Here is a 72089-nt window from a genome sequence, read left to right as displayed (position 1 = left end):
GAATAGAGTGAGTTGGAATTAGGCGAAGGTGGGATAATAGTAAACTGTTTATGTATATTGGTAAACTCTTTGCATTTAAACACCTTGGGACCAGCTTCCCCACACTAGCTTCCAAACTATGTAACACCTTGCCCAACCATCTGAGAGCTGAACCCCCATTCCACTCCTTTAAATTCATCGTGGCTAGCAGGTCCTGCCAACCCTCTGACTGCTTAGTTTGCGCCGCTTGCCCCCACACCTAGGACAACCTGCTCCTACATATACTCTGTAGTCTGTACTATCCTGTCATTCATTTATACATATTCTTCATGCTTTTCAGTTACCATACTGTATATTTTGTAATTATCAATATCATGTAGTATTATAACCGTGCACTGCAAATATAAAATGTAAAATGTATCACATGCCGTATCTACCTCTTTGTATATTTTGTAATTATTATTAGCATTATGTATTATATCCTTGTACCTTAACTGTATCAGATGCCTGTAACCTAAAACAAAGCACCCAGTTGCCTCTGGGCCCGGGGCGCTCTACAAATAAAGAAAATACAAATACAAATACAAATTTTGGCTAATGTGTGTACCTACAATGCTTTCCTCATGTGGCTCTGATCTGGAGGTGAGCTTCTACTGATGGGTGGTGCTACAGCATGTTTACCTTGACTCAAACAGCTTATTCCACTTTCAAATGACTGACATGTGAGGTTTTATTTTAAAGCCTTTCTAAACCCACCATCATTTTGTTGGTGTTTGCTACACATGCCCCAATGCTCCAACCACAAGGCTGGCAGATTCTACTACTCTGATGGTCCCTAATAAAGTTGAGTTCTGTGTGCTGTTGCCTGCATTATTGCGAACTGTCTGTCTTGAGTTAGTTAAGCTGTGTATAAACTAGTAGTGCCCTATGAGACAAAGACGATTTTCGTGAGGGAAAGGCTTGCATTTGGGTTGGTTCCTTTGCATACCAACAATGCTTTGCTAATGTGGTTCTGAACCAGAGGTGAATTTCCAGTGAGGGCTACTGGGTGGTACTTTCACATGTATGGTTTGGTGCAAATGAATTATTCTACCATATATTTGCTACCCTATAGTTAAGATGAAACATATCATCCATAGCAAATATGACAATTCTATGTTTAATAACTTTTGATCCATAAGACAGATCAGCACAACATTTGACAATCCTTTTCTGGGGCGCGGGCCCCCAGAACTGGATAATTTTGTGAAAATATGTGTTGCGGTTCAAAAGATATAAAGGTTTAAACAAGGGTGATTTTTTCAATTTTCTATTTATTTTCCGAAAGGGAACATGTCCAATTTCTGCTCGAGCACACAGCCCAAAGTGCAGGATGGATTTGCACTAAATAAGAAACAAGTCGGGCAAGGAGGCGCTCGAAGGAAATCCAATCCATTGTTGCTTTGACATAACCCAAAAGCTTAGTCATATCTCCCATGATGCATTGCTGTTGTCAAGTGAGGGGTGAAATAGCCCCGGATGGCATGAGTAAAAGGGCAGAGTCAGTTATGAGGGCAGCCCAAAAAGGAAGGCCTACCTTGAACTAATGGGGAAATGAGGCCCTGCACTTTTAAATCAGAAAGGAGTGAATTTGGGCCTCACAATCTGGCGCGGCATAAAAATGTAAATTGCCCGGCATAAGGGAAAGACATGAGACAAGAGTAGCCAAATGATGGGAAAGCAGAAGAAACATCCTCTGAAATTACAGTCCACAGAACCCTAAATGAGATGTCAGCATTGTGACCTACAGTTGCAGTGAAGCAGATTGCATTTTGGCAGGAACATTAAAGAAAATGTGTAAATCCGTTTTTCCCTTTAAATTAAAGAAATGCTCATGAACATGTGTACAAGATTTGTGAAATATGAACTTGGCTTCTGTCCATCATGAGCCCATCACAGAGGACACAACATTGCACAGAATCTACAAGGGGATGTTGAGTTGCAGCAGAATTAAGGCTTTTTCACGGCTGAAACTTCACAAAGTGACATTTCAATTGTGCTTTTAAAATGACACTCTGAGCATTCAGATTTATAACTAAAGTCACTAAACATATAATTATGTTGCCCTCCTGTAACCACTGTGTACAGGGAACTACTTTGCAAGGTTTTGGCTTGTTAAAATTGTGTGCATTTCCAAGAGTTTATTTGAAAGTGAAATTGAGTAAAAACAGGGCATAATCGCTAGGTGGGAACAAGCCTAATCTTGGTTTCCTTTTTCTGCTTGTGTCTTCAAATGTGAAACTAGATTCCAAAGCCCTTTGCCATGGGGATGTAGGCCTGGTTTCCCTTTAAGCATGAGTGCTTGCTCTTAGAAATACAATCTTAAATTCCAGTAGAGATCAAATTTGTGGTGGGGTCAAGATAAAGGCAGCTCTGCTCCCCAGCTTTTAGGATTCAAACCACTTAGGCTGCAATAAAACTGGCCATAGCTGGCAATTAGCTCTTGAAGCTCTGAGCTAATCTAAACATGGGACACCCTCTTGACATCACAGCCAGGAGCAGATGCATGTCTTGGGTGGTGGCCACGGTCAACTAAAAACAACCTACACAACACAAGTTATTTAAGAAAACTTCATGGGGCATTCCTGGTGTGGTTGAAAGATATAAACATTTGAGAACACATGCAAAATATGATTCATGTTCTGCCCACCAAGCGCCATATTTTTCACGAATATCGTTTGGGAGTAAATGAGGGGAAACTGTGGCTCTGCAATGGAATAACCTACACAATTCTAAGTAGGCTCATTTGATTTGCAATAAAATGTAGAGTGTAAAAATGCTTTCAAATGTGTACAATGATGAAGATTAAGGGCATTTGTCACACAGCGAGATTTCTATGTCCCCAAGCCAGACTGAGTCCTCCTGTCAGCGTAAGATGAAGAAGTGGTCTCCTCCCCTGATTTCCCAAAACACTCCTGTATTTTTTGGACCTATCAGACCACAGATGGGAGTAGACTTTTGAGCAGTACCCAATCCATTCTGCGGGAACTCTGACACATTAGTGATGTCACCTACCCTGTAAAGAGGTAACCCCTCCTCAAATCAGGACTTTTCCTACTAAATCCTGAGGTGATCAGCCGGCGTAATCTGGAACCATCCCAGCAGAGTGAGTCCCAAATTTTGCACAGGAGCCAGGAGGTTTAGTAGCTGCCTTGGGACCACTTGGAGGACAGAGGACATCCTTGACTGACCCCATGACTTTCCCAGCAGTGTTGTTCTGATGCTCCCTGAGGTCTATCTAGCCTTCTCCTGTAAGTATAAATATCCCAAGCCATAGATTGCATAAACCCTATCTTCTTCAGCATTTCAATAGAGATTCTTCCATGGAAAAATCCCCTATCTTATTTGTCTGTGCATTTAAGTCGTTTTCCTGTTGAAAAATCCTTTATTTGTCTGTGCATTTTAGACATTTTCCTATTGAAGAATCCTTTATTTGTTTGTGTATTTAAGTAATTTTCCTATTGAAAAATCGCTTATTTGTTTGTGCATTTAAGTCATTTCCCCATTGAGGAATCCTTTGCCTGTGCATTTCAGTCATTTCCCTTTGAAGAATCCCCAGTTGCCTGTGTAGATCCTTAGTATATTTTTATAAGTAAATCAAGTAATTTCCCCATTTATTTCACGGGATTTGTACTGTGGGAATTCAAAACACGCCATCTCTTCCCAGTGCATTGCAAATTGTTATAGTCATAAAAGTGTTGTCCAAAAGAATCAATCCCATTGTGAGCTGAAAATCAAATTTTTCCATGTGTTTAAATTGTGCCCTGCTATTCAAATTTCCATCTGCAACTGTTTTTCCCCTTGCTCTGTCATTCTACCCTAAAACCGATTTTCCTTTTGTGAGTTATTTCTTTCCCAAAGCCTACCTCTTATTTGATCTGTCATTATAAATAAAACCCGATGTTCCTATTGTGAGCTACCCCATTGCCCAGAGCTTGCCTGTCATTTGCAGCCTCAATAAAAAAACGAATTTGCATTTTCTTTTCCATTGAAATTGAACTTAACATCCTAAAATACGTTTTTCCTATTCTGTTCCTCTTTCCCTATTGTGTTGTTAAAACAAATTTCCATTTGCATTCCCTTTCCATTGTCCACATGATGCATTTCCTAAAACCGATTTCCTTGTGTGTGCTGGATAGTGTTCTCTAAAGCCCTGCATATCTTTTAGTATAAGCAGTAGGAAGTCCCTTCTGTTCTGTCCCAAAACAGTTGTGCTAAATAATTAAAACCCATTTTTTTCATTGTGCAAAAACGATTTGTCCCATTCTTTGCTTGCTCCCCATATTGTTTCTGTAAGCACTACTCAAATCCAATTTTTATGTTGTGTTCCCACTCCTTGCCACTGCCTTCCATTCAAAACTGACAAGCCTAGTGGAGGTTTAGGGGAGGCGGGGGTTGCTGGGACTCAAGAAACATTTTGTGTGCGCATGCACTTTCCTGTTTGTTGCATTCATTTTCTTGTTGTGTGAACCGTTCTTTGATGGTGGTGGTGGAAGCAGTAAAGTAAATCCATGTACTGCATATATTTGAGTTGTCTAAGTGTGCTGCTTGACCAAAAAGGATACTGCAATTTATGTTGCCACACCTTGGTGGCTGTTGTCATGTGTTTATTCTAATTCAACATTAAATCATACATGAATAAAATATTTATTGATAACACATCGGCCTGGTTCCTAGTCTATTGTGACACGGGGTGCTTGTGGCTTTGGGTGTGAGACGGGTTGGAGGCCTCCTTAAGAAAGAATCTGTTGTAGAAATACAAAGCGTTTATATTGTGTGCCACATTCATTGTAGGGGAAGGGGATCCCGGACTTGACTGTGTCGTGTAATATACCGTGACACAAGCTTTTTAATTTCTGAAATTCACCATTATGGGATTAGAGAATCAAGTTATTGAATCTTTTTTGGAAAGTGCTATAAAATGATATAAGGGGTGTTAGGGCAGTTTTCATGCCAGGGATCATGTGGGCAGGTTAAGAAATGTTCATTTTTGATGGATTGTGTCTTGGGGATGCTTTAGTATAATGGCAAAAAAAAAAAAAAGAAATTTCTTCTAAACTATAATATATTGAGATGTGGCAATCACTGTGATTGCTAATTACGGGAAGAGTATTTTAAGTTAATTTAGGAAGCAATTTTGTTTATATTAGAATGAATTACAGGAACTGCTAATTTAACTCAAAATGTGTGGGAGGGTATAAGAGGGCTAAAGGTGTTTTGGCAGTGGTAACTATGCTAATTAAGCTTACATTTGCTTAATTAATGGACTAAAAAGTGCGTGATGAAACACTGAATAAAGCTGATGCATGTTTACTAAATGTTTGCTGTGATTGGACAAGCTTTACACACAAATTAACTGTGAAGATCACAAATTCATGCCTCATGTTAGGCAGGAAGTTACCTACAAGACCGTACCTCTCTCTTCCTCGTTGCAGTACTCCACCTACCATACCTCACCCTGCCTCATTGAAGTATCCCACTAACTTCACCTCACTGTTCCTCCTCGCAGACCCCCACTAACTCCACCTCTCTTCCTCGCTGCAGTCCCCCACTAACACCACCTCAGTCCTCCTCGTCACAGTCCCCCACTGACTCCATCTCACTCTTCCTCATCGCAGTATCCCACTACCCCACCTCAATCTTCTTTGTTGCAGTACCCCACTAACTCTACCTCACACTTCCCTGTTGGAGTACTCCAGTAACTCCACCTCACTCTTCATGGTCATAGTACCCCAGTAACTACACCGTTCTCTTCTTTGTCACAGTCTCCAACTACCCCACCTCACTCTTCCTCATTGCAGTCCCCCACTAATTCTACCTCACTCTTCTTAGTTATAGTCCCCAATTACCCCAGCTCACTCTTCCTCATTGGAGTCCCCGACTAACTCCACCACATTCTTCCTCATAGCATTTACTGTTGTCTCTGGGTGATGATCCTTAATTTTTTGTGTCTGGTCACTTTCCTTACACCCACAACTTTTGTGTCTGCCCAAAAGTACAATAATAGAAATTATATTGCAGTTGTGTGTTTGGATGCGCCAAGCACCGAAAGTCTTTCAATAAATCAGTATCAGATTATATTGTATATCATTTCAAACTTTTAATATCAGATTTTTCAGGTAAACATCTTCCAAAATAGTGATTGTCTTCTTAATTTCCTTACTTTTTATGAATCAACTGTTTTCTCTACCACAATTGTTCTTATGTTTAACCTTTGTTACAATTAGATTTCCAAAAGGTAGTATTGATTTCTCAATTTCCTCATTGAGTCTCCTCTTTAATACCTCTACACGTGTTTCACCACCTTGTGATATGATATGATAGGTTATTTATAACACGCTTAATAACAAAAGCTTTCTAAGCGCAGACCCGGGGATCAAACCTGTGTTGCTCCGTGTCGTCTTGCTTCCAAGGTGAGCACATTGCCGCTGAGCTATCCTCCCGTGGATCTTCAGGAGGATTTGAATATCTTTGACTCTTTTGGTTCATTAGTAGAGATTGATCCTCATATCTTTTCTACTTCTTTCCATCTTTCTCAGTAAGTCAAGTGATTTGCTATCTAAATATTCTGTCTGAGTCCTGAAATTTAGCAAGATTGCTGGCTTCAATTGTCCAGAGCGGCTGTTTTTAACATTCTGCGTGGAATGGTAAAAATGGTTGCTCTGGCCAATTTAATAAGTATTTAGATAATAAAACCTTAAAATTCAGTGAAACACATAAGTTAAGCGACAGTTGAGGTGAATAAGTTCAGTGAAACAAAACCCTTACAATTCAGTGAAAAAACTATTGTTGAAGCACTGTTAAGGTGAAACAATCTGAAGTAACAAAACCCTTCACATTCAGTGACAAAACTTGACTTGAAGTGACGTTAAGGTAACAATTTAATGTCACAAAACCCCTGAAATTCAGCATGTGCTGGAAGCTACACCAACTTAACTATGATGCATGCATTGCACAACCTGTGAACACCCTCATGACATCACACATGACATCACTGATGATATCATATATGAGATCACCTATGGCATCATGAGTGACATCACTGATACAGCAGATTATGCCTGCAAGAAAGACAAATGCAACATTTAAAATGTGTGTTCCTGCATGTAAGGGTGGATTCAGGGGCAAACCTTGATTGGAGTTTGCATTTAAAAATACTGGGCCTCATTACGAGGTTGGATGTAGCCTTGCTGGTAAGAGTGCCAAGGCTACCTCCATACCGGCATGAAAGTCCGGCACCCGTGAATGGGCAATTACCGGGGTATTCTGACCCCGCCGGACCTGGTAATTGCCCTTTCGCGGGTGCCAGTGCCGGTAGATCCCCACTCCCATTTCAGCCCCATAGGGCTCAATGGGAATGGGGATGCCTGTAGCACCGGCACCGTACATAACTGTGCCGGTGCTACAGGCAAGCTGTGCTCGCGGTTGCCTTTCATTCCACCAGGGCAGACCTGGCAGAATGAAAGGCACACGCGAGCACAACTCGGAGTTTGGCGGTCCGGTAACAATGGTACTGGTAAGCATACGGTACCGTTGTTATCTGACCGACAACCTCGTAATGGGGCCCACTGTCTATTTGCTACCATGGTAGTCTTACACATTGGAGTTACTCTATATTGATTCAGCATTTGCCATGATGGCATACTGGATTTCCTTTATCACTCCATTCTAAAAAAAGTTGCCTATGCAAAGAAGACAGTTGAGTAGTCCAATTATGACTTTGTCCACCAAAGAATTCAACATACATAATAAGGGGATGTTTCCAGTGTCAAGGTATCTATATATGCCAGACAATTTACTGTCATTATAACAAATCAAATGGTAGGCCTTCACCATGTAAAATAGAAAAGTCTAAAGCAGATGACCTGCAAGAGTATAGAATGTTAAAAAACTCATACCTGAGGATACATAGTAATCATCACAAAAGCTGTAATTGGTTTTGTGCCGGGGTTTGAAATCGGCCTTCCATTACCCATTTTGACTTATGACTCCCATTTATCCACACCATTGCCTATGGTGGATAGGGCTAGTGGAAGTTGTAATGTAAAACCTCTGGTGATCCAAAGCTTGCAGACTTCTCCTATTCTATCTAAATTGTCAGCTGCTATATGCAAGAGTGACTTTCAGTAGTTCCCCATCCCTTATTTACAATGCTTGCCAAATGTTTTCAGACCTTCACAAAAGACAGAGCATATTGCATCTGTGCTATATGTTCAATTAAAGTAAAAAAAAGCGGGTTCTGCTGTACCAGTGATGTCTCTCATGATGCCATAAGTGATGTCACATGTGATATCATCAGTGATGTCATTTGTGATGTCATGAGGGTGCTTATGGGCTGCGCAATGCAGGCCTCATAATTAAGATGGCGTAGCTTCCAGCACCTGCCGAATTCTAGGGATTTTGTGGCATTATATTGGCACCTTAACGTTTCTTAAAGTAAAGTTTATTTTTACTAAATACATATATACTATATAATCAGTAAAAAACGTTAGTCTCCGTAAATGTCCACCATGATATAATTGTGCATATCATTGTGAATCCCTTCTGTTATGTATGAGCTCATGGGCGTTGCAAAGGGGGGACACTGAGTTAAGATGGTCATCACTTCCCACATACGCTAAATTTGAAAGGTTTTGTTGCATTAAAACAGACCACTTTAACCTTAACTCTCTCTTACCTAAAGTTTTTTAAATTAATTTAAGGGTTTTCATATATTGTCGTTTTTTCAGGGCCCGCTGTACGGGTTACACCAACATTTCTTTCCCAAGACCCATTGCTAGTAAATGTGATCTCTGCATGTGTAAGGCATTATTTTTTCCACTTCCTATTCCTGCAATAATTTCCCAGAAATAATTTCCAATTCCTGTGGTAGCATTGCTGTTTGCCAATTCCTGTGATAATGGAAAAAATGGCAGACAATTAAAAAGCCTTTCCCGTCCCCATAGGCACTCACCATATGTCTCACTCGCCCTTTCTTGGTCCCCCAAATCCCATCAATTGCGTTTTCCCTCCCTGACCCTCTCGCATCACCCCCATCACTCTTTGTTTCATGTGATGCAGTTTCCTTTCCAATCATGTCTTGCGACATTGCCACGGGAATATCGTGAGTTTCCAACGATAAGCAGAAAATGTTCTAACTGTAACTGGCTCCCCAACCCATCCCCAAAGGCCCAATGTGACATGGTCGACTCTTTCCTCCTCCTGACTTTGTGATTGCATCCCTTTTCCTCCTCCATAGAGCATTTTGAACACTTTTTATTTTCGGCTTCACCTTGTATTTTCAACGAAATCGCCCTCTTAGCATGTCTACTTCAAAGCACTGGGGTAGATATAAAAAAGTTGTTTGTGAGACGGGGGCACCCCCTTCTCTGTTGAATATTTTAAAAACTATTGGATGGATTTACTCTAAACCAGCAAAGGAAATAACTGATGCTTTGTGCTCAAGTCTTTTCGTGCTACGGGTGTTCAATCTATGCACTTTTTCTCTGTGGATAATGAACGTTACTAGGTCAAAAACAGTGTTTTTTTATTTTCTTAAAAATGTCCAGTCTGGGGGAGCCGTAACAAACTTTTTTGCGGGAACATGTCATCCAAATCCATCCAGCGAGTTCAACATATACTTTGCGAACCTCCCAATTATTTAGAAATGAGTCTGCCTCCCTGGGCCTACACACTGATATCGTATATTTCTGCAGTAAAAAAAAATAGGGAACTTCTTTTACATCAATTAGCGTCTTCAGCTTCCCACACTCGGTTTCAGACACGATTTTCTTTTGCGTGATATCGCCAAATACGTTCAGCATGAAAAACGCGCCCTTGAAGCCGTGCCCCACTGCACGCGCTTGTCAAGGATCTCTCCTGCGCGAGACATCCCTTCCAGGATGATGTGTCTGCCTGGCTGTGGGCGGATATGTGTTGGCTGTCTGAAACATTACAGGTCTGCGTGCTTCGATTCTATCACAATATTGAGAAGGCTTTCTGTGCTGGAAAAGCACATGATGTGCTCGGTGGAGGAGAGACGTGCCTGCTGCTGCTGATAAAAACAGAACGAGCTCACCGCGCTGTCGGCTCCTTGCTTTCCCACACCCCCATCTCTCTCCATGCACGTTGCAAAGAGATAGGAGTGAGGCCACAGACGGAGAGTGCCCATAAAACATGGCTGCTCTCTGAATCACCTCTTCATGCCCTGCTATTTATTTCTGCCTGGGGTTGCTTCCTGACCTCCCCGCATTTTTTAATTGACGCCCCCCTGCATTGCTTGAAGGGCAGATCATGTACCAGTGTGCACCATACCCTTTTCAGTATAATATGCATTCACCTTTCAAGAAGTGAGAGGACGTTCTTTTGGTGCCTCAATCATGCAACTTATGTCAGTTTGGGCTACTACATTTTTTTAAATGTATGCAGCTTATTTAATTTTTCGACGGTATCCAAAGGAAAATGCTGCAGAATTCGAGCATTTGTATTTTATTTGATAAAGAACAGGGGGGTGCCATTTTGAACATCAGCACATGGAGATGTGCAGCAGCCAATCAGGTTGCTGCAAACCTAGGCTGAATCAAATGATCTTAGCCCGGATTTGGAGTAAGCAATGCTCTGCTCACACCAGCCCAGTCTTCTTCCACCTGCACCCCACTGTTCCCCTCCACAACCGGATTTCTATCTGCCCCCCTCAGCCCTGCCCCACTTACCTGTCAGTTTTGCGGGACCATGCGCCCCTCCTCAGGTGTTCCCTGGCCACTATGGAGAGGGTCACAGGGCCCTGCATTGAGCCCCGCCTTCCATTTACATGGCAGCCATGTTGGGTGAGTATTTGTTTGAAAGAACGAGTCCTGGCGGGATCACAATCTGTTCCTCAAAACAAATACATTGCTAGCAGCACCCAATAGCAATAATCATCAGGCCCGCGGGCTTCACGAGTGCCGGGCCCAGCGCTACAACTTGGGCCCCGTGCCATTACCGCCCAGTGAATTTGCAGTCCCTGTGATTATTGCTATGGAAATCACTTACAAAATACAAGGGAGCAGAGGTAGTCCTAGGCTAAGGTGGCTTTACATAACAGCACTGTTTGATTGAGTGTCACACATCATGGTATGAAGGGGTGTGGCAACATATACCAGGCACGGTAGGACATGGCAGTATATTTTAAGATTGGCAGCCTGATGATGCCTTTACCTTCCTACTAATTTCTCTGTGCATGACCCTTCACGCAATACTGGCCTGCTCCTGCTTATTGGCTGAGCATGTATTTTTCCCTTTAATAAAATCTGTGTTTTCAGTATAGAACCTGATTGAGAGTTAGGTGGGGTAGTAAAATCAGTGAATCCATTACCAACAGCTTCCAGGTGAAAGCATCCCAACACTGGAACGCCCTACCACCATCCCTCAGGATACCCCAAACCTATACACACTTTAGACACAACTATATCCAGTGGATAAAGAACAAGGACCACTAATACTTCTAACCCACCACACTGCTGCAATCCTGTAAAATATGTTTATTTGTAAATTTGTAAAATATCTGCCTTTTTGTAAACCTGTACATTTTTTTCCTCCATTGTCATACTGTAACACTGTAATGTATAAGCAACCTGTAACCAAGCTTTGAATAACCATGCTGCTCATGCACCCTCATACCCTCGGGTCTGGTGCGCAATACAAATGAATAAACTAAACTAAACTAAACACTTTTTGTGCATTAACGGATTTACTGTAGAGTAGTCACCTGAAGCATAATCTCCTTGGAAGCCTCTGGACGAGAAAAAGGGGAATTGACACTGACATTCTGACTATTTCAATCATGTGGATTTCACCCGATTACGACTGGTGGGTAGTGATAAGGAATTGCTGCCACAGTCGCCATGAAGCCCGATGCCTTTCACGCAACCAGTCGCCATGAGGCCCGATGCTTTTCACGCAACCCTGACCTTATCTGGTGAAAAAAAGTCCCCTTATGGCTAGGAAACTAAAATAAATACATTAAGCTTCAGTGAATGTCTCCCTAGATGTGATGCTCTTGTAGGGTTTCTCCAATATTCTCTGTCTCAATATAAGGTCAAATTCATACAAATGATGCCAAGTCTGTCCCTAGTACGTTTCCCCATCGCTACCGTTTTCTTTTACAGTCCTCAAAATAAACCTTTGTCCCCACCTGATCAAGTCTTATGTCCCTGACAGTGTCCCCTAATTTGGAATTAGTTGCCGGCACCAAAGATCTGGAGAATCGTGTCAAAAAATCGAGCACATTGTGCAGCAGAAAGTGGAGACGCGCAAGCCCGCAGCCTATCCTAGCTCCACCAGAGGGACTGCTTTCTTTTCTCCTGAATGTGCTGAATAGAAGGGGCTATGGCAAGGTTGTCCAACTCCAGGCCTCAAGATGCGGAATCCTGACAAGTTTTCAGGTTATCCCTCATTAGTATTCATGAGAAAAAATATGCATACATTTAGAATCATTGTATGCAAATTGATCTCATGAATATTAATGAGGGGAATCCTGAAAATCCAACCTGTCTCCAGCCCTCGAGGCCTCCAGTCCTGGAGTTGGACAAGCCTGTGCTAGGTGCACAGGGGAATATGGAGCCACTTAAGAGAAATGCAATTGATGACAGGAGTCAATCAATCGCCAACTGGGACCAGGGTTGAAGCAGAAACCCAATACGTGGTGCATGGAGCAGGACAGGAATGGAAGGCCGGCAACGTCCCTAATTAGGGCAGCTGATAGCTCTGCCTGTGACTCCCAGCAACTTCTCGAAAAATGAAGCATAGAAACCTAACGTTGTCCCTCTGCACCCTGCCCTTTCCAGCAGCCCTTGGTGATGCAACCAAACCAAAGGAGAAGCTGGCAGTAGAGAGAGAAGAGAAAGAGTGAGAGAGAGAGAGAGAGAGAGAGAGAGAGAGAGAGAGAGAGAAAGAGAGAGTGAAAGGGAGAAATAAAAAAGAGAGAGAGAGAGAGGAGAAAGAAAGAGTAATAGAGTGAGAGAAAGGGAAAGAGAGAGTGAAAGGGAGAAATAAAAAAAAGAGAGAGAGAGAGAGAGAGAGAGATGGAGATTTGGGGTGGGAGAGATGAATTTGAGCTAATGGGTGTTATGTTTTTTAATTATCACTGATGGAGCACACTTATGCCCACTGGGGTGCAATGGTACTGGCATTTAATTGCACAGTTCAATTCAAAAGAGGTAAAATGGAAGAAAGCAAAGACAGTCTTTAAGTATAAAGGACCACAGAAGAAAAGGCAGACAGCAGATATGTTCTATCGCTAATAGATAAACGAGGCTTGTTGAAAGCACGTTTCCATGTATTTCCTGAAATGCATGTCTTCTTCAATATTTCATATTGGTCATGCAATGTTGTCCAGCCACGTAAACTATGAATGTTCTACCGCCATATCTTTCATACCTATATTTCTGAATAAGAAGAAGACGAATATTGGTGCCGACAAACGGATACCTTTGGGGCGGCTTGCAGAAGCGCAACCAAAGCAATCTATGGATGGGACAGCACCAATTGCTTCAGGGGAAGATAAAGTCAGGGAGTGATTGGGCCTTTATCATTTGAAGTTTGTATTTAATGCTTTTGGAAAACAGCCTTATGTGCAGCGGTGTGGTTTCATAGCTGGTGAGACATCTGTCCACCACATTGTGCATGTGTCACAGTTTGTTTATGTGTTTGCTGCGCAAGCCAAAATAGATATAGATGGTCACTATGGTGACTTGTGAAAAGGTGAAAAAGAACATTGTTTTTAGAATTATTCACTGAAAGATCGTCTACGTTTGAGATTAGGGAACCTTAGGTTACCCAGATTCCTGGCTGTGGTCACTGGAACATGTGGTTTTCCAAACATACTGGGTTAAATTGAGGAGTTTTAAAGCATGTTTGGGGGGGGAACAGACTAAGAACATTTTCTCGCATTAGGTTTCTCCTTGTTAGAATTCTTCCATAGCTGAATTTCAGTCATATATTTTATAAAGAAGGCATTACGATCAATGTTACTGGATTTACCAATCATCAGTTTAGGTGTCGAAAGGCATTTCATATCCGTGTAATCATTTAGGCTACTGGTTGAAATTAGAGATAAAAAATAATGGGGATAAGTCTGGAACCTGTGGAACACCTCAGCTTTTTTTCACTGCAATATGAATTCCTCCAGAGTAACAGATATGTCCCATAGAGAAATGACCTGTCCTTTCTAGGCAAGGATTAGCAAGCTTGAGTCTTTGTATGCTTCCTATTAATATGGAATAAACTACAGTATTAGAGGCCCCTGACAGAGCTAACATAATCAGGGCACTCATCATGTTTTTATCAGCCAATTTGCTAACATTATCTGCTGTTGAAATTACAATAATTTTGGCCCCATCCCAGTGCGAAGGCCTTCTTAGAAGGGGTCCAGCAAGACATTCGCTTCTGCATGATTTTGAGTATGACATGTAGCAGCTGTGTTAAGGATCTTTCTTTTTTTAATTAGTATAATACATTCAAATAGGATTTTTATACAGAAAAAGAAAACATTTAAATATAATTATACAATCATAAACTCATTTGCAGAATGTGTTTAGCAAGAATCCACATCTTAGTCATATCATAAATAAGTGCCTCAACATGCCCTGTATACAAAATTCCCCAATATAGTTCATAAGTAACTTCCATATGCACAACGTTATCATAAGTCAGAATCATCTTCCTTCGTATCATGTTGGCCAACAGCTTGTGCATGGCTATGTCATAGCACCCCAAGTTAACCTTAGAGTAGAGTAAGCAATCATTGAACTCAAACCATCCAAGGCCAACCTATCTACATCACCTGGACTAGGGCTACACTCTCCCAATTCGCCAAAGCACACATCCATTAGGGTAGAAAAAAGCTGCTGGGGTGAGTTTTTGCTGATAAAGAGAGGTCAGATGAGATAGAAAACTATTAGCCTTATTCAAGTTCTAAGTGCTCCAACTTAGTCTATTAATTGAACCGATAGAGTCAGAAGTAATCCCCAGTCCAAACAGGCCCAACAAAGCTATCAAAGGTAGATTGTCACTCTCAACTCGAATGGAGATCTTCAGATGAACATTGTGGCTAAAAAGCATATGGAAGATGACAATATAATCAACAATAGTGGTGCTGAGAGCAGATACTCTAGTATAGCAGCCCGGACTATCCCCCTTACATCGTCCATTTAACATGATAAAACCATATGAGTCTAGGAGTTTTGTCCATGCAATCCTCAAGAGTCTTAAATCGACTACCTAAGTGTGGAAGTGGGGATGCCTTCATGTAACTGGCATCTTGCAGTTACAATCACCCATGATTAATATTTCGTGGCTATGAAAAATATCTCCATTAGATTTCTTTTACCAATGTCATAAGGTTAGCATTAGGCATCAGGCCCAGGGGGTCATAGACGTTAATAACCAACATCAAGTGCCTCCGGCCATACGAAGACCACCACGTTAAAGTTCCAGCAAGGATCAGATCAGATGGGACTTCCAGCTTTACAAGATTGAGAACAGTTGTGGTGCCATTTGCCCTTTCAGAGCCACATTTTGCATTGTACATCTTCCTTCAAAATCAATCTAAGTGTGTTAGCCAAACAGATGGGCAAAAACAAAAACAGGCATTCCAAGAGACTAAGATCAATTGTTTACTATGGTCATATTGACTGATTCACCAGGAGAAAAGAGGCCACTCTCCATGCATTAGCCGAATAGTTGCCAATTGTAGGAAAAAAACTGCCCATCTTATTATAATGTTCCTGGCCCTGTCCCATAGAAAACCCATGCTCGGATGGCTTTAGATATTTGAGTTAACAGTCACATCCTAGCCATGCAAACTCTGCTTCATGAGAGAGGACACATTCCAATGTTGATAGTGAAGTGTACCCTTGAAGAAACATGCTCATTACTTTCTAACTGTTCGACCATCTCAATGCCCATTGTAGTTATAGAGAGTAAAGGTAAAATGTGATCAAATAAATTTAAGAGAACCTAACAAGTTAAAATAAGCACTCACTTATATGACATAAGAGACTCTGTATTCTATGCACTGGCTTAATATCTGCTTCCCCTGATGGAAACTCAACCTAACTCCAACTACTGGAGTAGCAAGGCCCATAATAGAATACAGACTTCTCCTTGTCATTCTTGGCTGGCACAGCATCCCTCGTACCATTGGAATTCTGCTTAGAACTTTTCGGTAAGATCTCTCGAGCAGGGCGGCATTCACTTAAGTAACTGTCCCCTTCAACATGGTGAAATAAGTCTTCTAACCCTCGCAATCCGTCCATTACCAAGGATTCTTTGCCAAGATCTTTTTTTGCTCATTAATCTTAGTTCAAAATAGAGTTTATTGACTGCTTCTTTGCATCCGTACAGCCCATAGTCGGGGGATATGTACGAATATCATTGGAGGTGGACTTGGGTCGGAAGCCTGACGGCTTTTGAGCAATAAAGTTATTTTTCTTGAACTCTTTGGCAACTCCCTTACATCTCTTTGCCTTACTTTTTGGTTCACCTTGTTGAATAATATCAACCAAACCTTTGTCATTAATGAATAATTGAGTGGAGCTTGAACTCGATTTGCAAGCAGAGGCACCACAGAAAAAGTCTTTGTCCGACCCTGATAGCTTATGTTTCTCATAGATTTTTTGTAATGGATTTCATGGGGTTTCATTGGGCAGCCCACACTTTTTGGTCACAACCACCTTAGGGCCACAAATATCCTGAGGTTCTATGGTGTTATACTCATCAATCAGCACAGTCGAACTATCACAAAAGTCTAAAATAAGGATGATTTCATTAGCCATAGTTGCTGGTCTTGCCATTACATGTGTTGGAATAGGGGCAGAGTTTGGCTCATCCGCCAATGTAGTTGTACTCCGAGCGACATAAATCTCAGGCAATTTCTGTGTTATGGCAATGCCTTCCTGGGCTTGGACCACATTGATGGAATCAGACAAGACACAAGCCTTGTTAGATAAGGGTCTACAGGTGCTCATTTGGTCTATTAATGAGTTAAGGAAGATGGTATGTTCAGATGAAGTCTTATATAGCTCTTCTCAAAGCTTAACAAGCAAAGTCAACAAATAGTCAAGAGCTTGCAGTTGTGGTCGAGTGATGTTAACATTTCCATCGGATGGTAGATATGCCTCTGCAAACCATCAGATTCCTCGTCAGTAGTAATGGCAGAGTTTAGTAAAGGTATTTGACGTGAGGTAAAGTGACTTTTGTTCATGAGTTTGTGATCCGCGTGATGTACGGTTATTCCCTTTACTGACAGAGAATTTTTTTCGGAGGTCACAGCCAGATTGATATCATTAGTAGAAGGTGTGGACTGAACATCCTGCAGATCACTGCACACAATCGTGATCTCCAAGTCAGAATCAAGTGCAATAGCTGGTGGAATCGCATTTTGTCCAACAGAATTTTCGAAATTAGCAATAGTTATCATAATTATAATTGTTCTTTTATAACACACTTAATACCAGAAATTGGGATCTAAGCGCGGGATGGGGATATGTGCTGCGCTGTCTTGCTTCCAAGACAAATTCATTGCCCCCTGAGCTATCCCCCTCACTAAAGTTATGGAGATATTAATAACTTCCTCTTGTGGAACTATGGGGGTTGCTTCCATAACCACCATGACCACCATGATTACAGCAGAAAAATCACATGGGAGACCAGGGTCATCATCAAAGGCAGACACCACTGAATGAGATAACTAGCTTCCCAGGCACCCCAAAGAAGTCATTATTGAACCTTACAGTTTGCGCTACATGGTGCCTTAATATGAGGAGCTACATCTAGTTGTGTAAAATATTTCGTAATTTTAGGGGCAGAAGAAAGAGTTATAGCAACAGTATGCAAGTGTTTGGTAGATCTTAATATCCTGGTAGTCTGAACAAAGGCTCGATTTGTAGTACTAGTTGTAACAATGACAGTGGTTCTTGCCATAGTAACGGAGTCAGTGAAATGGTCCTTATCAGCAACCGCAGAGGTCACAGGCTGGGCAGCAAGGGGGGCAAAGCTTCTGGTCTCCATAACGTCCACCATCCTTACGTTTGACTGTGTCACGGAGGTGTCGCTATCAATGCACGTGTCGCTGTCGCACCACTGAAGCACCGCTTGAGTGCTCAGCTGCTGCATTTGCTGCTTTTGTGGGGAGTGTGCGGTTAAAAGGGTACTGCTACTCCAGCAGTTACTACCTCAGGAGAGTTGGTAATTGTAGTCCACAGCATTACAAAGAACAAGTCAAATTGCCCTGGTAGGTGGAGAGAAATTAAAGCGCCACTCCACCACTCAGCTGCTGCTTTTGTGGGGAGGAAGTGGGTCAAAGGACACACCTAGCCCAACAGTCACCAGCACGGCAGAGATGGGAATTGCAGTCCACAGCAGCACGAAAAACAAGTAAAAATGCCCAAGTAGGTGGAGAGAAATTAAAGCCAGGATTTATCCCAAAGTCTGCAGAAGATGGAAAATGGTTGTATGCCATTGAGGGATAGAGTCGTGTATGTATGAGAAAATAACCTGTATTTGTTTGGTAAGGCTATATAGAAAATAGCTCTGCCCTATAAGAAAACGACAATCCTCTGGAGCATAAATGTAATGCTTTGAGCTCATTTGAATACCCACAATGCCGTTCTAAGTGGCACTGGACTGTAGATGATCTTCCGAGAATTGCTAATGGTGGACACGTGTGGCTTGTTAGCTGAAAGTGCCTATTCTACTCTGACATTCAGGGAGATTGGGTTTTTCAAGCATTTCTAAACCCACTATTTAATTGTTGGTGTTTGCTATACATACCTCAATTCTCCAATCACAAGGAACTCTCACTATAAAACACTGATTATACTGAAGGAGGATGAAATAAATGTGTATGTGTATTAGCTCAAGATTAAGTGCTGTCTTTCTTGGGTCAGGAGAGCTATGTATAGAGAGTAGCGTAGTCCTATAAAAGAAATACATTGTTTTGGACCACAGTGCATTGATTGTTGTCTCTGAACTTGAGGTGAAATTTAAGGTACTGGTAATGTTTGACTTGTTAGCCACAATGGCCTAATCTACACTCCCATTTCAGAGGTGTTTTTTATTCCTTTGTAAAACCCACTGTAATGTTGACGGTGTCTATTAAATCTACCCCAAGGCTCCAAACACAAAAATGTCTTACTATACCACACTGAGGATATATCATGTGAGCGAAACATGTATGTGGTTGTCTGAATCCTACAGAGCAGTTTGTCTCAGGTTGATTGTTCGGTCCTATTAGAAAAACATTTTCTGAAGGAAAGGGCATGTTTTTGAATTCATTTGTGTATCCCCAATGCATAGCTCACTGGCTCTGAATTGTTGGTGAACTTACAGTGATGACTACTGGGTGGTATGTGTGTCACTTCAATGTGATAATGTCCACTGGAAAAAAGTAACTTTCTTTCCTGTTCCCTATATATACTCTTTCCTGTTCCTTTCCTGTTCCCTATATACTTTCCCCAAATATTCAAGCAGAGGTATCATTTTATACTATAAATTCCAATCCTAGAATATTTGGGGAAAGTGTTTGATTTTACTGAGGGTGCATTTTTTTGAGAAATGTCGCCCCCTGGTGGCCCTTTCCTCTGCAACTTTATCACTGGACACCTGTGTATCTTGCTAGTTGAAATGGCATATTCTATTCTCCTATTTCAGGCAGAAGGTTTGTTTCATTCTGTTTTAGAAATCCACTGAAACATTGCTAGTGTTTGTTTAACATACCCCTATTCTGCAGTCACAAGGATGTTTGACTGCATTCTATACTGATTCTTCCTACAGAGGGAGAAATGTGTACGTGGTTTTCTGTATTTTTGAGTGCTGTATATTTTGGGTTGCTAACGCTGTATATAAGATATTGCTGCTGTATAAGACAAAAACAACTTTGCTCAAGCAAAATGTATGCTTTTTAGGTATGCAGTGGTAAAATCGTGGCAAAAAATGTCACCTGTAAAAATAATTGTGGCAAAAATGCTGTGGTTTGACCCGGTAAAGGTGTCCCCTGCTCCCTTTAAATGGTATAATGGGTCCAGGGGTTGTGGGGTTGTCCCCCGCATCCTTTACATGGATTGCGGCAGCCAAACCACAGCCTTTTTTCCGCAATATTTTGTAACCACGTCCATTTTTGCCGTGATTTTAACACATGGAACCCCTTTTGAGTTACTTTATGTACTAACAATGCATTACTCAGTGTCTCTAACTGGAGTGGAATTTCAAGGGTTGGCTATGGGTGCCTGCAGTGATTTTAACCAATACAAAACAAATAAATTGAATTTGTAACGAACTGAAAAGGTCTAAAAAAAATTGTGATTTTTAAAAAAAATGATATATATGTGGTTGGGAACAGGAATAGTAGTTTTGGGGGTGGGGAAAAGTATGAATTAAAAAAGGGGTATGGGGGAACCGTCACGAAAACAAAAAACAAAAAATTCATTATTTTTTTCCTCGATGCTTTTGCTTGGTTGAAAATTCATTCATTGTTTTGTGATTCATTAAAATCACATGTTACCGGCTATGGGTGGGGATGTGGCATCTGTGTCTTGTAAGCTGAAACCGCCTGTTCTACTCTTACTTTTCAGATAGAAATGCTTCTTCTCTTTTAAAAACCACAGCAACATTGATGGTGTTTGATAAGCATACCGCAAAGCTCCTATCACAAGGATGTCTGACTATACCACACTGATGATGACTAATGAGGGTGAAATGCATATGTGGTTGCCTGCATCTTTGAGAGCTGTTTGACCTGGGTTGATAACGCTATGTATTAAATGGTGCTACCCTATAACAAAGACAATTCTGCGGCAGAAAATTCTTGCTTTTGAGCTAATTTCAGTGGTCGAAGTGAACGGGAGCGGCTGGGAGCGGTGCTCCTCTACTTTTTTAAACTAAGTGTTACAGCTCCTATACTTTTATTTTAAGAAGAAACCTTTCCAGAACGGTTTCGCTTTGAAATAACAGTGTAGGAAGAAGTTAAAACTTGCACTTTCAGTGCATTGCGCTGAACATTCCCTTAAACAGCAGGCAAATGTGTTTGGGGGTTTGTATTGTGAGTGGGAGGGGCAGGGCAAAGGGGTTTGTGAGGAGCGGGGGGCCAGCAGGGAACAAAGTTCCACTACTTCTTTTCTTACACTACGACCACTGGCTAATTTGCATACCTGCCTTAGTGGCTCTAAAGTGGAGGGGAACTTACAGAGATGGCTACTAGAGGGCACTGTGGCATGTTTGCTTCACTTAGTCTTGGGAGGATAGCTCAGGGGCAATGCATTTGTCTTGGCAGCAAGAAGGCGCAGAGCAACACAGGTTCGATCCCCGGGTCTGCGCTTAGAAACCTCTGCGTATGAAGTGCGTTTTAAATAAATAACCAATTATATTACAATGGCACATTATACTCTGATATTTAGGCTAGAAGGGTATTTTTCAATACTTAAAAAAAAGCCATTTAGTGTACCCCAATGCCTCAGTCACAACGATGTTCATGTTTGCCACACTTTGGCGTTTAATGAAGGAGACTGTAGATGTGGTTGTTGGCATGCTTGGGAGCTGCCTGTCTTGGTTTGGGGAAGTTATGCATAAAATAGTGTGGCTGTCCAAGACAATTATTTCTGGATCAAAAAAAGTGCCTTTGTGCTGCTTTACATATCTGCAAGCATTGCTTAGTGATTCGCAACTGGAATAGACTTCCAAGGATGGCTACTGGGTTTTACTTTAGCATGTGTGGCTTGTTAACTGAAATGACTTAGTTTAATGGGACAATAAGGGCAGGGCGAAAATACTCTTGGCCGATAATCAGGGTGGCCTTATATCTGGCTTTGATATGATATGATAGGTTATTTATAACGCGCTTAATACCCAGAGGTTTCTAAGCGTGGACCCGGGTATCGAACCTGTGTGGCTCCATGTCGTCTTGCTTCCAAGGTGAGCACGTTGCCGCTGAGCTATCCTCCCGGGGAAGCTCAGGAAGATGCCTGTAGAGCGATACAAAATGTGACATGTCATGGTCCCAGACTGGAATGATAGGTCAAGCAATGGTCATGAGATTAGTGGACATATCTTAATTTGAAATCTTTGTAGACCTCCCACTATCATAAATGTGGAGGAAATTCCATGATTTGGAATGTTTGAGACATGGTACTTTTATAAAACTTGGTGACATTCCTACGAGGTAATTCTCTGAAACTGTAGGGCACGCCACAGTCACAAATGTAACAGTCATTCTTTTGTGTTTACAGTTTACAAAAATATGGCGTCCTTGAGTGCTGAGCTCAACCTTAAACAATGTTTTATCTTTTAGTCACCAACTTGGAAAAAGTGTTTTAATTTTCAAAGTTTTGCTAAAATGCACCCTCAAAAAGTCAAGGTTTGCTTACTGCACGGGGTCGCTGAGTGAGAGTGCATCCGAGATTTGATTTAAACAATAGGGGGTTCTTATTAGAAGCCCAAAGGGAGACTGTGTTTGAAGTTAAAGAAATCAATCTCTTACAGGTTTATTTCAAAACGTGAACAGAATGTGTCCGACCCTTTCAGGGTCATGCCCCCAACCGTTGTTTAAGTAGGGCTTGGACAACAGGCCAGGTCTGGAGCAGAGTGGGACAAACCTAGTCTGTGGCATGCGGAAGCTTTAGCTGGAACGTCCCGGAAAGAACTCCATTTCCCAGCAGAGCTGAGAGCTAGCCTTGGCAGCCATTTTCTACTCCGTGCCTGATACACGACTGCCCTGATATTAAATAGCCCTGCCATTGACTCATGAGAGAGAATAGGTTGTAGGCATATAGTTTGTAGTTTTTTCTGTCTTAGGCAATATGCGTTGCCTGTCAAACAAAGTAGATTTTTAAACCAGATTTCCATGGGTGTGGTAAGTACGCTGAAATGCAGTAGCACTGCGGGCCCTGCCGTACCCTGAAGGCTGCTACCAGTATTTCCACAGCAAACTACTCACAGCACACCCTCTCCAGAATGAGCCAGCTGTTGCAGTGTTATGGAGCTTGTTGTGGAAAGGACGCCCTTCCTGGACTAAGCACGTATGCGATTATTGCATAAAATGTTGTGGATAATTACTGATGTAAATAATACAACAGCTGGCGGATGATCAAGTGTGACTTAGAGAGGCCATATTAGGAGAAATTCGGCTGGGGCTGATTCTTTGACTTTTTATTGTCAGGTTTTATGATCTGAGACCAATGTCATTAAACACTTGCCAAACGTGATCATTGAACTCTACACTTGTGGTGTAATATATGGAAGATTTATACAATGGGGATGTTGCAAACGTACTTAGTCAATGTTAGAAGATAAGCGCAATGATTTTCTGGTGTACAACACATTAACTGTTAACAGGCTCGGACTGGCCTATAGGCCCAAGGCCAAAGCAAAAACGCAAAATGCTTGTATGGGCCAGTTTTTTGGGTCAAAGTGGGGCACTTTTTTGGCCAATGTCGCCAGTTTGATGAGTTACTCACTATGTGGCTAATAGTTTTGACCAGTATTGCTGAATAAATATTCTTTAAAATCTACAATTTACATCACATTTTATCAAAAACCTATTATTTTACGAATCTGAAACTGCTAGAATTTTATTTACATTGAATTTTGGTCCTTTTGCACTTTTTGAAATCTTGTAGTAGTTCTATGATCATCTCATCTGAAAATGTTAACAACGTGAGTCATGTCGCCCTTTGTCGGTATGAAATTGTAGGTTATATTTTTTATTTCTATTTGTGAATGAGTATGTATGTTTTCTTCTATTTCTATGAACTTGTATCACTTTTTGTGCCAAATAAAGTTTTATTGATTGATTGTTTTTTTAATGTCTTTAATGATTTCTACAAAAAACAACAAACCCATATTTTCAGACATTGGGGAGGGGTTATGCAGAAAAGAGAAAGGAAAGGAGTTGCCTAGGCACATTCTGGGCACCATGAAATTACATGCATTGTCCCCTAGGAGGCAGAATCTTGAAAACTATACAGATCAATTTCTGAAAAGAGGCAGGCAACAGCCAGAGCGAAGTTTTTGCAGTAAAAGCATCTCAATTACTACCTGGAACAATCCCGCTCCACCCCATTCTTTACAATACTGCAATCTCTGGCATAAGGCTGCCACATCCTAATGATAGGAACTACAATCACGGTGGTCTCCTGTCCGGGAGGTAGCAAAAGTAGGCACAGCTGGCAGTATTTCATTTTGAGTTGTGCAACACTCCTACATACCTTGGTCTGTGTGTATATATACCTAACAGCTTCTCCCCAGCCTTCTTCTGTTGCTTCTAGTTAATATCAAACTGTGGCACAGCAACATAACATGAGGATGTACTAATCTAGCATTTTATGGCTCCCCCTCGCAGGTAGTGCGCCACCAGTGTTGAGTCTCAAAGTGTCTGTATATCAGGGTTGTCCAACTCCAGGCCTTGACGGCCGGATCCATGTGGGGTTTTCAGGATACCCCTCATTAATATTCATGAGATAAATTTGCATGCAATGACTCTAAATACATGCACATTTTTCCTCATGAATCTGAATGAGGGATAACCTGAAAAGTATCAAGATCCCGGCCCTTGCGGCGTGTAGTTAGACAACCCAGCTGTATATGGAACTGGTGATTTATGGCATCTGCGTCAGCTGTGGATGTGCTTTGGCTTCTGGCTGCTGCTGTGTGTTACTCGTAACAGCAGAGGGTATGGCTCTTTAGGTGTGATAGGTGCAGCTTGAGGGGTTCGGGAGCCGTGTGGACTGGTGACGAGTGGGCGACCGTGCGCTACCCGAGTGGAGCGGTTGCCATTTTGGGGCTTCGCTCCAGCGGTTCTCTGCTCTGCCTGGGCGTATGGGCCTAGGTAGACCTTCACAGTGATGGACAGCAGAGTACTCCCATATGAACAGCGGCTGGGAGAGCCATGCCCTGTGTGGCCCAGTGACGGGCTGCCTAGGTTGCTTACCAAGATGGAGTGGGCTGCGGGGGTCCCTCATTACTGTAAAACAGAGCTGTGCCATGCCTGCCTTGGCTCCACTGCCGTGAGGGCTCCTGGGATCGGTGCTGGAATGCTGCCTGGTTCAGCAGTGACACCCTGAAGAAGCTGGTGAGCATGAGGAGGCGTGCAGCTAGGTCCACCATCAAAAACAACGGGGCTGTTGGCCTGCTACACTGTTGAGGCGCATTACAGCTGGCTGTGCAGCGTTCAACTATGGTGAAGGGACAACATCAGAAGCTGGATCAGTTTGTGGCCAGCAAAGGGAAACAGTCCAGGGCTGCCAAGCCCCCTGCTGATTCAGTGACTGCAGCTCCGCATGATATGATATGGCATTTTATAACGCACCTGTAAACAAGTGTTTCTAGGCGCAACAAGACAAGGAGCGGGAAACAAAGGGAGGACAAAGCAACAAACAATCTCACTAGGCCTTGTGTTATTGTGATCGCGGAAGCGCAGGGAAGGGGAAGGGGAGAAGTGCAAAAGGGGGCGGTGGGCTGGAGAAGTGCAGGTACTGGTGGTGGGGCCGCGTTGGCGAGCCTGACGGGGGCCATCCATAAATCGAGGTCCTCCCTTGAGAACAAGGTACAGTTGGTGGGATTGATGGTGTCACTGGTATGAGCAGACATGAAGAAGGTCAATGAAAGGGTGCAGAGGTGGAAAAGAGAGTGAGTGGCACTGAGGGCCGGGTGGAAGTCAAAGTGGTTTAGGATCGAAAGAGTTCACATGGTGCCCTGGACGAGTACGCCGGTGGGAGCCCCGCCACAAGTTCTGATTGTAAAATCTTTGAATTTTCAGGGGCAGGGATGCGGTCCTGCAAGATGCTCGGAGGCACTCATTATGCCAAGTTAGTGGACTTCCCACAGGAAGTGCAGACACTGTGGAAATCATACGATGCAGTGAAAAAGAAGTTACGGAAGCATGTCCATAGGTACATGATGTTTTACACCCAAAGCTATAGGTGTTGACCCAAGGCATCCATTTTCTTTCACGCTCATAAGGATGCTTGGGATTAGCTGGAGGCCCACGTAGGGGGAAGGACATCCCTGTGAGTCAGGTGTTACTTAGTCAGGGACTGGTCATGGTTACGGGCCTTGCGCCTCGCATGGACGCAACGAGGAATGATAGGGCTCCCTCTGGATGGGTGCTGGTGGATGCTGACAGGACCATGGTGATGGGTGCGGCTGCAGGTGATCAGGGGCACTTGCCTCACAATCCGAAGTGCTGGATGACTCGCTTCCTTGACTGACTAATCAATGTGTATGGGGGTTTTTGCCTGCATAGATACCTGCAGGGGAAGGAGGGCTTGATTTGAGGGTGGCTTCCTTGTAACAAGGGATATGTAGGAGGATGTTACGTTATGCTTGAGGGTGCTGGACTGGGAGAGAGTGTAGCAGTTCTTCTGCTGTAGCTCTAGCTCTACTAGACTTTGCTTTCTCCTGAGCTTTCTCAGTGGGAGCCGACTGTTGACTTGTTGTTGACCTCTGGTTCCTGGTGGGAACCTCCAGTTGGATGATGCATGTCAGGAGGCATGTTGCCTGTTTTGGGCAGTGGTCGAAGTGGGCGGGAGCGTTTGGGAGCCGGGGTCCTCTACTTTTTTTTTATTACGTTTTACTGTTCCTATCCTTTAATTTTAAAAAGAAACCGTTCTGGAATGGTTTTGTTTTCAAAATAAAAGTGTAGGAAGAAGTTGAAACTTGCACTTTCAGTGCACTGCACTGAATATTCCCTCAAATAGCAGGTGCATGTGTTTGGGGAGTTGTATTTTGCATGGGATGGGGTGTGGCAATGTGGTTTGTGGTGAGTGGGAGCAGGCCAGCAGGGAACCTAGTTCCACTGCTTCTATTCTTACACTTCGACCACTGGTTTTGGGGGTGTGGCGGACTGTATCTGTGGGTTGGGGTGGTCGGCCACAGGGGTGGTGAGGAGTTGGGGGGGAAGAGGCAGTGAAAGGTGTGGGTGGTTTTTACTTTTTTCCTGGTATTTTGCACTTGTTGGTTACTCTGCGGACTCTGATTCCCGGATTACCTCAATGCCCCTTCCTATGAAGGAGGGGTTGGTATAGGGTAATCGGTTACTATGGCGAGCCTAACCGTGATAAGTTGGAATGTATAGGGTATTAATAATGTTGTCAAGAGAAGTAAGATCTATTTGTACTTAGGGAGGCATAAGGTGGATGTGGCAATACTTCACGAGATAGATTTGATGAATGGTGAGTTGGATACATTGCCGGCTAGATGGAAGAGGCTGGTGGTGGGATCATCTTTCTCTACGTATGCTTGGGATGGGTGGGCCTTGTCTGGGAGGAAGACACACAATCCTTCCACAGCTGAACTGGGCCCACAGGGTTGACATTTGTGCAAAGGATAACTCTGAGCGATGCTGGCCACCATACCCTAACTCCGGTATGGCTGATATTTAAAGTTTAGCGTGCCACCAGGACAGGATCTCCAGAGTTATGCAGTTTTGGAACAGGGGTGCATATTTTAAATGCAGTGCCTGTATTGCAGATACTTGAATATCCCTGAGGAGTTGAACAGTGGATCATGATAAAGAGAACAATGGACACCAAGGGCAGTGTCAAAGGTCCTGCTAAATTGCTAGGAGTCGTGGCCTCTGACTCAAGGCTCAGAGCGGGTGTCGTTGACAACAAGGACGTTGGCTGTTATGGCTTCCAGGTGCTGTGAGGCCCACTGCAGGGACCCAAGTGTCAATATCAGTCTTTTTCTCTGGCTCCCAAACATGGGGCAGGCTGGGACAAACCTTCCAGGGACCTGCAGCAAGGTGAGATCCTAGGTAACATGGTGGCATTTCACCCCCAATGGTCCCTGAGGGTGGTCAGGGGACAGAGCGTGCTACTGCCTTGGAACACCTATCTTCAGCCCACAACTGGAGGACTTTAGAAAGGACTGCTCTCTTAGCAGGGTCGAGTAAATCCTCTCAAGTGATGATCTAAATGATGCTTCAATATGATTTAAAAAAGTGATGGGAGACTCATCCTTTTATAGGCAAAAGTCTCCAGATGATTGGGCTAAAGCTAGCCTACTTTAGAGGTCCAATCCCTGCCATTGACATTTGTAGACTTTGCCCTTCTGATGCCCACCCCAAGTGCTTTGTTCCAGAGGAAGCAGAGGGGACAGGAAAGAACAAAGGACAGGAAAGAACAAAGGACAGGAACAAATAACAGGAAAGAACAAAGGTTCTCTCTAAGAACAAAGGTTTTTAGAAATGCAGCGCCTTCGTCTAAGGCCTGGCTCTCTGTGAATGTGTGTGACTCTTGGTTTCTGTTCACAGGCCAGCGTTCTGTGGAGTGGCTGTTTTCTGGGGGAAAGATTTTACCTGCCCTTACCAAAGAACAAAGAGAAGCAATACCTCTAAGGCTACAGCCCTGTCAGTGTACAGTGGCGGGCCTCTTCGGGGAGGAATACACATAATCCTTCCACAGCTGAACTGCACTCACAAGTCTGACACATGTGCAAAATCAATGTAATGTTGCTGGAATAGTAATGTAATGTTGCTAAGACATACTGGCCACCATACCCTAATGTGGCTTATATTTAAAGTTAAGTATGACACCAGGACAGGATCTCCAGAGTTATGGAGTTTTGGGAACAGGGCTGCATGTTTTAAATGCAGCCCCTGCGCTGAAGAGACTTGGATGTCACTACAGGTGTCAAATGGGCACCTCTAACCTCTAAGTCCGCTTTGTGCCACTGGTGGAGCACGCATGTGCTGCGAATCAAGATACTGATGCAGCAGGGCACACAAGTACACACTATGCTTTTGGCATGGAGGTTATAGAAGGGAAATCTGATTAGCATATTTCTCTTTCAGAGATGGTATTAGCTACATCATTTTATTATTTAATAAAAATCGAAAAAGCCGGGCTTTCACACCCTTGCCAGAAGGCAATTCATCATGATACACTAGGACATGCCCATGAATCCTTGAACGACCTGGAAGTTAACCTGGAATGGGATCTGGAACATGACAGCCAGAGGCCAAGGAAAAGGCAGAAAATGATGGTGGGCTTGCAACAGAGGTGACAGCAAGGCAACCAGCAAGAAACTGGGACAGTCAGAAGAGGTGGGAGGATAGCAGGTCAGGGAATGAGAATGAATTGCTGGAGTGGGAGATACAGACCAAAATGTACCTTCAAGAACCAAGATTTGGCAAAAAAGGAAGTATCAGTCACCCAAAGGACAAGGACGAGTTGAGACGCAAGGGCCATCCTTTTCTACTGTGCTTTGTAGTTGCCGGCATACAAATGAGGCCAGGCTTGCCCGGCCACTACACAGAGAATGCTTCTAAGTGTGCATGCTTGGAAGAGGGCTGCTGGTCTCCTACGCATGCATCAGGCAGCAAACATAGTGGCATCTTATTCCCTGTGTTTTCAGTGTGGGTCTGTGGTGCGGGTCAAGCTGAGGCAGTGACCGGCAAGGTGTTGGTGTCCCAGGTGCAAGGCAATGTGCCAGGAGCATCCACGCGCCAGGTATCATATAAGTTCCCCCCCTCAGGGACATGTGCAACACTTTAAAGGGCTGAATCAAAGCAGTGAAAGTTGTAAGGAATCTAGCAATGTGTCCCTCCTGGGAAAATCTCCTCCTATATGGCTAGGGAAGGGAAGCCTCTACCTGATCCCGATCATGGGCGTGCATGCCTGAGGAAGGACCATATGGGGGGAGACAACCCTTTTGGGAGGGAAGAATACTCACTGGCATAAAAATGGTATCCCCCTTCCCACCAGCCCCTTGAATTCCCAAACCTGTATGGCCTTTTGTGATATATATCCAGTCCATCTACTCTGCACTGAAAGTAGGGCTCATCCCCATACTTTTTGTAAAAATACTGGGACGAGGAAGAACACGAGAGCAATACAGAGAGCTGAAGCTGTGGAACTAGAGACGCGCTCTAGTGGTTGGAGGGATTTGATAGGTGCCAGGACATTTAAAACCCTGGCACCACAAGAAAGATGGAGAACCACTATACCTGATGTTGGTTGGGAAGCGAGGAAGAAACCAGCTGTAGCAGGGAGCAGAAGAAGCCCAACCGGTCCCATCACGAGAAGCTCAGAGGTCAAAGGTACGCTGCACAGAGGCCTGCAGCATGAGACGCTGTGGCGAGGAGGTAACAGCAGAGCAGGCACTGGAGAGCAGACCGGACGCCAACAGAAGGCGGTGCTCCGCTGGAGAAATGGAAGAGTTCGGAGAACACCAGAGTGGCCACACGAGACCGGTGAGACCAGAGAGGGAAATTGGAACACTGGGGTGCTTTGCAGTGTATACCACATACTGAGGAAAGACAGTAATATTTACACGGTGACACTGAGCAAGGGAGCTAGGACGCCAAATGCATTATGGAATGAAACTAATGAAAGGGGGATTTGAAGGCCCTATGTCTGCATGAAGCAGATTGTTAGCTGTGGAGAAAGACCTGGCAAGAGAGTAAACCAGGCAACCTGTTGCAAGTCTGGGACCCACACTCAATTATAAAGTGAACATTGTGAAAGCTCTGGCAGGAGAGTATACCGGGCAATGTGTTCACAAGTCTCGGACCCGTACCCAATTGTGAGTAAACTGTGAAGGTAAAGAAGAGGAAAGATAACCTCTGAGGTGTATGAAATCCAGGGGAAGGGAACCATACCCCCTGCACTGAAAAGTTAAATAAATTGAGAAAGCCAAGGAGAAGAAGAGAACCCCTTGACTGAGTGAAATCCAGGGGAAGTGAACCATCCCCACTGGATTGGAAAACTGCATATTTTAAGGAAAGACATGTGTCTGAGGAACTGTGAAAGTCAAGGAGAGAAAGAGAATCCCCTTCAGTGTGTGAAATCCAGGGGACGGGAACTCTACCCCCTGGGTTGGAAAGCTGCATACGGTGAAAGTCCTGGGAGAATATGCCAGGTGAATTTATTGCAAGTCTAGGACCTGCAGAAACAATATATAACAGTCTGTTAAAGTAAATAGCTTGGAGTGTGGGAAATACGGGGGTAAAAGGAACCATACACCTGGACCAGGAAATAGGAAACTGCGGAAAAGAAATCAATGGAGGAATCATATCCATTGAACTGTTGTGTTTTTAAACTATAACATGTCGAAAGAACCAAGGAGAAGAGAAACACCTCCTGAGAATTTTGAGTGTGAACTGAAAGGAATCTGAGAAACTCAGGGAAAGCCCCCCCTTCTCCTTTGAGAATTGTGGAACTGTGATTATTGATTTATTTTTGCAAATTTTGGAACTTTGAGTTTGAACTTTGGAAAAAGCTACAGATGGCCACTTTATTTTGAGTTTAGCATGTAAGGGTCAGGTTAGGATTTTGGACACAGGACAGAGAACTTACTTTTGGACATTCTGACATTGACATTCTTTAGTTTCGTTGAGGCAGGGAAACCCCTTGCTCTTTTCTTTAATAAAGGTCTATAACAACCACCAGAATAACCCCTGTGTCTGAGTCTTACTCCTGTTTTCTTACACATGGTGTCAGAGTGGGATGTGTTCAGCTGATGTAACATGGGAGCACATGAACCAAACATCTATAGATTCTTATATTCTCTGTTCATGATAGTAAACATTTAGGAACCTAATAGAACAGAGTACAAAATATAAGTGTCCTCAGAAGAACGAGTTAGCACTCTACCAGTGCTGTGCCAAGGAGGTTAAAAATCACTGGGACAACCTCAGGCAGGTCGCTGCCATCAAGGCACAGAAGTTGCTGGAGCTTATCTACCTAGATTATCCATCCTGGCCCATGCTGCAGGCCCACATCAGCCACCTGGAGTACCCAGTCCTACACTGGAACTGGCCGGAAGACTACCACAGGCTCTCGTGCCTCGCCAAGCCCCTTCATATGCCCAGCATGTGTTCACAAGCTTGTCCGCCACGGGAACCCCGCTAGACTAGTTCTGTTAACGGCTAACGCCAAGTTCACTGTTCGTAGGGATGGGAACCCGCCTGTTGAAATCCCGTCCCAGTTAGTGAAAGGGGAAGTCCAGGACCACCTTGATCACCACACATCACCAATCCGATCTAGAGTCAGCAGGGGCTCCTGCCAGAACAAGCCACTGAACCGTATACAGATATGCCAGAGGGCGACGCCACTATGCAGCCCACCCACATACCCACACACACGCCACACTCATGAATAACGTAGTGAAAGTCATGTCATGGAACGTCAGGGGCCTAAACAGCTACATTAAACAGCACAGGGTCCACACCTTCCTCAAACGCCACAAGATAGGAATTGCCCTATTACAGGGGACCCACCTGAATGCACAGAAGCTAGCAGCATTGGCTAAGAGTTGGAGAGGAACCCTGATAGGCACCACGTATTCCAACTATGCACGGGGAGTTCTGATATGGATCGCCCCCTCCATTCCCATCAACCTAACATACACTAACATCGATAACGAAGGTAGGATGGCCTTGCTCAGAGGCACCATTGAAGGCAGAGAATTCTGCCTAGTGAACACTTACGCCCCCAACCACGACGCAACGGTCTTCTTCCGTTTGTTATACACCCGGCTCAGTCCGGATAGAGACGGCACGCTCATATGGGGGGGGAGCACAACTGCACCCTTGATCCACGCATGGACAGATCGGATAGTAAACATACCCGACCCTCCCCTCCGGCTAAAATATTGAAAGCCCTCTTACATCAATACGCCCTACAAGACCTCTGGAGGGCTCAGCACCCAGAGGGCAGAGTCTACTCCTTTTACTCACCCCCACATGCGGTACACACTAGAATTGACAGTTTATTGGTGAGCGAAGAACACTTAGACACATTCGAGGATACGCAATACCTTGCCAGAGTACTTTCGGATCATTCCCCCATAGTTACCTCTTGGACAATAATGGCACCCCGACCCCCCATACCCACATGGAGACTCAGAGGCGAAGCACTGTTGGATAAGGCATTTCAGGAGCAGATCAGACAATGCACGGCAAACTATTGGCAGACGAACATGGACAGTGTCCAGCACGTCCGCACGGCATGGGAAGCTTACAAAGTAGTGATCAGAGGGGAAACGATAGCCATCACAGGGGGAGCCCAAAAATCCATCACAGCTAAGTTAGCAAGCGCCGAAGAAGATCTGAAGCAATTAGAATCTATAGCCTCCTCAGACCCAGCCCACTTGCACAAAATAATCGAACTGAAGAAGGCCTGCTTACAACACTGGGAGGCCCTCGGAAAACTCAGCTACACCAAATACATCGAGAGAAACCACGCCCTCGGTGATAAACCGGGCAAGCTACTAGCGTGGCTTTACAAGCGAGAAACCCCCAGAACACCCATCTGCCGTATACGTGATGATAACGGCATAGACACGCACTCACAAGCTGCCATAAACCACGCATTCGCTGGGTATTACCAGGCCCTCTACACTGACACCCCATCGCCTACAGACACTGAAATAGAGGACGTACTGGACATCATTAGACTATCACATCTTGAGGAACACGCAGCAGAATCCCTGGAAGGGCCAATAACCCCTGAAGAGGTTGCAGTTGTTATTAGAACGCTTCCCTCTGGGAAGGCGCCGGGCCCGGATGGACTCCCAGGCGAGTTCTACAAGGCCTATGAAGACAAACTAGCCCCGTTACTCTCTCAAGTCTTCAACGAGGCATACGAAACAGGCCAACTACCTAGCACCATGAGGGAGGCGATCATCATACCACTCTTAAAACCTGACAAAGATGGCGCAGAGTGCGGCTCATATAGGCCCCTGTCCTTACTAAACACAGACAGTAAGGTACTCACGGCAATACTGGCCATGAGGTTGCGTAGAGTCATCCCGACCCTGATCTACCAAGACCAGACGGCATATGTGCCCGGCAGAACCATCACAGAAAACCTACGCAGACTGCACCATGTCATCCACAGCACCGAAGGCAGACAGACACAATGCGCAGTGGCGTCCTTGGACGCCTCCAAAGCGTTCGACTCAGTGCGCTGGAAATGGCTCCTGGCTACCATGTCCAAGTTGGGGATAGGGCCCAGCTACATTAAGTGGGTCACACTCATCTACACCAACCCTGAGGCCAGAGTACGCACCAACAACACTTTCTCAGACAAATGGAGGCTTTCTCGGGGAACTAGGCAAGGATGCCCCCTATCACCCATGCTGTACATTATGGCTATAGAGCCAGTGGCAGCATACCTAAGACATGAATATGGAGATGGGGGCATAATGGTAGACGAGGAGAACCACGTGATTTCTATGTACGCCGACGACATGCTCCTCTATCTAACGAACCCTGCACATATACTGCCCTACGTACTAGAAACTTTAGACAGATTCCACAGATATACGGGGATCCAGATCAATCAGAACAAATCCTGCCTGTTCCCCCTAGCCGCCTTGAGCGGAGAAGTGGCCGAAAAGCTTCCCAAACTAGCCCTGAAATGGGAACCCTCCTCCTTTAAGTACCTGGGCATTAGGGTGCACAGAGACCCCAAGACAGAGCACGCTCTGAATACAGTTAGGGCAAAGGAAGGACTGGCAAAATCAATGGAGTTCTGGAGCAGGCTGCCGCTATCGGTGGCGGGCAGAGTGGGCCTACTAAAAATGGTGGCGCTACCCAGACTTCTCTACTTCTTCACCAACGTACCATATAACATACCACGACAATTCTTCAATGAACTACATAAGCTGTGCAGGACATTTCTGTGGCAAGACGGAAGGCGCAGAGTCGCCCTGGAAACAATGCAGAGACAGTATGACAAAGGGGGCCTCAGGGTGCCTAACTTCGAACTTTATTACCTTGCTGGACAATTGAAGCACGTGATACAATGGATGGCCGACGAGGCCACAACAGACACTCGCCTGCTGCAGCCAGGAGTCACGCAACTGCTACTCAGGGATCTGCTGTGGTCTGAACCTAGAACCAAACAACCTCACTCGCACCTGATCCTTCTAGGTATCCAGATATGGAAAAGGGCATGCAAGGCCGCAATGCTCCCGGACCCCTACTCCCCACAGATCCCGATAGCTGCCATCATGACTAACAGACCGGGAAGTCAAAGGATAATAAGAGACACTTGGGAACCTAGCGGCATCGCCACCCTGGGCGACCTGGTGGACGACCAAGGAATCTTAAATTTCACTGAGCTACATGAAGTCTCTGGAATCCACACGGGACAGTTCTTACTGCACAATGCAGTGGTCAAGAGACTAGCAGCTCGCTGGCCCACGATGGAGAACTGGAACACTGGACACGAAAGCATTGAGAGACTGCTCGTGGCAGCGGAGGGGGGCCACGAGACCTCCAGAATATATGATACATTGCTAGACAGCGTCACCCAACAAAGCCTTAAGTGTAAGGAAAAGTGGGAACAGAAATTTGGCTTACAGTTTGAAGAAAAAGAGTGGGAGGCCATAATGGTATACCACAAGAAGGTATCCAGGAATGCCAGGTTCCAACTCATTCAATTCTACATTACGAACAGAGCGTACCTCACGCCAGACATCATTACCAGATTTAGTGGAGCTGTGAGTACGGGATGCCCCAAATGCAACGAACCCCACGCAGTGATGACACATATGTTCTGGGGATGCCCCACCATGCAGTCCTTCTGGGCTCAGGTCAAAGCCAAGGTGGCCGAGGCGAACATCACCCTGGAGGTCCACATGCCAAAAGCATGTATCCTCAGCAGATACCCCAGAAGTAAGAAGAATAGACCACTCAATAAACTAAAAGACCTAATGTATATACTGGCAAAGAGACGCATTGCCATGAACTGGAAGCGCCCGCAGGCCCCCTGCTTGTCAACATGGTGGGAAGACCTTCGCAAATGGACGAATGCCGAAACTGCGGCTTGGGAGATGGCCCAGAGCCAACAAAGACAGGACACCTCAGACGACCTACTACAATGGGTGGCGCTAATTGTTACATTGTTCAACCCTAATGCAGAAGGCTCCTCTGGCGACGACACAAATGACTCACAACAATCACAAAGCTGAAACTTGTGGTGTATTACGTTTTGGTCCAGACAGTTGGGAAAGGGGGAGGGAGGGAGGGTGGGGTGGGTGTAACTGTACTGTTGTTTTGTTGAGTAACCACGTTATTGGTACAATGTAAACAATAAAAACAGATTTAAAAAAAAAGAAAAAAAAAAGCTTGTCCGCCACAACGGCCTGTTGATGATTTCCATGGCATGCCCATCTTTCCCCGGGTGTGTGTGTGCCACATACATGTCTACACGACACCTCATGATAGATGCGTTGTCTTGAAATCTCCATTGGTTTGAAGACCTATTTTGTTTAAAATCTGCATGCGCCAATGTGCCTGGTGTCTGCCACTGTGTATTAGTCATGTGTGCCCCACATGCCTATGCTGTATGTCCCTTGGTGTGTGCATTCAGTAGCAGAGTCAGAGGAGGTAGAAGGGGTGAAGGGGATACAGACATCCCCTTTGCTTCACAGGTCCTCTGCGCTCTCAGCCGCCCTGACCCCTCCTATGCCTAGGGGTGGTCAGTGAGGACACACGACAAGCCCTTCCTTCTCATTTCCCTTCACCTTACAAAGTCAGTGGCTCGAGCAGGGTTAGGTGAAGGAGGAAGAGGAGATGGAGATGATAGTCATGGGGGACAGTGATTCAGTGGGGCCATTGGGAGACCTGTGAGAGAATGTGTTTCTGCCTATTATGTCCATCCCATTTCACTCTCCCTGAACAGTGTGCCTTGTATATAGTTTAATGTTCTTAATTTTTCTGTTGACCACTTGTACCACTGACTCCCTCTATGTACTACAACTTCACTGTCAATGTTCCTTTTACCTGCACTCCCATTTCATTCATTCCTCCCGTGCCCATGTAAGTGTGCACCTTTCTCCCATTATTTTATGCACCATGCTGTAGTTATCAGAACACATTTTACTGTGTGTTATCCACAACAAGTGTCCAGTTTGTAATGTGTGTGTGTGCCCATGTAGGTTGTGGTGTGTTGTAGGGCCTGACCCTGCACATGGTCATGGCAGGTGTGTCCATTGGCATGGTGTTGCAAGTCATTCACATGGGAGGCATGCATGTTCATATCCCGATGTGAGCACCTTCGCTTGGCTTATCTGTGTGACTGCATCATGATGCACATTGGAATCCATGTGTATCAGGTGAGTAGTCCTGTGCCAGAGGTGATGTGTCATATTCCATCAATCATGTGACCATCAGTCCATGTAGATATTGGGAGTAGAATTTGCAGGCATGGAATTGTAATTCCCATGAATGGGTATGTACATGGGGTCTATGACTTCTTGCATAGTGTCGAAGCATGGGCGGGACCATACGTGCGTCAATGTCGTGTACCACGTGGATGGGTTATGCGCATGGTATTCCAAAAGGGTGGATGAGTGTTGCGTGGGCATGATGTTCTTAGGTTCCATGCATTCCTGTGTGCATCTGCCATGGCCTGCCTACATCCTGAGAGGACACACTGGCTGTCTACTTGCCATCTGTGTCAATACATTGAATAGGGCCCTGTTTATGGCAACCTTGTGGGTCGTGGGTTGTAGGGCTTTTCTGAAACAGTGAAGGACACACTGTTTATTGTGGCCTACCAAAACTGAATATGGTAGAGGCATTTGTCCATTCGATGGCTCCTTGGAATGTATGGGGGTAATGAGTCCTACGCCGGATGCCTATGAATATGGGCAAGCGATCCTGTCCAGCCAGTTATATTGTCCGGAGAGGGTCTGCAATGGTGTTCCATGGACACAGGGATGTTCTGCTTCAAGATACATTTGGAGTGCTGGTGGGTCTGTTGCAAGTATGCGTGTACCTGTGTCCCCCACATGGTATGACTGTGTTCATTCTGAGCTTTTGCATAAACATATGCCTGTTTGTGTTACAGGGCCAGTATCAGACCCATGCACAGGGCAGGGATGCCATCACAGGTCTATCCTTCGGGACCTCTGCATCTGATGTAAGCACACTTCTTTAATAGCATGGCTCCATGCATGTGTCTTGCTGCTGGCTGTGAGAAGGGATGGAGTCACATGTTCCATTTTGGCTTCTAACTGTGCCTTCTCTCTCCATCTCACCAGATACATTGTTGCAGTTTGAAGCCATTGCGGAATGTTTGCCCCCAAAGATGGATTTTTCCGATAAGTGGCAGCCATTCACCTGCCTTATTTGCAGCTCCCTGTTGATCATGTACAGTGATATTAACAGGCTTATTTGCCCTCATGCTATACGATGCATGGTACTGACACACTTGTGTTGCCTCTGCGAAGCGATGTGCGAGATTTGAATCAGTGTACAGTCACCCCTGGCACCATGGAGTTGTCTGCGTGTCTTACATGGTGGTTGTTGATAAGGCTGCTGCTTGTGTGCACACATGGCTACTTGCTGCTTCACTCACATGCTTGTCGGCGGTGGGTGCATGTGGGTGTGTGGGAAGAGATGCCATTCCATCTGGTCCATGCAGGGGTCCTGTGGCAAGCTACGGCTTGATGTGTTGTGGAGATTTACAACAGTTTGTCTGGGGCAGTACCCTATGACTGTTGAGGTAGGTGCACTGATGTTGACACTCCATGACCAAGACATAAGAAGTGTGATGTTGGGTAGATGGATGTGGGGGGTGTACTCCTACAGAGAGGTGTTGTCTGCTGTGGGTGTCTGTGTTGTGGTACATTCTCACGTGAGTGAGGTGGAGTCATTGCCAAGGGCCAGGTGGAACCTTCTGGTGTGTCAAGGTTGTTCCAGGTGGTGCCCTCTCCCCCTGGTCTTCCATGCCAGGAGGTATAGGTGTGTGCTGTGCATCAGCATGTGTGATTCATCAACATGCCTTCACTGTCAGTACCCTCAGAGACAGAGTTGTAGTGTCATCATGAGTAGTGTGTACTCTGTGCTTGCATAAGTTTATACTCACTGATGTTCAGATCATTGTGGCCTGCAGTAAACAGGTCTCAAGTCATCTGTGCATCCCCCGGCTGCTCCTTGGTAATACAGTTTTGGAATCCACACTCATCTCACTCCTTTGCCCCCTTGTACACACCCCGTTTGGGGATGATGTGTCTGCCTCCCCACTCAGTACTTGGTGGGACTACTGCATCTCATTTTGTGCTTCGTGTTACCTTATCAGGCCATGTTCCCTAGTGTCTGCATCCCAAGGTCCGGGCACACAGTGTTCCAAGCCTCCATTGTACACGTTTAGGTGGTGGATGTTCTACCGGGCATATGCTTCACTTTATGCACAGCATGACAAGTTTGCCAATGTGTTCATGTTGGTCTCTCAGTGTGACATATTGATTATGGCACTACGGAGTGTATGTACTCTGGGTGACTGTACTGTAGTTGTGTCATGATGTGTTGTGCGTGATTGCTCATCGTTGTGGGTGTGGCATGCAGACGACTGGTTATGTGTGTCATGTCATATGGGGCATATGTGTGGTGGTGTGGGTATACGTGTGGATGCCGTTGCTGCATCTGGCAGTGCTGAGATGTGCATGGTCATTTGTTTGCTGCTGTGAGCAATTGAGTTGCTGTTGATCCTTTTTTACTACATGGCCTTCCTTCATGGGATTTTGGGGATGTGCATTACTGTCGTGGAGGAAAGGTTGTATGCATGTGTCCATTTCTTTTATGTGCAGCGTGGGGTGTGTGTGGAGCATGCAAATTTGCTATGTGTTGGTATGGGCGTATGTCTGTTTCCTTGGGCGTCTCATGCAGTTGAGTGTGTGTGAGCCACGCCTAGCACTTGTCACTTTCGCATCATGGACACTGTCATATGTGTGTTCACTGTTCGTTTCTGGCAGCATGCTTGCCCATGTGAAGAAGCTGTTTACCCTCAATCGTACTGCTGTCACACTGGGATCCCCCTGGGTCAATGGCCTGGCTTGTGATTGTAGCCAGAGGTGAGGTACTAGGTCTGTATATACACCCCTGAGCACTGCGATGGTATGCAGGATGCAACAGGCAGAAATGATGTCACACACGACATATTGCCCTTACAGGAGAACACTCCCATGAGTGGACTAGGCATCTGAATCGTGACTTCAGGAGCTCTATAGACCCCTCAATGATGCCTCTGGCAGCCCATTGTGCTGTATAGTACCTTTCCTACTGTGTGGTGGTGGGTCACCTCTATGATGTCATCAGTTAGGGCTACAATGGATAACCGGTATCCCCTCCTTGAAGAAGGGCATGCATGGCGTCAGTGCGCATTGAGTGTTCCTTCGTGTGTGGTGTTGGATGTGTACTAGTTGCCTTTGTTTGGACCCAGTTTTGTCACACATCTGTTGTGATGGCCACATGCCTGTGTACCTGTGTGCGGATGAGTGGATGTGTGTGTGTGGTGGAAGGTGGTGGGTGTTGCAGTACATAGCCTTCAGCCACCTGTCCCCATAGCGTCCGTCTTGAAGCTGCGTACTGTGAGAAGCCTGAGGATATTCTCACTACTTAACCCCTTGGATCCTCTAAGTCAGTGGTCAGGGAAAGGCCATCACTATTGGCTCCTGACCCTGGGGGCGGAGAAGCGAGGGAAGATCGCCTGGGTGGAGGGCCCTTGGGTACTAGAAGTGGGATGCCCTTGGGCGAGGCATGGTATCCCCCTTTTCCTGTCAGTTAACCACTCAAGCCTTCTCCCATCTTCATGGCCTATTATAAACCTGTTTCCCTCATTTCTTCCCATTTGACACTTGACAGTACTGGGATAAAGAAGAGGCAACGAGGAACAATGAAGACCAAACTCATTTACCACTTTGGTACTGGGCGAGGAAGATGTCTGCTAGGAACTGTAAAGATCAGGCATGTTTCGTTGATTGCGGTCAGGCAGGGCTAATTGGACATCCACACCTGCAGTCTGTCAAGGGGCTGCAGGTGAATCAAGGAGACCAGCCAGCAGTATGAGAGACAACGTGGAAGCCCATATGTGGAGAAGCAGCAGGAGCAGCCGCAGGAAGGCCAGTGCAAATGTGGCGTGGGAGCTGGGGTTCCGTGCAGAAAACCGAATGCTAAGAAGGGAGTTATGTTCGTTCAAGATGCTCATCCCCCTGTGCTGCGACATGGACACAGGGATGTCTGGGGGGCAGGTGTGAGGCCCCTGAAGTGAGGAGCAGAAGGCTGCACAATCCAGACTGCTGTGAAGCCTTGGAATGCAACTAGTGAATTTCTATCCATTGAGAAACCCGGTTTGCGAGTGTCAAACAGAGTTATTCGAGCAACACTTTGTTATGGAGGGGTTTTATGTTTGCAGAAACATGTTTTCGAAGGTCTCTGATTCAATCCATTGTCCAATATTGAATAACTAAGAACACTTTTTATCAGAGAGGTCACGTGTGGGAGAAAACACATTTTTGAAAGTCTCTGAAGGTTATATATTGAAGTGAACCAAGGAAATATTACACCACAGGTTGAATGAAAGGTATTTCGAATGTAAATCATGTGTTTTTTGAATATCAAACTGAAGGAAAATCTTAACAAGTGCAACCCCTGCCTCTTAAAGACAAAATGAATACAAATTGTGTTTAATGAATATCAAACTAAATGAAAATCTTAACAAGGGCAATCCGTGCCTATTGAAGATCAAACTGAGTACAATCTTTATTTCTTCAATACCGAACATAGTGAAAACCTCACAAAAGAGCAGAACTGTTACATACTAAGTTCAGAAGTAAAAACAGACCTACTTACATATAGAGTAAAACCACAAGAAACTATGTGCTAAAATTGAATGATACTTTACGTACAAGTGAAAACAATTCTGCTGTAACCTAAAATGAAATGAACTTTAAATATTAAAATAAAGACATACTGAAACCAGTCTACATGAAAACTACATCTAATAGAAAATTACATTAAGAGCAGACATTACTGAAGCTTGAAGATTGTTTCAACAAAGTCACAGTTTCTACATACAAAGAAGGCACAAGTGTGGAAACGAACTTTAAAGAGACAAAGGATATGTTTGTGCTATAATTAAGTCTTGGGGAAGGGAGCCCTGGGACTTGCTGCTGGAATTGGGTCTTGGGAAGGGAACTCTGAGACTTGAACCCTTTATCAACTTGTGACCAAGGTTCTTTTTGTGTGTGCTACTTGGAACTTGGGGGAAGGGAACCCAGAGTACTGGTTAAAACTGGATTATACTGACCTCAAGAGAGGTAACTTTGAGTCTTTCATTGGAACTGCTTTATACTTGGGAAAGGGAGCTGAAATGAAGCTGTGAGTATAAGAGAGTCTCAGAACTTGATGTTGGCCACTATTTCTTTTAGTTGCTGACATCCCTCCACATTGTATATATTGGTTCTGAGAGCAAGATAGTTTTTGGACACAGACAGGTTCTTCAGTTGAACCCTTTGACTCTCACTTTCCTCAGTGTTATTTAGGTAGGAAAATGACACCTTAGCATAGGGCAGGTTAGGCCTTTTCCATCGTGACATTTAAGTTAATAAAGGTGGTTTATGTAAATATTGAATCTGTCTGTGTCTTGCTTCATGATGCCTTCACAGTACACATGCTGCAGCCCCGGAAATTTGTGGCTGTCATGAACTGAGCCTGGGAAATTGTCGTACACGTCCATGAACAGCCAGGGCCATCTCAAGCACTTTTGGGGCTCTGGGCACGGACCTCTTTGGGGCCCCCCTCCAACAGACCAAACGAATTAAGTGATCAAGAATATCTGATCGCCCCCCCCCATCGCGTTCACAATCCATAGGTTGATATTCAAAATAAGCATGTTTACTCACTTTAAGTCCCCTTACTCTCTTCATTCTTTCTCCAATCAGAATGTTAAACAAGTAGCATTTGAAGGCCACCATTAGCAGTCTATGAAGATGTTCTTCTGTTCTAGTATAGATACAGGAGACATTTTATCAATAGCATCCAGGAAGATATGCAGCCTGTAGTGTTAATGCAGGACTGTATGTAACAGGTACATGTAACCCCGAATAGACAGAGAACTCACATTAGCTGCCTCACAGAATGCAAAAGTGTGCAAGCATGGATAGGGGAGACCAACTAGAAGGAAGGAGAAAGCTACATATACCAGAGCATGGATAGTGGTTGCAGATTCGAAGCTACTAGGAATGTGTCTGTATCCAGACAGATAGAGATTAGAAGTAGGACGTGGTTTTCAAATAGTGTTGCCATTAGAGATCGAAGGAACATGTGCCTGAGGTGTGCAATACATCAATTCTCACTATCATAGTGGAAGCAACCCTGTAGCCAGTGTAACCATGAGTGAGGCTTTTTTGAAGCTCATTCCCTGAAAAGGAAATCAATCTGAAGGGCTGACAATTTTGAAAGGTTTAGGGACTAGCAATGTTGAGAGGTTAGGCAATACAAGATTAAATGAGGTGCCCAGGATCACACATTGTTAAGGGGTGAACCTGGGATATGTGCCAACTATGCAATTTTTGCATTTGATCACTTTCTTTTCCAGTTCTTACCATGAACTAAAATAATCTAATTTTACAAAAACTGACTTGGAAAGTCCACCAATCACATTACCAAACATGACAAATTTAAAAATAAAATATGATAGAAGGCAAAATTAGAATGATTCTATCTTCATTCTATCCATCATCTAGAGAAGTATGTAGTATGAGCATACCAATCGGTGCGATTTAACAGATTTAATCTGGGTTTGTCTTTTGTATTTTAAAGCTTTAAAACTTCCAAGACACTGGCTTGTGAAATTGTCATTTATAAACCTGCAGAAAAACCTTTCACTTTTACAGAAAAGCAAAGTGTTTATTTTGTGTCAAATGAGCAGACCTTAAAATATGCTTGCCTGAGTCCTGCAACATATGGCCTGCTCTCTTCTGTTTACCACCCCTTCCAATCAAATGGCCTACATATGAGGCAATATCAATAAAGCGCTAAACGATTCCGGCATGCGAGAAAGCAAATTTAACAGAAGACAGCACAGTAATGTAAGATATATTAGATTATTTATTTGACCAGGATCACTGTATTGTCTGCTGGCAAAGCCAGGATACAAGCATGAACGCTTTGGTTCCACAGTCTTGAATTTGGATACTTATTCACCTGTTGGACTAACAGTGTATGCTCATCGTTGGAGGTGATTGCCCAGGTTTTACAACACCCCATCTGAACAAAGCAATGTCTAGACCTTCACCATACGGATGGCATGTTAGGTTTGATAGCAACCCCTATCTGGTGCATGTACATTGCTGATAATAGAACCTGTCGTGTTGCAAAAACAGGTACATATGCAGGCAGGTTTATAAACTTCAGACATAGGAAAGGCTCAGACAGCCTTACATGAATGTGGTATTTAATCTTGCATATGAACAGACATCTCTGCAATTAGTGCTGAACACCCCGAGCTAACTTCTGAATCATTGTGGCACTCAATTTATCAAAATGCATTTCAACTTTGGCTATTGCACATGATCAACATAATTCCCACAGAAGGAAAGCATGCTACAGGAGTTGTGCTGTCATGAACACACAAACTATGTATACCACAGTGAACACAGGAAGCATTACATGCTGAATTAATCAGAGCAGAATGTACTTGTCGACAACAGAAAAGCAAAAGGTTTAGAGCCTCAGCAGCAGGCCATCAAATATCCTTACGTGTGCTGGTTAAGTGTCGTGAACAATGGAATCCTACTTCTTTACATCAGGCAGCCTTGTGGGGGCCCCTCCAAGGTGTGGGCCAAGGGCAGGTGCCCCTTTTGCCCTCTCATAAAAACATCTCTGTGAACAGCCCGCCTGCTTTACAGACAAGTTGGGCATTGATGGATTGCCAGCGGTGGTCGTTCGGGTACATGTGCGCTCTGTCCTGGGGGGTAGCTTAGTGTGACATGGGTGCAGTCAATGGCACAATGACACGGGGGAATCGGTGCACCGTGTAACATGCACGGTCTACCTGTCTTTGTCCTGGGTTGAGGGCATGTGGACATGGCATCGGCTGCACGATATGATGTACCCCATTACCTGGTGCAGGGCGCCGAATTGTGGCCTGTGAGATGCCTGAAGTGATGCCACTGGTCCTCTGCAAGGATCAAGTGGCGAAGAAGTGCAGGGCATTGAGGAGCTTCACGTGTGCCTCGATAGCTTGTGATCGCGTGGTGATGGGGTAAAAATCACCCTCCCACTCTTGCAGCAAGACCTCCATGTTAGACATGCCGAAGAGGGTGACCCTGTATGGAAGTCCAGCTCCCTCCATCTCCTTCACCTCAGCTGGGTTATGGCAGTGGCTGTGACAGAAGCATCATGCTATTGCTGCGCACAGAGTGCTATCGTCAAATCACAGGGATACATTGCCTGGGATGAGGGCGTGGAGTGGCGCAATGTGCCTTTTTTGGGATGTGTGGTGCCATGCTATGCATGCTGATGTGCATCATCACGGTTTTCTTTGTTTTGTTGTTTGTGTGGGATGTTCTGCATTTGTGTGTGTGTGTGGTTCAGGTGGGTCTTGTTTGCTGGTGCTGTGTGTGTGTTTTGCATGGGGTGTTGTTCCTTTTTCAGTATCTTTGTTTTGGTTGCACGTATGATGTGGCAGTATGTGTGTGTGATGTGCTCTGTGTGTTACAGGACATGTGTTGGGTTTTGTGCGTGCAGTCCCCTCTTGGTTGTCTTGGTGGTGATTGTGGGTGTTGTGAATTTTCTGGTAATTAATTGGCAGTGATATTGATTTGAATGTGTAATTGGGGTTATTTACTCCTTTTTATCTTTGCATAACTCCCTCCTGTGATGGAAATTCCTCTTTGACAAACACTCTTTTTCTCGACCTTTGCCTTTCTGTTGTTTTGTCATAAGTCCTTTCTGTAAATAGGTGTAAGTTACCTACACGTAACTTGCGATTCATTTTGGACGTACGTTAGACTTACGACTCAAATTTTCCTTAGTAAATCGACGCCCTGTATGTTTCATTGTGAGGAAATTAAATGCTGCTGCTTACATTCATATAAACATTTTTCATATATTGGTATGTATAGTATGCTAGTGCCTAGAGTGCTTTTGACATATTTGGTATGGTGCTATTAATGATATGTTTGTAGCTACCTGCATATTTTTTATTATTTAACAGACTAAAGATAACAATTTTGTTGAAGCTATGCAGCATATGAGGTTGACTTTTCCAACTGTTTACTGTACACACCTGTAAGCTATAATTGTAAGGACTTTAGACGTGGCTGCTTACATTTGCAATCATATTTTCTATCTATTGATATTTATAGTACGCTAGTGCCTACATTTGTATTGACATTTTTTATATTGTGCTATTAACAGTACGAAAGTGGCTACATTTGTATGCTACTGCTTACATTTGTATTCATATTTTCTATTTAGTACTATTTATAGAATGGTAGTGCTTATATTCTTATTGGGATTATTTATATTGTGATATTAATTTTATGCTACTGCTTTCTTGTTATATTGCATCATGAAATGAGTAACTAAAAGGGTAGGTTTTATTATGTACAATGCTCACATTTTAACAACTGAGTGTATGTTGGAATGCGTATGCAACGTGGGTGTCTGTGTTGTGTACGAATTCTGCATTTCTTGTGTGGGAGTATTTTGGAATGTACTCAGCGTGTGGGGGTGCGTATGTGTGTTTTTTGTGTGAATTCTGTATTTCTTGCTTGGGTGAATGTTGGACAATGTACGCAGTGTGTGTGTTATTTTACACGCTCTGTGTACAGTCCGTATGAAATTTACACATTCATTCTGCGCATGCGGCATATATAGATATACATTTCAAACATTAATATCTCAAAATTGGCCAGGTCGATTTTCAAAATTCTTTTTCAGTGCACCAATTTGAGGTAAAATGTAGATACCTGCATAAAAATAGGAACATTGTAGTGGCCAATTTGAAGATATTTGGGCCGAAAAATATGTATTTTTCCAATGGGAAAGACTCATTTTAAAAGCTGTTCAAAAAGAGATCAAAGGAAAACAAACATTAACTAGGAAGCTGTTAATGTAGATATCTGAAATGGTCCATGAACAGGCAGCTCCCTTGAAATATGACTTTGAAATATTTGCAGATTTTTTCATGCAAGAGTTCAAAAGTTATTAAGGAAAGTCATTTTCTGAAAGGCCATAGAGACTTCGTTTTAGCCTTAATTATGCTAGTGTAAAGGCATAATGTATATATATGTTTGTTCTGTATGAATGAGTTCCTTCATCTCCAGGTTTGGGCACTTCACATTAAGCCATTTGTTTGTTTTTAAATGTCCGGTTTTACCGAAAGGGCACCCACCTGTGTTTTTAAGCTTATGTGAGCACAATATATGATATAGAAAGGGTTAGGCATTTACCCAATATTTTCAAAAACAACAGTAGTTGTGATTAATGTTTCAATGTTAAAGAAAGAAAAAATAAAATGCTATTGCATTTTTTTGTTGTCCTTTAACTACATCCCAGAAAGGTTGCATTTTCAGAAAGAAGTAGAGCTGCATGTCAATTATCGTGCATAGCTGTGCTAGGCTATCACTGGGAAGAGATTGCTTTGTTTGAGAAGCAGCATGTCCCATTGTCCGGAAGTAAACAGGCCATTGCATTATTTATGAACCTATTTCGTATTTGTAATGCAAGGAAAATAATTGAGAGCCTTCTACAGCACTGTAGGTGGGATTCCCAGATCCACATCATGTTGCACGGGCTCCCACAAGGGATCCTGGCACAAATGAATCTCAGTGCCAGGATCTAAGCCCTAATCTGACAATAAAGTAAGATAAAACAATTGCAGCAATATGTCAGACTTTTAGAAGGCATCATCACAGAATCCAAAATTATGAAATGATCTTAAAGTAAAATAGTTGAGCTTGAGCTATTCTTTCTTGAAGTATGTATTATTATTCTATCATTCGATATCAAGTTCATGAAAATGTACTCCAGAAAGTGTGTAAGGCACCATGGATTTCCAGTATCAGGTAATAGTGTCCCCATACGTATTGCCACCTGAAAACCCATTGGCGACAGTATATATGGTGACATTGCGTATGGGGATGGGGTGCGGGGATGTCCCCTGATACCCTTGTAAAAAAAAATATATTCTGCGGTTGCGGGGGTGTCCCCCGCATGTTCAATAAAATAATGTCCCTGCAAAAACAGACGACTTTTTTTGTCAGGAGACACTTTTGTGGGGACATTATATGGAGCAGGATTTCCAGGAGCCCTGAAGTTGTTGGCACGAGTTTGGGATGACTACACTGAAGATACTTTTTGATGAAACCAGTAAAAGGCCATACTAATCCAGCCCGGCACAGCTGCTAAGTACAACCAAACAACTCTATAGTTTGCTCAGGTTCAAAGAAACGGTTTGTCCTGCAGTGCCAGCACTGGGTTGTTGGCAGGGATGCTGCCAGCTGTATTTTCAAAAAGCTGGTTAATATGCCAGACATAGCAAGCATGGGTAGTATTGCGACATTAGTTAACATCCTGGAACTCCTTATGTAAATAGAGCAAAAGACTTGGGGGTATGCCAGGTACCCATCATTAAGCATAACGGATGCTCCACTTACGGATAATAATGCTCTCAATGTGTACTGGTAAAAAAGGTGTTTTCTGGAAGTGTAGAAGGTTCCAGAAATGGTGTAGACCAGAGTATGTATTTTCTGCAAGTCCTATGCTGAAAAATAATCAGATGGTCAGAAACATGAATTAATGGCTATTGGGGAGATGCAAAAGAATTAGATAATAAGAGTAGCAAGTGCGTAAGAAAAGCGTCACAGTGTTAGCTTGGTATGCAGCTGCAAAGAGGGGTGCAATCAAAAATGGCTCAAAGGGTGAGAGGATTAAGTAAAACAGGAAAATGAAATTGGATTACACTCAGTGGACATTGAGGGCCCTATTATAGAACCTTTACATCAGTGCAAGTGCGGTGCAAACAAGGTATTGGGCTATATTGCAGAGGCTTTGCATCAGTGCAAGTGCAATTGGCGCTAGGGCAACAGTTGCCCTGGTGCAAAAAACAAATTTGGACACAATACAGAAACTTTCAATTGGAGCAAATGCAATTGGGTAAAAATGTACTAGTAGAAACAAAAATGACGTCAGATTACAAAAACATTTGATCAGCATAAATGCATTTAGCACTTGGGCACACATTGCTCTAATGCACAAAACATATTGGGTCATATTACATAAACATTATATCAGTGCTGGTGAAATGAGCAGTAAGCCAAACAAGCTCTAGTGCAAAAAATCATTTGCGGTAGTCCAGCTTGCAGAGAACTAGTGTTTGGACTGCGGTGCAGAATTCATTAGGAGTAAGGATGTGGCTGATCTCGAGTAGGAAGTGTAGTTTTAGATTGCATGTTGAGGTGACAGCAGCTATGTGGTGTGTGAAGGAAAGGTGGGGGTTAATAGTGAAACCAGGGGATTTGACAGGTGTGGAGTGGGATATGTGTTGATTGTTCGTGGTGAGTTCTTTGATCCACTAGATGAGTTCGGGTTTGTGTATAGGGGGGACAGTTGAGGAGGTATTGCATTTTGGAAGGTTGTAGTTTGATAAAGTAGGTGGCCATCCAGGATGCGATGTTGAAGAGATAGCCTTTAAAGGATGTGGAGTTGTAAGGAAGTATATTTGGAAGTATATTTGTGTGTCGTCTGCGTATTGGTGGAAATGGGCGTTTTGTTTGCTACGGGTCTGTCCAAGGGATTATCCATATAGGTTGAATACAAGTGGAGATAAAGAGGAGCCTTGTGGGACCCCTTACTTGATAAGTGGGTTTGGATCAAAAAGGAGGAATGAAGAAAAACTGTATCCTGCCAGTAAGGAAGGAGGAGAACAAGTTGAGGCTCGTGCCTGAGAGTTTCGTCCATGTGGGATAGGATGTGAAAAGAATGGTGTGGTCAAGGGTGTTGAAGACTGGAAAGAGGCTAAGGAGTATGAGTAGTGCTGTATTTCCTTTGTCTGTGATGTTGTGGAGGTCGTAGAGGATGTGAAGTGTAGTGGTCTCAGTGCTGTACCTAGGTCAAAAGCCAGATTGGAAGGGGTTGGGTAGGTTGTTTGCAGTGATGTGTTGTTGGAGTTAGGAAGAGATAATATATTCCATGATTCTGGTGAGGTATGGCAGGATGTGATGGGGCGGTAACCTTCAGGGAGTATGCTGTCAAGAGTTTGTTTTTTAGATGGGGTGAGATTTGACCAGTATTGAGTGCAGGGGGCATAGTACCATGTGAGAGTCAAGAGTTGATTATGTTAAGCCAGTGAGGAGGAAGGATGGTGTTGCAATTCGATGTGGCTTGAAATGGACATGGATCATCCAAGAAGTGTGCAAGTTTGTGTGGTAGTAAGGGTAATGAGGGTGTCTTTGGATAGAAGGTGCCTAATGTGTTGGAATAGTTGGGAGCTGGGGTGCTGGAGATGGAGAGCATAGGGGAGGTCTTGTCTGATGTGTATTGTGGAGTTGAAGTAGTCCATTAAGGAGTAGCATATTGCAATGGATGTGGGTGTGGAAGCTTTGGATGGTGGTTTGGAGAGGGATTTGACAATGTTAAATAGTTTCTGTGTATGATTGGTGGCATACTTGAGTTCTTGGAGGTAATGGTGGCTTTGGCATTTCTATGGCTGTTTTGTGTTTGTTCCAGCAGTGTTTGAGTGGCGTTCTGGTGGCAGGGCATGGGTTCTTTGCCAGGGTCTTTTTAGATGCCTGGTTTCCTGATTGATAGAAAGAAGGGAGCCGTTGAACCATGGTTTATGGTGGTGGGTGCAGGGTTTTTGTAATTTGAGGGCGGCAATTGTGTAGAGTGCCTGTGTGATCATTGTGTTGTAATTACTAAGGAAAGTGGAGGGATGTGCATGTGGGGAAGAGGGGATGGTATGAGTGGTGCTAAAGCTGTGTCTGTAATGTGTTTTTTGGTTTGCCTGGCTGGGGGGTCATGGGGGATTTTTGGCGGGCAGGGGGGATCTTGTGTGGTAGAGTGCGGGTGAAGGGGATAGCAAAGTGTTCTGACCATAACACCCAAATTCGATTTCCCTCAAAATCAAAAAGTCCAGGGTGTTGCCAGCTGTGTTTGTGAGGTAGGTGATGAGGTGTGTGAGGTCATTGGATGAGTGGGTGAGTATACCCTTTAGTATGGGGTTGTTGTCTGGATGGGAACTACCAGGTGTGAAGTCACCAAGGTAGATATAATGTGGCGTAGATGTGGTTGTTAGTTGTGAAGTCAGTCCAGCCACTGTGGAAGTTGGGATTGTGTGTTGGGGGTATTCGAGGTTGTGGAAGGTGGGTGTAGGTGTGGATGTGATGGAGGGGAGCAAGTGAGAGAGGATTCTTTAAGGGATGTGTATGGGATGTGTGGGGTTACTAGTGAGTGACTCTTTATATATGATGGCAATGCCACCACAGTTTTGTGTAGGTGGTTTATGTGGTGGATGAGATAGTTTGGGGAATAATGACTGGAGTAACTGGTATGTGGTGGGTTTTGGCCATGTTTCTGTAAAGAACAGTAGATCTGGGCAGTATGTGATAATGGATTCATTAATTTTGTGTGTGTGCAGGCACAGAATGGCAGTTCAGCACAATGCATGTGTATGGAAATGGTTGTTTCTGTGGTGGAGTTTGATTTCAATGTTGGTTGTGTGCTTTTTATGAGTCATGTATTGTGTCAAACAGGGCCTAACATGGAAAAAACTTTAAAAAAGGAAAAGATAATTGCAAGAACCCTTAGCTCTGTGAACCCTTTGCTCAAGATGCCCCGGTGAGTGGACGCCCTAAGGAAATTACCCAAATTCCTAAAGTAAGTACTTCAGCAGAAAAGAGATATGAATTGGGAACAGGAAGCCAGTTCTCTTTTGACAGTGAAATCAGCAGTTGCAGGATCACTTGATGCTGGTAAGGAGCTGGACAGGGGACTGCAAGGGAGGCTTCAGACCACAAAATGACATCCTGTAGTGTGGGGGCGGGGGGGAATAATCTTTCCTACCGTCCGCCGTTGGACATCCCGTGGCAGGCACCCCTTAGGAGTTTCTAGATAAAGCTTGTCCAGGATCACGTGATCAGCCCATAGATCGACCCGGGTTGGTTCTTGTAGGTCCCCCTAGCCTCTGCAGGCAGCCTCAGGAAGCTGGCATGAGAAGCTCTGGTAGTGTTGCGTTGAGCTCTGTGTTCCTTTCAGCCCAGTTGAAGCCCCTACTGAGTAGGATTGAGACAGTGGACAAAATGTAATCTTTAGGGTTTATATTGGACTCAACATGGTCAATGTCATCTGAAGCCAGTGTGCTAGTGAGTTTGTTGTCTAAGTACCTGACGCTGCAGGGTCCACTTTTCTATTTTTATTTCTTTTCCCCGTTCCCCGCCTCCAAACCTCCGGGACACCCTTGCTTACCCCGGAAAGCCATCACTACCAGACATGGGGAGCTGGGGACACTCCTGCAAGCCCCGCTCCCGATGTTTGGTAATGATTACCCAAATTGATCATTTACTCAGCCAGATTTACCATACAATTGTTTTTAAACAATCAATTTGGGTAATACCGTGGAAATGAAGGCTAAATACTTCACCTTATGGCCCGGTTTCAAGTACCAAAGACAATAATGTCTGCATGTGCTATTCATTGTCTCTCAGCTTCCATTTCATACCTGCAATATTCCATGACATAACAGGATGTTAAAGTGGATGGGAATAATGGGACTAGGTCTACGGGTGGAGAGCGCACTGCATCTCGATATCATCTATCAGAGTTTCAAGGACAGATACAGCTGTATCCTCCCCTTGCTCACTACTAGTTGCACAACTAACCAAACTCTACTTCTACTCCTTGCCCTCTCCCTAAGGGACTCCTGGGTGATTGTACTCTGAGCCCATTACAGGACCTAAGCTGGTCACCTAACCAACATCTCAATCCATCACCTCAACAATAGAAAGTATTAAACCCCCAATTTGTGTCCTATGGAATGTGCCAATGTCAATGTATATACACTCTCTTTTTGTTCCCCCTTCGAGTTGGTAACTATTAACCGATCGGGTATTAAGTACAAAAAAGACCAATCTAGGATCCCTAAGCATCAAAACAACATAGTGATTTGCCTTTGTCTTGACGCCGGCGCCTTTCCATGGAATCTGTCTAGCCATTAAAACTGGCGTTGGGTCAAAGGTCCCATCCATTCTCCTCATATTGAACCATTGATTATATTTATTAATTAAAGAGGTTGTCGCCTCATATGGATCCCCCAAAAGAGGTGGTATATTTGCTGAATTACACTACAAGAGGATGCCTCTGCTAGGAGGTTCGACATCTAACTAGTTCTCTCTCCGGGAGTACACCCCGGGCAATTGGGTTCCACATTCACCTTCACCTGCACATTCACCTGCATTAGCTAATGATTTTATCCCACCTTGCCTCTGTTCATATATGATATATGTACAAACTCCCAACACAGATAATCCTGTAGCGGCATGCAAAGCCTTTCATTCAATTGGGGTTCAGGGTTCATATTGCTGGATTTCTCATTTTCTTCTTCTGTTGATTTCAACGGAATGGTTTCCTTTTCCAGGACACTGGAGCCCCGGAGAATTACTCTGATTGTTTTTAAGAGGCCCACATATACAAACTAATCATTCAGCTCATTAGAGTGAATTGTTGAGCACATAGACTCTAGCTTAACCTGAAATATTGGTGCCCAAATGCCTCCTCGACATCCTTCTCCTTACCCCTTTACTCCTTCTTCTATATCTGCACAACAGCATCAAAGACTATTGCCGCTGAGCTCACATTTTCAGACCCTTCACCTATCAGAAGCGTGCCAAAAGCACCCCCCAAGATGTTGGATCCAGATTTTCTACCAAGCACTCCACCCCTCAAAAGCAGAGGTGGACTAGGGGGCATCTACTGAATTTTCTCTTTGGCTGTTTAAAATCATCAACCAACTCTACACATAGATTTTTTCAATGTGGATAAATGTTTCCCCTCCCCCTTCTCCCTCTTCTCTCATGTGGTCTAGCACATTCTCGTTTGCGTGTCACCCATGCCTTAATGTATTGTGCACATTTTCATTCCAGCAGAAAAACATGCTCAATCCAGAGGAAGAGAGCAAGGTGTATAACGAAAGTCAAAAGTCAGGTTAATCAACATGAAGCGGCCATGTTGAATTAGAACTTTCAAAATACACACATCGTCCCATATCCGGTGTGAGTGCTAGATCAGGCAGCTAACCCGCATGCTGCATGAGCTGCAGGCGTTGTGAGGAAAAGATGTATAACCTTAAAGATTTCTTTTGTTTTTGAAAATATGTTTCTGTTCCTATAAGTAGGCACTCATCAGTAAGATAATGTGGTTGCGATAGATTTATCCAGGATCATGAAGTTTGCAAGAGGCAAGGCAGAAGTATGATCTCTGCTGTTAGGAAGGCCATGTTTTATCAAAAATAGCAAAGACATGAACATTAAGCTTAAATGAACCTTGATGGTTCCTACATGATACAGAATTTGCATCCATATGCAAAATAATGTTCTGGTGGTTACTGTACACAATTATTATGCATAGGTGAGAGACATAATTTGCATATATAAAATGTGTGTAATAGATGCAAATTATTCAGTTATTATTCAAATCAAATCTTGCTCTGGCAGCATCATGCCAGATTGCATCTGTTTTTGTTCATAACACCTTCTGTCATTGTCTATAAAATACAGACAAAATACCAGTACAAACATCTGAGAAGACATAGACTGTTTTGTCTGTGGGTGTGCAGAGCTGAGTTAGGAGTGGCCTGAGAAGACACTAGTTCTTTGTCTAGACAGTAAGACATTTCATTAAGTATTGTTTTAGTGTTTATATTGCACTGGGAGGTAAACTGCTAAGTAAATAGGTCTCGGGAGGATAGCTCAGGGGCAACATGCTCGCCTTGGAAGCAAGACGAAACGGATCCCTGGGTCTGTGCTTAGAAACCTTTGGGTATTAAACACATTATAAATAACCTATCACGTCATGAAGGGGACCACTTCCATTTGAATCTAAGCACAAAAAGTCCACTCCGTTAAAATTTTTCAAAGCATAGTTAAGATTGAAACATATGCGAAATCGCATTTACTTTCTCTTTGCCGCAATTGTTTCTTTCTGGAAACCTTGACAAGGTGGTCATTTCAGGTGGTTTCCGTAGGAATCCATATCATTACCTCGAGCATTAAAATACATGCTGGCAGTAAGGCAGCAGCCTTTCCTTCCTGTTGCGCTCCCCAACTCCGCCTTCCTGGCAGGAAAATGAAGTAGATCTGAAAAAGCAGGGGGTAGAGGGTAAACACTTTTTCCACCACTTTTTCTAACTCGCTTCACCAAGAAAACAACCCTAGGGCCTATACCCATGAGCCCCGATATTTAGATTTTGGGACAAGGGATCCCCAGTTACATGGCCCCTGATGAGGAGAACCATTCTATCGGCACTGCCAAATAGGAACAATTTAACCAAAAAAAACCAAATAAAATAACCCTGAAAACAATAATGGCATCACATTCTGATAGTAAAACATGTAACAAAACACATCCTATCCTAAACTGTACGCTATTGTCCTAAGATATGGCATAACCACGGGCTTACCAGTGGTTGGACAGCGGTGTAAAACCACGTTTTTGGAGGCTGACTGCTCCATGGGGATTTTTGGTGGCTTTGCAGGTAATTCTGTGTAGAAAATGCACAGATTTTGGCTTAAAGCAGAGGATTTACTACAAGAGACATTGGGCCTCATTACAAGATAGCCGGTCTGGATATAACGGTGCTGGTAAAACCGTACTGGCACCATTTTCCAGACCGGCTAACTACGAGTTCTCTGGCGATGTGGTGGTACACCCGCCAGGTGTGACCTGGCGGGCGTAACGCCACACAGCCACAGAAGGACGCGAAAACTCTGGCACCATTACGACATGGTGCCGGTGTTTCCACTTCCCAATTCCCGTGGAGTCCTATGGGTTTTACAGAATACCAGCTCCGGAATTACCGGATCACTGGGGCTGTAACGCCCCGGTAATTCCGGCAAGTCCGGAGACAGTAAATCCCCACGAGTCCAGCAGCAGCCTGCCAGTTTTACCAGCATGGCTACCGCTGGACTTGTAATGAGGCCTATTCTGTCCTTGACTTCAAGGTCAAACTTGGCAGTGCAGTAAAAATGGTGGTCATTCTGTTACTGCCAAAAAATTGACGGTAACAGAATTACAGTCCATGTTGTACTGCACTGGCAAATGCGTAATGAAGCCCTATATTAGGAGCATGAAAATGTAAGTCACAAAACATTATATGTCAGTCTCTGTCAAGTAACCCAGAAGATATTGGGCGAGGTTGTGCTTTGTACATCAAACATTGAACACCGGCTCTGAGGAAATAAAGGGTCCAAAAAAATTCCCACCACACATAGCTCTGAAATATTTAAGACAAAGAACACTTTTGTGTGCACTGCTGGCGATCAAATGTCTGTTATTAAAGTGAAGCAACTCCATCGTTAGTACCGGTTCTGGGAAACAGTTTTGCCTGCAGTGTTAGCATTGCGTACATGGCACGGCTACTACCAGCATTATTTTCATAGAGCATGCAAATATGGCAGACATAACAAGTAAAGGCCGTGTTGCAACATCATTTACCATCTTGGAACCATTTCTGTAAAAGAGCAGAAGGCTTGGTGCCATGCCAGTTAGCCAGAGGAAGGTTGAATGCCACCAAGAGTTACACACATAGCATAATCCAGCTCCAAGCCTGCACTGGTAAAAAGAGTGGCTTTTTGTGGAAGAGCTGCAGGCGCCAAACGGATGGTCAAGCATAAGTGAGTACAACTATCTAGCTGCTTTTAGCAACATTCACGAGCAAGCAAAATTGGAAGACTTCACACTCAAATCAACAAGGGATGGGGCGTGTGGGCCATTTGCACAAAGGATTCCTAAAGCAAGCATCGAGAGCAAGAGCACTTCTTATGCATGTGTGAAGAGCCTTGCCATGAAAATGACTGACAGCAAAAACCTTTGGTAGTATAGCGTCTTGGAAGCAAGATGACGTAATGCAAGGTAGGTTCGAATCCCGGGTGCGCGCCTTTATAAATATCCAATTACATTACATTACATTTGGAAATGGAAATAAATTCATCTAGGTGGAGGAGGGGTGGGAAGATGGCCTCTGATTCTAGCAATGGGGCTTGCAAAATATTATAAGGTTGGATATTTGGCACTCAACCTTTCTGTGTGAAGATGAGCAAAGACATGGAAAGAGGACAATCGGGTGGGGCAACCATTTTGACGCACTATTGGTGAGTGTCCACCCAAGTCACTCATTCCGGATCAGACTTGATCGCACTTACTATCTAAAGCCTCTTTGGGAGAGTATGCAACATTAGTTTTGTGTTCTCAGTCGAATTTGCATGGGGCAATGCCCACACCCACGAACAAAAACCACTGCCACGAGTCATAGAAACATTGGCATGTTCATTGGGAGCTTTGACTGAAGATTCATAGGCCTTAATGAGCAAGGACGCTTTCTGTTGCACTGCCTACACTTCTATGGCAGGGGAGAGTTGGGGAGCTGCCCTTCTATTGACAATGCGGTTTCTTGCCCTTACATTATTCGCATGTGCACGAACATAAACATAATGAGAATGGCAAAAGGAATGAAGTAGAAAGAATGTTCCTTTCTAATAATATCTTCCGGCACGTTCCATTAATCCAAACTCTTTGCTCTTTGAAAGCTCTTGGAAGAATTGTCCTGGGGTCTCAGTCTAGTTCATAGTGGGCCACGATGACCTCATACGCACTAAAAACCACCATCATAGTTGTGCATGTGTCGCTGCCCACTTTGGAAATATGACCTGGGAGTCCAAAGGCTTAATGAGTGAGTTATTTTAATAATTCAAATAATTGAGAGATGTGTTGGCCAACGAGGTATGTGCACAAACACTAATAGCTGGTGCCATGATGTCATGATTAGGTTCAAATGATGCTTTATGTCTATATCTCGAGATCCAGAATATTGTTCAGCAGTATTTCGGCACAAAAATATAGCTAGCATAAAGCTGACCATAATTTTGATTTTCAATTCCTTACCCTAAATATCATTTATGTTCTTGAGCAATTCACGGTTTTCTACCCATATTCTAGTCATATTTACTTTGCAGAAATGTTTTCATGGGGAGACGGCTCCACTCAATCTAATTTGCGAGCCAAATCCTGCCCTCTCATCTCCCTTCTTGCATCTATGGCAATGGGGTAAACTTATAAAACCCTCTCACTGTGCAATCTCAAACCCACCTCCTAAAGCAACTGATTTTCTTCTGAAGGTTGATAAACCCCATACAGGTTTCACGTGCTCTTCCCCAACACCCCCTTTCACTTCTCCCCTCCTTTCTATCCCTTGTTCCTTTTATCTTGCTTCTTCTCTGCGTTCATCTGCATATCTGCATGATGAGATGACACCTTACAGAGCCCTAAATAAAAAGGAGCATTGCAAAGCACTCACTTTTTATTACATTTCTTTTCTAATGTTGTCTCCCTTCTGAACTAATTAATTGCTGAAGATGCTATTGTTTTGAGTACTTTTATTGAATTTGTGTTTTTGAATTACAAAGTAAAAAGTTCTGATGTCTAACTTCTCTGAAGCACTCCTCATCACAGTGCACACATGTGCAAGAATGCTTGCACTACCAACAAAGCATTCACAACCAAAACACCATTATGCCTGGCCGAGAAACTCACCATACCGTAGGTCAATGCACCACCATTCACAACGGCATAGACAGGTTGAAAACAAAGAACAGCAAGAGTGTAAAAGCTAGAAGCAGACTATTTCCTCCAATACACTGTGTTTCCTACACTTCAGAAACAAAATAAAGACCCTACTCTTTAAAGACCTCACTAATTGCTGCTCGCTTCACTCAACCCTACTTCTTCCCCACTGGAGCACACTGCACATGTTCACTGCTTCCCCTGCTCACCCCAGATCCCTCAGATACCCCTCCTCTGTACTTGTAAATCCCTTGGTGTCTCCTTAGTACAATTCTCGGTTGGTTCCAGTTACGTGTGCCCTTTCTAAATCCCATAGAATCACATGAACACATTAACTTGAAAATGTACCATACTTCTTAAAACTGATATTACAGCACCTATACACGTTTTTTTTTAAAAAAAAACATTGTCAAGCATTGCTAGTTCCGGATGTAAAATCAAAATGGAGTATTAAGGAGGTTATTTAGATTTTTTAAATTGCAACTGTGATTAAAACACTATGAAGTAGTGGACATGTGCAAACTCTAGACCTAAAAGTCATGACAAAGATTCTGCAACTTGTAATCATTACTTGAGGTGCTTGTCACGAGCAGTCCAGGACTGGAATGTAGACCTACGAAAGATTGATCATTGGTCATCTCCCAATTAATCCATCACACAGAATCTGTTGGCTGTCTCCACGACCATCAGCCTGGCTTCAGAGCAGCCAGAGGCATGGAAACTGCTCTCCTGAACACGTGTGATCACTTACTCTCAAAGCTCGACTCCAACTCTCCCTCCGTTCTCATCCTCCACGATCTGTCCTCTGCCTTTGACACAGTCAAACACTCTATCCTCATAAATTGGCTCCATGATACCCTGGGCAGCACTGACCAGGCAATGGATTGGTTGACCTCTTTCCTTTCAAATCGGCCCTCCCAAGTGCAACTGGGCCCTTTTCCCTCTGCTATCTCGTGCTCTACTTGCGGTGTCCCTCACGGATCGATCCTCTCATCGTGGCTCTTCAACATTTACCTTGCCCCTCTTGCCCACTTGATCTCCACCTTCTCTCCTCATTTCCAGTGTTATGCTGACAACACACAGCTCTCCTTTAAGCTTCCCTCCTCTTCCTCCTCTCCTTCCTCTCTCACTCCCGACTGTCTGAATGCTATTCAGACATGGTGTACTGCTAACAATCTCTGCCTTAATGCCAGTAAAACTGAGATCCTTCTCATTGGGTTCCTGCCCACTCCTACTCTGGCCACCCTCCTTGGACACACTCCCCTCACCCTCTTGTGAGGCTAACACCTGTGTGTGTGTGTCAGCTTTGACTCCTCTCTCTCCTTCTCACCTCACATTGCTGACCTTGGCAAGTAGGCCCACTTTCAGCTTCACCTCCTCAGAGGCACACTCCCTTTTCTCGCCTTTCCCCAGAAACTCAACGTCTCCAAAGCTCTGGTTCTCTCCTGGTTGGATTCCTGCTGTAGAGGAGCAGCTGCATGCCTCTGCAGGAAAACCTGCCCTCTAGCTGCCATATGTTGGAGACCTGAGATTTTGCCGTGTTTATAATATGATATGATATGATATGATATGGCATTTATAACGCACCTATATATTAGTGTTTCAAGGTGCGATGTGGCAAGGGAGGGGGCACAAAGGGAAGACAGAGACAACAATCTTACTAGGCCAGGTGACATTGAGATTGCGCAAGTGAAGGGGAGAGGGATGGGGAAAAGTGTGAGGGGAAAAGGGAGGGGACAGTGCAGTACATGGGATCAAACAATAAAAGAAGTGTGGCCAACAGGTGGCAAGTGCAAGGGTAAGTGCAAGGGTTGCCAGGGGGCAGTGCAAGTGTGCAACTGGCAGGAGGGGACCTGAGTCCGTGATCAGAGGGTCGCCAGGTGATCAGTGCAGTTTCAGCCAGGAATTCAGCAGGGAAGAGGAATAGAGAAAGCAGAAGCAAAGAGGAAAGTCTTGAGGTGCTTCCAGAACCAGAGATGGGTTTCCTCATGTTTCAGAGAGGCAGGGAGGCTGTTCCAGAGGGAGGACCCAGCCGAAGGAAAAGATCTAGCACCAACTCGTTGCTTGGAGAAGCGACTGACCCTGAGGGAGTTGGAGGCGTAGGAGCGAAGAGCTTGAGTAGGAAGGTATTTACGAAGAGAGAGTTGAAGGTATTTAGTCCCCAGGCCCCAGAAAGCCTTGCGGACAATGCAGAGGGTCTTGAATTTAATTCTCGCAGCCATTGGGAGCCAGTGAAGAGATTTCAGTGCTGGAGAGATACGATCCCTGGGCTTGAGGCCAAGGACAAGCCTTGCAGTCCTGTTCTGGATGAGTTGCAGAGGGCGGAGAGTAGGAGCAGGCAGATTTAGAAAGAGGCTGTTGCAGTACTCCAGCCTAGAGAGAACCAGCGAACTGGCGACATTGATCTTCTGGGGGAAGGAGAGGAAAGGAAGAATAGCTCTGAGGAGGTGCAGTTGGTAGTGTGACTTCTTAGAGATGTCAGAGATGTGAGAGGAGAAGGAGATTGTGGAGTCGAAGATGACCCTGAGGTTTTTAGCCTCACAGATGGGAGCAGGAAGAGGGCCAAGGGAGGCTGGCCAGAGAGTGACAAGAAAGTGGGTGCAGATTTGCCAATGAGGAGAATCTCTGTCTTACTGGCATTAAGGCAGAGATCGTTGGCAGCACACCACTCCTGGATAGCAGACAGATAGTCAGAGATCAGAGAAGGAGAGGAGGAGGCAGAAGAGAGCCTGAAAAATGAGCTGAGTGTCATCCGCATAGCACTGAAAGTTGGAGCAGAGAGGGGCAATGCAGTGGGCAAGAGGTGTCAGGTATTGGTTGAACAGCCAGGGAGAGAGGTTAGACCTCTGGGGAACACCACAGGTAGAGAGTCAGATAGAGGAGAGGAAGGACCCAAGTTGGACATGGGAGGGTCGATCAGAGAGGTAAGAGGTCAGCCAGGCCATGGCCTGATCAGTGATACCCAGATTATCATGGTGCTGGTTGAGCAGGATGGCATGGATGTCAAAGGCAGAAGAGAGATTGAGTAAGATGAGGACAGAGGGGAGAGCAGTTTCCATGCTTCTGGCTGCTCTGAAGCCAGGCTGATGGTCATGGAGACAACCAACAGATTCAGTATGAAGATTAAGCTCGGAGATGGCCAGCTTTTCCAGAGAGAAATGGAAGAGATGGAGATCAGGCGATAGTTAGATGAGTAGGAGGGGTCGGCTGAGGGTTTCTTGAGAAGAGGGTCCACAATAGAGTTCTTCTGGGGGGCAAGGGATGGCTCCAGTGGTGAAGTTGTGCCAATACCGCAGTGTATTTTCAAAAGAAAATACCCATTAAGACAACCATACCGAATGTATCCCCAAAGTGATGACAACCTAAGGGAGGAACTCCATGAAGGAATATGAAAAAGAGCGAAGAACAAAGCTAGTGACGGCACAAGAGACATGTATGACGTCCCGAGATACTGGCTGAAGAATATGTATAGATTCTGAAGAGACTAAAGACGAAGTAAAGAATCAAGTTAGCTTTCTAATATGAAAAACAAGGTTACACGTGCATGAAGTGCTCCAAAAAATCAACCGTTCAATAATTGTACAGATTCTGAAACGTAAGTAGACTAAGTCACCATAGAAGCAGGCTATACATAGTAAATAGAATGCAGGCGAAGCCGCCATTGTATAGCAGCTGGATATCAGTATCATGAATTTAGTAAGCCAGGACCAATGAAGAGGGAAGAGAAAACTGTGTCACAGCAAGAATAAGCAGAACGGTGGAGCTGCATGGCGAGGTTGTTTGGCCTGGAGTCAAGACTAAAGCAGCCAAGGTCAGCTATCTATTCTGGAAAGCAGCGAACGTGTGGAGAATGAATCATCCCTTGTTAAGGTGCAAAGAAAGAACACCAAGAGTGTTATGTTTAATTCATTTAAAGCATTTAACACCTGCAAAATGGACCAAATCATGCTCTCCTGTCACGTGAGTCAAGGATGAAAATAGAGTTCGGACTTGGAGTCCCAGAACACAATAGTGAGTGCTTTCGCTCCCATGTACTCTGAAGACAATCTTTATGGCAGAAAGCATGGGTGATGAGAGATGCTGGGCTATTTGGGTGGGGACGTAGGTAGCGTCATGCCCCATCTCATTGCACCTGGGACAGGGCTTACGTGCTGCTAAGTGAACCGAATTTTCCAGGCCTGGTAAAACCATGTCAATCAATTGTAGTGGTACATATAATTAAGGACCTTATAGTTTGAAAACAAATGAGAAACCATGTATATAATGTTTCTGAAGATGACCCTGTTTTAGAGGTGGGCATATGTTGTCCTCCTGATAGTGCACAGTCAATCACAATCCTAGTTCCTATAGAATTTGTTTTTAGATGTTCCCCGTAAGCCAATCCCAACCCTTGATAGGTTTTTCAAAGTTTGCCACATAGTATGACATCACCTTTGATGTATTTGTGATGTAAAAGCTATTGTATGTGGACAGAATGCTGAGAGAAAATGAGCGTACGCCATTTGATATTCATTGTAAACTCCCTGTTTTAGGTAATTGTTAATAAAACAGTATTTTGCCATCTTCCTGAGTTGATTCGGTTATTTGGATTAGGAGTTATTCTCCTAGTGATCCCATCCATTACATGCACGTTCCTAAAGGGCTCTAATTTCACTGCACCAGTCTCTTCCTTAATCTGCCTCTTTCATCCTTCCACCCTGTTCAACTTATCCTTGCCCTCAAGCCCAGGGACTGCATCTCTCCAGCCCTAAAATCTCTCACTGGCTCCTGGTGGCTGCAAGGATCAAATTCAAGACCCTCTGCATCATCTACAAGGCATTCTGGGGACTGGGACCTCGCTACATCCAACTCTCTCTCCCTAAATATCTCCCTGCTAGAGTCCTTCGGTCCTCTAGTTCCAACTCTCTGCAGATCAGACCTTTCTCCAAGCAGAGAGTGGGGAGTAGATCTCTTTCTTCGGCAGGAGCCTCCCTATGGAACAGCCTCCCTCCCCCTCTCGGACGTAGGCCGGATCTCCTTAAGTTCCCAAAGCTTCCCAGGACCTTCCTCTTCCCCTCCTCCTTCTCTCTCCCCTCCCTTGCTAGGCCCCACCTTATGAGGATTACTGGGAACAGGCCCTCCGTTGACCAGTCTTCCCCTGTTACCCTTTTTACCAGCACTTGCCCTCGGACACCCTTTCCTGACTAGTCTACTGAGTCTAGTCCACCCCTGTCCTCGCACTTGTTGATCCCCACCCCTGGTTCTTCGAGCACTTTCCCTCCTGGCTCCCCTTAGCACTTGCCAGTCCTGGGGCCCCCTCCCTTCAGCACTTCTCTCTCTCCCTATTCCATCACTTCACCCTGATTGCACCCTCCCCCTGAACTTCTTGATACTGCACTTGCACTATCCAAATGACACAGGGCCCAGTAGGAACGTTATTTTTGTTTCTCCAATCCCCACATCCCCCTTTTTGTCTGGTGGCGCTTGGAAACACTTGCTGTATAGGCGAAAAATGTTCAATAAATAAATCAAACACACTCGAGACAATTTGCCCCATTTTGCTTCTCAAAAATTCCTAACAGTGAAGTACCAGTAATTAATTTTTCAGTCTTTTACCCATCATTGTTCATAGGAAAATCTGTAATGTATAGTAAAAAGTTTTGATTTTCCCCTGATAGTTTAAGCTTTTGCAGGATATTCATTTTCCTCAATTATTCCAGTTAAGAGACCGAAATTGTGGCCAAGGTTACATATCCTATGATGGAAAAAACATGGAGAAAAAGTATTTTGTGGAAGTTCATTAATATGATTGAGTTATGCAGGTATAAGAAATGTGACGTTTTGTTCAGGCCTACTCATATGCAATAAAACACTTCCCTAAAGAGAAAAAGGTATAGCATTTCAAAAATAAGCGAAATTATGCTTAAAACAACATTGAGTGCAAATGTGATGGACATAGAAATACATAGCTAAAGACATGCCGATGCAAATAAATGGAATCGAGTTCAGCAATCATCATCCATCCTTGAAAATTATGTTATGTTAGTGGTTTTAAAACAGTTCTAGTCTCCATTTTAGTGGCCTGACAGCCCTTTTCCTTTGCTCTGCAGGTTAAGACCTGCATGCCCCTGGCCGGGGCACGATATGCCACTTTATAGACAGGTGGCATATTGTGCCCCGGCCAGGGGCATGCAGGTCTTAGTCTGCAGAGGAAAGGAATAGGTAACCAGATAAGAGAAGAGATGAAGAGAGAACACAGTTAACAACACACCAGAGACTTGTAAAGGTAATCGAGGTGATGGAAGGTAGGGATGACGTTTGTGATAGTTTGCATGCTTGTAGTGTCAGTGACGAGCGATCAACGCATGCCTCTGATCAGAGAAGGGGTAATGCATATTGCTCCTCGGAGGACAGTTTTAAATACTTTGAAGGATTACTGAAAGTTGGCGAATATGTCTTTGGGGGATGAGCTTTAGGGTGCTCAAGCGTCCTCTTGAAGTATGATGGCTTGTTCGCCTGTTAAGTGTTACCAAAACCTGCCAGACCCCAGCCGGAATTGTCTGGGCTTGCCCAGCCAGTGATCAGAAGTGACAGTGACTGAGCCAAGAGGGGACTGTGTGACAGGTGAAAGCGTTGAACACCAAATGGAAGATGGATAGGGAGTGTGGACCGTACCGCAGAATGCCACACCTGATGGTCACTTGCTGGTGCCCAAATGTATTTGGATGGAGTGGTGAAATTTACTATGAAATAAATGTTTCCGATCAAGTGGATAAAACTCTCATTGTTCCCTGACCATTTACTAGACAAGAATGTATTGATATAGATGTTTATAGATGGGACGTCCTGCAGTTTGTAAACTAGAAGGCTGCTCTATTGTTAAAAACTGAAATAATTTAGAGGAAGAATGCTAGTACCATGTCCCCTTTTAATGTAATGGACAAATACCAAGCTCGCCAACCAGGCCACACTCAGTGACAAAGTAGAAGACCTCCTCTTTTCCTTACACTGAGGGATGCAAGCAATATCTCAGCAGGCACAGCAAGCAATATCTCAGCAGGCACACCAAGCAAAATCGCAGCAGGCACACCAAGCAATATCTCAGCAGGCACAGCAAGCAATATCTCAGCAAGCACACCAAGCAATGTGGCTATGCGCTGTCCACTCAAACCATCCTAACAAAACTTCAAAGTAGTCCTTCCTACTGTCCCTCCAAGAATGCTACACTGACGTAGCCACTATAGGCACAACGTATGCAGCACAGTGAGTAACTATATGGTAGCCACTACGTGTATGATTCCTGCTGTGTTTCTGGCTGTCAACAGACATTGAGGTGAAAAGGACCTTAAATAACAAAAGGTGGTTCAGGTATATAAACAGGGTATTGGCCCAGCATCTTATATGGGTTAAAGGCTACCCAAATGATAGATACCGATTGGCTACAAAAAAATATAACAGATAATTTGGAGAAGAATCCTGCGACCCGCAGTGTGTGCCTATTGAGACTTTAAGAGTAGAGTCAGGCCTCGCATCATTGGCTGGTCTCTTACATCTGCGTAAGGGCCCATATTACATTAAAGCAGTAAAGTTGACCGTGTCCCCTCTGCTAGCCATTTTGAGCCCCTATATGAAAGTTAAGGGCAGACATCAATTGCAAGACTTTGCAAGATTAAATGAAAAGATATTTAAAGAAATAGGCAGGAACCCTAATTGGGTGGACGACCTTGTAATCCTTAGAAGGGACTTATTTTTTTATTGGCTTTTATAATGCAAACAGACACACTATGACGCAGCGTAGACTGCTGGACCCTGTATACATCGTGTATTTGGGTGAGTTCTTACACGATCTTGACGAGATAAGGTAAAATTCTTTTTGTCAGATTTGCCTGTTAGCTGGTACATTACAATTTCCAAGTTGTGTCAAAAAAAAAAAAATATATATATATATATATATATAGCCAGTTTGAGACCATTACAAATTAAAAGGATGAGTAATCGATGTGTCTCCGAATGTGAATGACAGCACTCCAAATGTGTTTTGATTTTCTTATGATATTAACTTTGCAGTTTTGATATTGCTGAAAGGGCTGTAATTTTAGTAATGGTGGTTTCGTATTTTATTTTAAAGATTTTGTAATCGGTTTATAAAAAGATGTGTGAAAAGTTATTTTGAACTGAAACACTTAATACAAAATAAAAAAAATAGCAAAAGGCTAGGTGCCACAAGGAATGCACCCTTGGGCATCGTGCAAACCCAAGAGCTTAGATGAAACACGATTGATTCCCTCAGAGACCTGGCGTGCACCAAGCGAGCCCACGGTTCTTTCACAAGAAAACGAGGTGCGCATGTGGCCAATAGTGGCAAAAACTGCACTTCAAATAGGCCACTATATGCACTAGTGTCAAATGCAATGCGTATCTGATGAGGCCCAACGAGGCCGAAACATGTCTGGTGATGCTTGTGGTCTTGTGCAGAAGGGATGTGACCAAGCAGTCTGGGCTGGACTGCCCCTTTTGGGGGTGGGACCAAGCCTGATTTGCATATGGTCTTTTCCCTTTTGTAATGGCTTGGCAGGCGAAGAACAGTGGTCTGGAGGGTTGCCCAGAGCAATGCCAGAGGTTAAGGTTAATTCTAAACCTTGCAGCCATTACCTCTTTTGTTTTGCTGTAATTAAATATACTTGTTGAATAGAGGAAGTGTATACATTACACAATATGTAAGATAAAGACATGCTATATTTTGGGCAAACATGTACCATGGTGGTATTGCGACCATGCGTTAAGATGCCATCTGGGACATAGACTTTTTTGCAGTGGAGGAGGCATGATCATGCTGAGAGGGTCTTTGGCTGAGCGCCCTGAAGTACTGGGATAGACTCCCTCAAAGAAACATCCTGCAATCCCTTAAAGTGACTCTGCCGACACAACCCATACTGAGCCATGCAAATCCTGCCCAATGCCCATGATTCCAAACCCTTGATGAGCGACTGCTGTATCCATGAGGAGTGAGAAGGGGTGAAAGGATACTGAGGGGAGATGTGAAGTGATAGGGATAAGGAGGGAGGAGGATGAAGGGATAAGGAAGGGGAGTAGAGCTAGTTTACGATTTCTACTTCTTATCTTGTTGTTTGTTAAAGGATTATGCATTACATCAGGCAATTAAGGGGATTATTGCATTGTTACTTGTGCCACTCATCAGTATGCAGCTTCCATATCATATAGATTTGCTTTTCAGTAGATATTGACTCCTTCAGCTCTACTTTTCACGGAGTAGGAGCCTGTTCTTTACTTAATTTAATTTAAAGTTTGCGTCTTAGATATTAGCCTAATAATTTCATCAATTGGATTCCAGACTGGCTCATCAGCGACATCGTTTGCGGGTCGTCAGGGGTCGGGACTGCGACCCCTGACATCTGCCCTGGTACCTCTGTATGATAGCTATAACTGGTAAGAAAGCTCAGTGGGTTGAGCGCTCGCTGCTGTGATATGTGTCTGATATGCAAGTTGCAGGTTTGAATCCTGGCAAGGTCAACTCGGCCTTTCATCTTTCTGAGGTCTATAAATGAATATGAACACAGTTTGGGTGATATTGTATGTATATTTGTTCTTTAGAAATCACTTAAGTGTAAGTGCTATACAATAACACATCATTATCATTTGAACTTGGACGTCTGCTTGCATTCTCAGTAATTTGGTAATATGGGCCAATACACACTGATATTAATGATACATATCTTGATTCATTATTCTATGAAATGTATATCACATTGCAGTGATATTGTAACCATATTTATCGTAGTGTACTTAAGAACAATGCTATGTGATGCCACTTCCTGTTTTGTCAAGGAGTGAAAGGTTGTGTTCCATCCCTTCCCGTGATGTCACTTTGGGGTGGGGTCAAATGACATCACTTTCTGTGATGTCATCAGAGGTCAAGGGCCTCTTAGCTTCCACTTCCCCTGGCAAATTGGTGAAATGATGTCCCTGTGGCTCATGAATTGATTAGTGATTGATGAGCCAAAGTGTTGCAATGGTTGTCATACGTTATGTTACCATTTTTTTATTATGCAACAATTCTTAATACATTTTTAAATTTAAAAGAAGGAAAGGGGAGTGGAGAAGGGACAGGAGTGAATGGCTCTGCAGTAAGGTGAAGGGACAGAAGTGAAGCTGCAAAAGAGACAAGCAAGAGGGGTGAAGGGATGGGGTGAGGGGTCAGGAATGAAGTGAGGTGCACGGACACACTAAAGGAGGGGTAAGAGAGATGAGTGAAGAGACAGGAGTACAGAAAGGGAGTGATAAAGGGAATAGTGAAGATTGAAGTGACAGGAGTGAGAGAGGTGTTTGGAGGGGAGGGCATAAGCAGGAGGAGGGATAAAGCAAAGGAGTAAAGGGATACTGTTCAGAAAGGGGATTGGTGAAGGGATAAGGGAGGTGAGAGATGAAGGCATGAGGGTACAGGAGTGAAGAGGTGAAGGGAGGTGAAGGGTAATCGATAGACAAAGTTAAATCTGTACGCGGAAAATAGGGATGTGGTTTTGGGTTGGAACAAACAAAAGGTTTTTCCATAGTTTCTAAAATGTGGGAGGATAGAGCAGCAGGTGTCGGTTGATGAGGACAGATCCGTGAGTGGCTCCTTGCTACAGTGGATGTTTTAGAGCAGGTTGTCAAACTCCAGGCCTCGAGGGCCAGAAACATTTTGGATTTTCAGGATACCCTTGATGAATATTCATGAGATAAAGTTGCATATAATATTTCTTCTCATCAATACTAGTGAGGCATATCCTGAAACCCCGTCGGGATTCCGGCCCTGGAGGCCTGGACTTGCACAACCCTGCTCTAGAGGCAAGTGGCGAGAGTTAAGCAGGCTCCAGTACTGGACTAAAGCTGAGTGGGACGCTGCAGCTGTTAGACGAGAGCATCAGTGAGAACGAAACAACGCAAACGAAGCTCCACCCAGCCAACTTTCACTACGGTAAGCCAATGTCCCAAAGGGAGCCACAGATGCAAAACATTTCACCCGCTAAGTTAGAACAATAAAGCGACAACACGCTCTGCTGAACGAATGTGTCCCTGAAAGCATGAAGAGTACTCTGCCAACCACTCTGCGTGCAGCTAGGCCCAGGCAGAGGGGACCAGGGAATGAAAACTGCCGCAGAAGCACTGGCTGCAGTGCGTGGCCGCAGCTAACACAGACAAGCATTTATTTATTTATTTTATTTACTGGTTGCTTGTTAGGCGCTTATACAATAAGAAAATACTGTTTCAAAGCTCATGCCAGTGGCACCGACAGCCAGGCCTCTGCGAGGCAAGCAGGATGGCATGGATGGTTTTGCCATATGTAGGGGTGCGTATAGGGCCCAGCAGAGAGTTCAGAGTTGCAGCTAGATCGCCGCACCCTGGGTGTAAAGGATTCCAGGGGTAGAAACTGGACCTTCAAGGAAAAGAAGCAAACCTTCCCTTCAGCCTGACGAGCTGACCTAGTGCAAACGAATGTATATCAGCCCCCACGTATCCCGAGGGGCCCAGTTCTCAGGAAAGCGTCTGGAATTAGATTATGGCGCGTGACGTGCCAAAATCATAAACAGAACTGGGAAACAAACAAAGAAAGGGGAGCAGGAGAGATTTGGAAGGGTTCCATGTGATTTTACCGAAAAGAATTTTAACAAATGAAATATTACAGGAAAAATATATCGCTTTTTTTTTTTTAAATGCGCTATGAAAGGTCCTGTGAATATCAGCGATGGGTGGGAATCCAAAGCTGGAAGAGAAAGCCGACCACAAACAAGGTCCGGTCAACAGAGTGCACCTCTGCATGGGTAGAGAGGTCTTGCAGACCGCCGTCCATGCCACCACCCCTCACTGCCCGAGAACAGAAAGGCCCAGGTGCGGAGATGAAATCCCAGTTGGGCAGCCAAATAACATACTAATCCACGCCACCCTCCCCCAATGCGCCACTAGAGCATTGGAAGTGAGGACAACGCAATTGTAGCAATGGCGAATTTACAGACAGAGGCCAGAGCCCCCAACATATAGCAGGAACAGGGAAAAATTGGGTCTGAAACTGGCAGAAAAAAAGGTGAATGAAACAGCAGGTGTAAATTTGTGCATAGTACGGTTAGAAATTTTGGATGGCCAAGGGCTAAAAGGGATCATTTGTGTTGCTTACCGAACTCAGAGGCTCCACCATAGTGCAATTTAGCTGGTGGCCATTTTATAGAAAAAAGTAACAATAGGAAGCTTTATATAGTGGTATCTATCTATCTATCTATCTATCCGTCCGTCCGTCCGTCCGTCCGTCCGTCCGTCTGTCTGTCTATCTATCTATCTATCTATCTATCTATCTATCTATCTATCTATCTATCTATCTATCTATCTATCTATCCACCTATATGGCTGTCCATGTATCTGTCTGTTTACATCTGTGGCAGCAGTCTGTAGGGGTGGGTGTGTGTGTACTGCAAGAGGGTAGGAGATCTTAGAAGAGGGAGTTGGTTATTCTGGAGAAGGCGGGGGCGGGGGGTATGCCTTACAAGGCAAAGACATCTGCAACCCTGCACTCCTACACCAGGTCATGTGCGCAGATGTCAATTTCTCTTTCTTGCAATACCAAGGATCAATCCCCTATCGCTCTCTTTCATGCTCTCTTTCAAACAGATACATTGTATCCCATGAGGGACAAAAAAAAGCATCTGCGAGTTTGAAGATGAGGAAAAAGTCTGTTTGGAAAACTTCAGATAGTAACATGAGTTACCTGCTAAGGGTTATGGGATGCATGAACTCCTGTTTCAGAGGCACGACTGCTTCAAATTTGAGGACTGTAGTCATCCATTTACCTTCCTGAATATGCTGGTGAGAGATGCCTCAAACCTGACTCCAACATGCTCAGGTGCTGGGCTCAGTGGCCTGCTTGGACGTTTGTCCATTGGGGTGGTGCACTTTTAAGGCGTTTGTCAGGCACTGGTCGGGCCAGAATAGCTGCTCTTTTCTCCCCCTGTCGCCAGCTCACCAGGTTTTGCTGGGACACCGGGTCTTTGCTATCAGTGATGCAGCAACCCTGCAGGTGGTTCTCCATGATGAAATGAGGAGCAGAAAAGATAGGTGGAGCGTGAATTCTTCAACATGTGCAGCACGTTGGCATACAAAATGGGTGGGAGAGTGTGGCGGCTGAAAAATGCCGAAGAGCAGCATATTGGCAGTGACAGAAAGGGGTTATTGGTGGATGGGATAGGATGCATTTTTTAATAGCATTGCAATCTCGAGTTTGCTGTCTCTCTGGCCCCTACAAGGTAAGGGTCTGCCACCAACACTAGCAGTGCAACTGCTGCCACCACCACTGCTGTCAATCAATCTGCTGGCAGGAACGAAACTGATGGCGACCACCTCTTGCCACTGTCAGGGTGGCTGTGAGTTGATTACAAGCATCCATTATCTGCTACCCCCTCAGGCAGATTTCATTGTCACCCCTACATGTACCACAGTGAAATAACGGGACAGTAGTGGAGAG

Source organism: Ambystoma mexicanum, chromosome 10 (genome assembly GCF_040938575.1).
Source record: "Ambystoma mexicanum isolate Mex_15411 chromosome 10, UKY_AmexF1_1, whole genome shotgun sequence".
NCBI lineage: Eukaryota > Metazoa > Chordata > Amphibia > Caudata > Ambystomatidae > Ambystoma > Ambystoma mexicanum.
Note: the sequence above shows the minus strand (reverse complement) of the source record.